At 33.1% G+C, this 72,089-nt stretch overlaps 2 protein-coding genes, 1 long non-coding RNA gene and 1 pseudogene across 8 annotated transcripts; all 4 read left to right on the top strand.

Annotated features, from left to right (window-relative positions):
* The first annotated feature begins 17,718 nt into the window (after window positions 1-17,718).
* On the top strand, window positions 17,719-31,622 carry LOC149549759 (kinesin-like protein KIN-7D, mitochondrial; annotated as a pseudogene).
* Window positions 31,623-55,962: 24,340 nt separating this feature from the next.
* LOC149549758 (uncharacterized) lies at window positions 55,963-56,917 on the top strand. The gene is made up of 2 exons (XM_089794965.1): window positions 55,963-56,491; window positions 56,590-56,917. Exons 1-2 carry the CDS (start codon window positions 56,065-56,067, stop codon window positions 56,598-56,600), a joined length of 438 nt encoding a protein of 145 aa, XP_089651091.1. The 5' UTR covers window positions 55,963-56,064; the 3' UTR covers window positions 56,601-56,917.
* Window positions 56,918-57,807: 890 nt separating this feature from the next.
* LOC149549757 (uncharacterized) lies at window positions 57,808-60,953 on the top strand. 6 transcript variants are annotated; one of them, XM_089793031.1, is made up of 9 exons: window positions 57,808-57,985; window positions 58,112-58,178; window positions 58,365-58,496; window positions 58,946-59,078; window positions 59,176-59,244; window positions 59,426-59,694; window positions 59,814-59,904; window positions 60,145-60,591; window positions 60,713-60,953. In XM_089793031.1, exons 1-5 carry the CDS (start codon window positions 57,823-57,825, stop codon window positions 59,176-59,178), a joined length of 498 nt encoding a protein of 165 aa, XP_089649157.1. In that variant the 5' UTR covers window positions 57,808-57,822; the 3' UTR covers window positions 59,179-59,244; window positions 59,426-59,694; window positions 59,814-59,904; window positions 60,145-60,591; window positions 60,713-60,953. The 6 variants fall into 6 exon arrangements, with proteins under 6 accessions (XP_089649157.1, XP_089649155.1, XP_089649153.1 ...); XM_089793029.1 differs by having other exon boundaries at window positions 58,934-59,078; XM_089793027.1 differs by having other exon boundaries at window positions 58,934-59,078; window positions 59,176-59,324.
* Window positions 60,954-61,752: 799 nt separating this feature from the next.
* LOC149549756 (uncharacterized) lies at window positions 61,753-62,526 on the top strand. Its single transcript, XR_016354138.1, has 2 exons — window positions 61,753-61,883; window positions 62,118-62,526. It is a non-coding gene; the product is annotated as an uncharacterized LOC149549756 (long non-coding RNA).
* Window positions 62,527-72,089: the final 9,563 nt, after the last annotated feature.

The raw sequence follows: 72,089 nt of genomic DNA, 5'->3' as shown, positions 1-72,089 counted from the left end.
GATAACTACTTTGAATCATTCAAGGAGAAGATGCATAATAGGTTAAGAATTCCTAAGAAGCTTGTAGAGGACTAAAAAGATGATATATATTTCATTGTTGATTGTGACAAAGTGTACATCCAAGCAGTCAGACCTAAAGTGGCATGGGTTAAGCCTCTAGAGTATGAGGTTAACATTGATGACACCAAAGACATCATAGAGACTCTATTGAATGATCATGTAGATCCTAAAGCTACATATTTTGGAACCTATGATGAGGCCAAAGAAAGAATTGAGTGTGAAATCAAGCTACCCTAGGTAGTAAGCAAAGGAAGGAAGAGAGTAGAGAAGATATTGAAGAGCACAAAAAAAGGCTAGTTCTCCTCTAATGCTTACTGAGGGTAAGGGTGATGATTTGGAAGATGATGATGAAGAATATAAAGAAGAGAAAGCCAAATTAGAGGATGAAGAACCTTTGAGGAAGAAAGTTAAGGTTATCATAACCAAGCCAATAAAATCATCCCCTATTGTATTCACAAGAAGAGAAACCAAATCTAGAAAGAAGTTGAAGCTATGTGAAGATGAAGTAGAACAAATCATATTCAAAAGATCTGTACCTACTCTCCAAGAGAGACTGAAGAAGATAGAAGAAGGATCTGGGATGGAAATTTTTAATGCTCTTAAGTATGAAATAAGGAATGCAGAAGAGAAAAATTAGATTGAGGACATGCTGATATCAAAGCTAGGTATATGGAAGTACTCACCAAATGAGCTTGCACAACATATTCCCAATGAACTTTTGTAGGTAATCAAACCTAGATGAGTAAGTGTAAAGAAGACTACAAAAAACATTTTTGAGCATACCTTGAAGCAACTAATGCCTAATCTCACTGAGAAGGAAGTAAAAGAATCCTTAAAGCATAATGAAAAGAATCTTACACTCAAGTTGAACACTTGTATGATATTTCTTAAGGACATTGAATATGTGGTGAAGGCAGCTACAACTACATGGAAGAACATCTATAAGTTGCACAAACCTAGTGACTTTGTTGTTCATGTAGATGATAAAGATGATGAATATGAGGAAGAGGAAGTAGAAATAAAGGATGATGATATTGATGATGTCAATCTTGATGATGATGAGGAGGAAGAATATGAAGCTACTGGAGGAAGTCTTCTAGAGATACAAAGCATTGAGGAAACTAATGCAGATAAAATTGTAGTAGCATTCATGGTTTCATTTCCTTACTCTTTGAGCATAGCCTTAGTGCAATTAGGCTCAAAAATAGCTTCTACCGAGTTGGTTGTGGATACCACTTCTATACCAAGCACCCAACCAAGCTCTGGTTCTATTCATCTAAATGCATCATTGATAGAAGTGCCAAGCACTTCTTCTACTGAGCAACAATAAGGTATTCTAGATGTTAGTGCTATTTCTACATTTGTTGCTAGCCCATCTATTTCTACAATTACTTGAATTCCAAGAATATCCATAGCCAGTACAATGAAAGTTGAGAACCAGTCTCAACTGAGTGCTGTAGTTTTAGACAAAGGAAAACAAATTGTTTGGACATCATTTTAACATAAAATAGTAAATAAAAGGATGGAATTGATCTAGATGAGGATATAGTTATTCCAAATTGGGATATCTCTACCCTCGTCCCTAAACAAATGAATATGATGGGTGAATTATTGAAGAAAAGAGCTAAGCAATAGAGGCTTAGAGAAGAAAAGAAGAAGTAAAATCATGTTTTTAAAGACATAAAGAGCATATTTGTTGATGCTCCAAGTATTGAACTTGACAAAACTCAGCCTATTTTGGATTAATTAGTAGAAATTATCCACAAATTCAATGAAGACTTGAATGGATAGGAGAAACTACTATAAAGAGCAGAAATGAAGTTTGAAAATAGAGTGTTGGAACTAGTTGCACAAAGAAGTACAGTACACCAAGTAGAGTTAGCTACTATTCTTGGTTCATTAGAAACCTCTATTAATAATTTTATTTCATTATTTTTCAAAATCAATGACACATCTATCTTTACCAAGGAGATTAAGGATAAAGTGTCTAAGATAGATGAAGACTCCAAGACAAGTGCACACCAGCTGTCAATTGACCCAAGCAATAGTTCTACACATTTCAAAATGATCAGGTATTTAACCAACTTACAGGAAAAATTATTGAAGGAAGAATCCAAGATCAAGGCTACACTTGTAGAAATCTAAGGCATGACTCTTCCAAACATGGATGCATTGCAAAAACACATTGAATATGCCAAAACTCTCATCCATGATAACAATTTCTCCATAGCTGATCATATGATGGAATTGTTAGTAGAAGTTTAGATTGCATTACATGCAAGTAAGGTGCTATAATAGAATTGGGACAAGAAAATGGTACTTATTATGAAGGTACATTATGATTTCTTGTCACATTTTGGTATTAACATATAGATATAATACACCTTTGGAATTTATGTCAAAAAGGGGAAGATGTAAATATGTTAAGGGAGAATGTATATATATTATACTATAAAGAGAAGAAAACATGTGTATGTATATATTATACTATAAAGAGAAGAAAACATGTGTATATATATCATACTATAAAGAGAAGAAAACATGTGTTTATGTATATTGTATAAAGGGGGAGAAGTATTATATAGAATGAGAGAGAAGCTATTTGTAAAGATATTATATGTATACAGAAGCTATATGTATGGGGGAGTAATAAAGCATTATACAGATAAGCGGAAAAAGTATCTTTACAAAAGCAATTTTGAAAAATCAGAAAAAAAAAGAGTATGTTACCAAGTTGAAGACACTGAATGCTAATAAAAAAAGTCTTATAGTTTTAAAATTCATATTTTTGGTTTTGATAAGTGTTTTTGTCACTAATGCCAAAGGGGGAGATTGTTGACATTAAGGTCAATTTGTCTATCAGTGACTTAACACTTAATCAAATGGTCACATTGTTACCAAACTCTACAGTTGCTACCAAGATTATCATTTAGTTAGTAGTGTTAACCAAGTGTTTTAGATGCTCCAAAGTCAAGTAGTTAGTATCCAATCTCTACTGACAACTTGAGGTAGTTTGCAGTGTTTTCCAAGCTACATGGTGTCTACCGAGTTTCAGAGGCAATTTTCAGTGCAAACCAAGAACAACAAAGACTACCGAGTTATTCAGTGGAAGTGAAGAAGATCGCAGTGTTAACCAAGCTATGAGGTGTTAACTAAGTTCTCTAGTGTTAATCGAGCTCGTAGTGTTAATGATGTGAATCTAGTGTTGACCTAGTCTTGTAGTGTGAACCAAGTAATTTAGTTACTATAGAGTTTCTTAGTGTTCACCAGGTCACACAATGCTGATCGAGTTTGAGCTAATTTGAAGTGATTAGTATGGACCAAGCTTCAAGTTCAACAGAGTGCCAAAGCTTGCTGAGTGTTGATAGTGTTTGTTGAGTATCAGAATATCACCGAGTTTGTCTTCAAAACTTGAGTCACATCAGTTGGGCCAACTTTGTGAATTATGATTGATTTGGTATTGTAGCCAACTCTAGAAGGTAATGAATTGAATTGGTATATATATAATGTATTGTACCATATCCAAATGAGATGAGTATGTGAATGAATTGAGGAGTGTGAATTGTGAAAGGCTACAAGAAGTATAAGGGGCAACAAATATTTATCTATCACAGTTAGGTGATCATTGCATTACAAGGAATCTCAACCAAAAAATCAGACTTGTAGATCAGAGATCAATAATTGGTTCATCCGAACAGGTGTATCAGTTAAATCTTTTAATAGGGTAGACTTAACAATATTTTTGTAAATCTCTTAATCAAGTGTATACTTCATTGTATTTTTGTAAATCCTTTAACAAGGGGACCTCACAATCATTGTTGCTCCTAACAGGGTAGATCACCAGAAGTGATTAGTTGTAAGCCATAACAGGTTAACTTTATACTGTAGTACTAATGCTTGAGTATATCATCCCCACCCTAGTTTTACTTTCTAATTGGAAGGTTTCTGGGTTACCATATCTTGTGTCAAAAGTGTTATGAATGTTTAATGCTTTCATTCTTTCATGCATGCAATTAGATTAGAATATTATATGAAGGATTAATTTTTGAATTAAGTTAAAGATTTCAGATTTTATTGGTTTGTGATTCACCCCCCTCTCAGTAACCTTGTATACCTTATATTTCCAACACATTTTTGTCAAAATAGAGGATCCACACAACTGGGGCTTATCTAGGGTTCAAGGATACAAACTAGGGCCTACTCATAGAAAATGTAAATCTTAAGTGACCCAATTTTCAAATTCAGAACATAGGGGATAATACAACACTTAATTTTTCAGTTCATAGTTTCAAGAGCACTTTAATTTTGATTTTGAAAACCGTCAAGATCGACAATTCTACTTCTTGCAAATTCAGTATGTAGTTGGCAACAATTGAGATGAGATGATAGTCTTTAAACCTGTTATATCAGCATTTAAACTACAAACTCATGTGAAATAACTATCAATTCCCCATGCTGAGGAAATATCCTTTGCTTGGCTCTGTACTCATATTTGAAAACCCACCGTTGATCATGTCTTGGCTATTGTCAGATGGATGAGATCTCCTTTTTACTTTTGTTGACCAACTAATTCATCACTTGGGACCCATCACAAGCCAATGTGGATCACAGGATTTGATTATATAATCTTGTTTGAAAATTCAACATCTTTGAGCACGGGGGACACATGGAAGCATCGCGCTTCATGTCCATACAACTATCATCACCTTGTGATAACACACAGACCATTAATTTACCATTTTATTTTCAAACACATGGATGATTGATCTTCACCAAGTGATTAAGTCCCCACCATTGATTTTCTACTCCTTCCTTATATCTCCTTTAAGTGATAACATATCTACCTTAGCATGAATGGGGCACATTTATGGCATGGATACTTTCTCTAACTAGCATTAAAATACTTGCACAAACCTGAGACCAAACCTTGCTTTCCAATGAGCTAAAATTGCTCAAACTCACCTCAGACTTGGAGACTTGAAAATAATATTGCCAACCAAAACTACCTAAGACAACTACTCCTTCTAGCTAAAGAAAAAAGAGGGGGTTCCCATTTGCAATGGGGTGATGGTATGAAAACCACACAAAAATTGCCATGATATAAACTAGTTAATTAGTTACTTTGATCCTCAAGGGGAGGGGAAGGGTAAGTACAAGATTTTATTATTTTAAATTTTGTTGGAAACACTTGTGGTCTTGATCTATTATTATAATTGGTGATACAATTCATTCTACACAACACATTCTATTCCAAATGTGTATGTGGTTATTTATGTGCATTTAAAAACTTGTGTATGGTTATAACCATGTTTTTAAATTTTATCAATAATAAATATTGGTATTATATTGGAATTTCAAAAAGATACATCTTTCCAAAAGAGCATGACACATAAGACGATACTTCCATAACCCAAGTCACAACTCACCCAATATAAATGATACCACATGAGCATAACACATAGACTACAAAAAACACCAACCCTATACACTAGGAAGCCACATGGACATAGTACAAATGATTCATCTAGATGAAGAAGGATACAATCAAAACAAAAGACAAGTGATGTAGCAGCTTTTAATGGTTTTCTAAGTAGAAGCTTTTAGTAGTTTAAAAAAAAAATTAATGCTTTTCTTAGTTTTTTTTTATGAATAGTCCTTTTCTATTAATAAATAATATACTAAGATTAAAATTCACAAAAAAGGGTCGGTGGATATAAGATCACCCCACGAGAGTTCACACGGTCGAAGCCGAAATCAATAACTATTCATTAAAAAATATAAAGCAACCCTCAGGTGGCTAATGCAGTGCCTGTTGAGGGAGGTGGTTCATCTTGATCATGAAATCCCCAATCATCCTTGGGATTGGGAGGCAGGTTGGGAATAGTCTAGCCATTAGCAGCAGCATCAGGGGCCTGGTCAACATCCTTTACATTAGGCCATGGAGGTGAAATAGCTAGTTCCAAGCAAAAAGGCCATTTCCTAGAAACCACTTGCCGAGCACCAAGAGGAGGAGTTGAGGAATAGCCAGTGCCACTGTTAGAAAGGTTAATCTTTCCTTGGATATATTAATTGGGATATTCCAAGGGTCCCTAAATGTAGTTTGTCCTCTTGTACACATGTGGAGGACATGTCATTGTTTGTCCTTTATTCCACATGTAAGGACAACTCTTGTTTATTTCTTTATTTAGTTTATCCTCCTTAAGAGGATTGTGACACTTTGCACACACCTATTATGAATGTGGCATTCATAGAAATGGGAGTTACAAATGCAACTCCTCTCTCATCTTTATATAAGAGATGCTCCTCCTTCCTTCTTCTTCACTCTTAGCACTTGATGTTATTGTATTGAGCTACTTTTGCTCCAACACTCTCTCTCTCTCTTCTCTAGGCATTTGCCTTCATTCATAATACTCACAAGGGGTTTTCTTTGCTTTCTCCTTATAAATCCTTGTCTCCATTGTTGAACCATCTTGGTGTATGCTCTTGGAGTTGCTTATCTTATGGTAACATTGTTTCACACTTAACTTACTTGGATTGTTTCTCGTTCCTTGCTCAACATTATCATTTCTTACATGGTATCAGAGCTTGACTATCTAATCCTTGTTTTAAGTTTTGTGTTGAAGGTTGCCATTCATTGGAGCACACCTTAGTTGGAGATGTTATTGAGAGAAGAAGTTGTGTTGTGGTTTTAGCTCATTTTAACATATCTTGTGTATGCAGGTTTCATATTTTTTTTTACTAACCCTCTTTGGAAGGCTTGCCGCCAAAGGGTTTTCTTGTAAAATTTCAATTTCTTTTTCTTGTTTTGGAAGGCATGCCGCCAAAACAAGAAGTATTACATGAGTAAAGTTTTCAATAAGTCTATAATTTTCTTACTCCTTAAAAAAAAAATTTTCCTATATTCTTTTTCTTCATACTATAATCTATATTGGTGTGTTTAAATTGATTAAATTTTTTTTTTTGAAGAAATGACATTATAATTTCTTACTATTATATGTTCTTTGATCTTATTTCTTACATTAATATCTCTTAAATCGCTCGTAGCACGAATCTTTTTAAAAAAAAATTTTTGTGGGCGGTCGCGCCACCCGCGCACCACCCACAGCGCCGCCGTGCACCATTATCGCCGCCGCGTACCCTCCGCACCGCCGTGCACCCACAGCGCCGCCGCGCACCATTAGTGTTGTCGTGCGCTGCCGCATGCCTTCAGCACCGCCGCGCACGGCCACCACCATCGGCGCCGCCACGCGCCGCCATGTACTCACAGCACCGCCGATCAAACCCTGCGTCCACACCGCGCACGGCAAACTCCAGACGTTTATTTTTTTTTTTAAACATTCCACCGCTCCCACCACGTTTATTGTTTCCTTCCACCGCATACCACCGACCCACCGCCCCCTTCACACCTGTCGTTAGCATTCTGCTCCGCCCGCGGTAAACCCTAAGGCGCGGCCTGCATTCAGGCCACGTGTCAAACGCTGCCTACGCAGCCACGTCACCTGCTCGGCTCCATCCTTATCCTCTTCCATTTAAACCACATTTTTTTATATTTAAAACCTCAGGTTTGTTTGATAAAAATTTCTTCAAAACTTTTTTTTTTTTTTCTTTCAAACAACCTTAAAATAAAAAATAGTTAAAAAAAAAAAAAAAAAGAAGTTTATTTATAAAATAAAATAAAAAGAGAGAATTGTTCATGTTTTGTTTAAACAAAACAATTTTTTCATTTTATAATTTTTTTTTACTCTAACCTTTTTAAAAGAATATATATATATTATTAATTTTATATATAAAAGCCATAATTTTTTATTAATTTGATTGTCAAATCAAGGATTTTTAAATTTTTTTTTTTTTAATCATGTCAACCTTAATCCCAGAAATAAAACTTAATTATTCTAATTATCATTCTTGGAAAACTCATATCTCATTTATTTTTCGTTTTAAACACCTCTTCGAAATAGCCATTGATCCTTCTCTTGAACCTGGTTCCGCGGCTATCCAAGACGAGAAAGATACTTGGAAAGCTAAAAATGAAGAAGCTTTAGGGTTAATTGGTATTTCCATTATTCCAAACTTATATGTGTTGATTGCTCACTGTTCTAAAGCTCATGATGCATGGTCCATCTTGCAAACCAAGTATGACAGTGGAGATGAATACTGCAAAATACAGTTGCAGGATCAACTTGAAGATCTCAGGTATGCAGATTTTAAAAGTATGGATGAATTTCTATTAAAATTTGACTCTCTTAAAAGCCAAATTATTGCCTTAGGTTTTCAATTAGAGGACATTCGTTTAATTCATCTTATTCTTAAAAAGTGTCTTCCTAGACAGTTTCAACAGTTTATAACTAATATTCATGCACAGCTTGCTATTCCTACTTTAACTTCTCAGTTAACTTATGTTATTTTTCAAACTTTATTAAGACAGGAAGAAGCTAAGCTAATTCAGTTTGGTACCCTTAAATCAACTGAACATGCATTTGTGTCTAGAAATTCAAATACTAATTCTCGTTCTAATAATAATAATAATAACCACAAACAATATAATACTAATTCATATAATTCCAACAATAAATTTCATGCAAAATATAATAATAATACCAATCATCCTAATAACACTCACCATACTAATAATCAAAGGAATCATTCCAATTCCAAACCTCATTGTTCCTATTGTGGCAAAGATGGTCATATTGTCAATAACTGTTTTAAAAAGCAAAATGATAAAAAACCTATGAATAATAGTACCAATAATCAAAACTCAAATCATAAAAAAGGCAACTCTACTGGTTTTAATCCTCGTCATGCTTTTACTTGTAGCTTTAATCTTTGTCGACCTTTAGAATGGATTGTTGACAGTGGTGCATCACAACATGTAACCTCTCATAAAGAAATTTTTGATTCTTTACAACCTGATATTGCTAACATTCCTATTCAGTTAGCTAATAATCAGACTTGTAAAGTTGAAGGATTAGGTGATGTTACTATTCCTAATGGTAAATTGCATGATGTATTATATGTACCTGACTTGAAAACTAATCTGCTTTCTATTTCACAGTTATGTCAGGACTATAAAGTTGAATTCTACAAAGATACATGTTATATCATAGATCCTCAAACTCTAAAAGAGATTGCTCATGCTAAAATGGATAATGACAATCTGTTTAAATTCCATGAATTTTCTAGTTCATGATATTCACTACATACTTCTATTGATTTCAATATATGGCATGAGAGACTTGGCCATTTAAATTCCGATTATATTACTTTCATGCAAAAGCATAATATGGTTGATGGCTTGCCTCACATTATTCCTTCCAAGATTGCCTGTACAGGTTGTATGAGTGGTAAGATGCATAGGGAGCCTTTTCCAAGTGGAAAATCATGGTGGGCAACTCATAAGTTGCATCTTTTCCATAGTGATCTTTTGGGCCCCATGGAGAATACCTCCATCCAAGGTTCTCGGTATGCACTTACCTTTGTTGATGATTTTTCTAGATGAACTTGGATCTATTTTTTGCATAGCAAGGATCAAGTTCTTGATATATTTATTGAATTTCAGTTATATGTTGAAAGGAAATTTGGTTTTAAACTTAAAATTCTGAGAACTGATAATGGAAAAGAATATGTGAATAATGCTTTTCATTCTTATTTGAAATCATGTGGAATTAAACACGAGCTTACTATTCCTTATACACCACAACAAAATGGTGTGGCGGAAAGAAAGCATCGGACCATTGTTGAAATGGCTAGAAGCATGTTGCATGCTAAGAATCTGCATTATAAATTCTGGGCTAAAGCCATGTATTGTGCAACTTATATTCTTAATCGGACTCCTACCAAAGCTCTTAAGCTTATCACTCTAGAAGAGGCTTGGTCTAGTAGGAAACCTAATTTACATCATTTACAAATTTTTGGTTCTATTGCTTATGTTCATACTCCTAAACAGAAAAGGCATAAATTAGATGCTAAGTCATCTCCTTATCTGTTTGTTGGTTATGATGAAAACACTAAAGGCTATCATGTTTATGATTCCACTACTAAAAAAGTTCAAGTTGCTCAAGATGTTTGTATTGTAGAAAATGGAGTCCATGATTGTTCTACTACACATGATGCATAATTCAGTGGCACTAAAATTGTGCTGGTGGAGGACCAACCTCCTTCTCTTAACCCTAATCCTCCTCTTAATCCTTCAAATCAAGTACCACCTATTATTTTTGCACCTACACCTCATGATATTCAAGTAGATACTAATGATACTTTTATTACTAATGATTCTTCCTCTAGTGATAATTCTATTACAACTAAATGTAAACCTAAATGGGCTCAAAACTTAATCAATGAAGGTGATGATTACATTTCTAGATCTGGTGGAATTAAACATAGAAGGATTAATTATTGTAATTATGCTTTGATGACTACTATTATGAATTCTAACGATCCTAAGTCTTTTGATCAAGCTAACTCTCAACCTCATTGGCAAAAAGCCATGCAAGAGGAATATGATTCTTTAATTGCTAATCAAACTTGGGACTTAGTCAAATTACCTCATGGCAAGAATATAGTTTCATGTAAATGGTTATACAAAACAAAATTGAATACTAATAATGAAATTAGTAAATTTAAGGCTAGACTAGTTGCTAGAAGTTTTTCACAAATTGAAGGATTAGACTATAATGAAACTTTTGCTCCTGTTGCTAAGATGCCTACTATCAAATTAGTTCTTGCTTTAGCATCTAAACTGAATTGGACCATTCATCAAATGGATGTTAAAAGTGCCTTCTTAAATGGTGATTTAAATGAAGAAATCTATATGGCTCAACCTCCTGGATTTGTTAAGAAAGGTAGTGAAAATCTGGTTTGCAAATTGAACAAATCTATTTATGGTCTTAAACAATCACCTAGAGAATGGTATTCTAAAATTAATTCTTTCTTTATTTCTCAAGGTTTTGCTAGAAGTCAGAATGATCCAAATTTGTATATTAAACATACTAACGATGACATTATTATTGTTATTGTTTATGTAGATGATCTAATACTCACTTCTAATTTAGACACTTTGATTTTTGATATCAAATTCCAACTTAAACAGAAATTTCAGATGACTGATTTAGGTATCTTACATTATTTCTTAGGTATGCAAATTTTTCAAACTCCTAAAGGTATCTTTGTTTCTCAAAGCAAGTATGCTTATGATCTTTTAGAAAAATTTAAGATGAATGACTCTAACCATGTTTCAATTCCATGTGAATTAGGAACTAAATTAATGAATGATATGAATACTCCTTTTGTTGATGAAACTTTGTATAGACAGTTGGTAGGAAGTTTAAATTATTTAACTCTTACTAGACCTAATATTGCTTATAGTTTTGGTTTAGTTTCTCGATTTATGTCTAAACCTCAACAAACTCATTTTAAAGTTGCTAAACGCATCTTAAGGTACATTAAAGGAACTATGAATGTGGGATTATTTTATGATGCAAATTCTAAATTTATTTTACATGGCTATACTGACTCCGATCTAGGTGGAGATCCCAATGATGGGAAGTCCACTTGTGGTTATTGTTTCTTTGTTGGTTTAGGTGTAATTTCTTGGAAAAGCAAAAAAGAACACTCTATTTCCCTTTGCTCAACTGAAGCTGAGTACAAAGGTTGTACCAATGCAGCTAAGGAAGCTTTATGGATTAGAAGACTTCTTGATGATTTGGGTCTACCTCAACAATCAACTACACCTATACATTGTGACAATCAAAGTGCTATTGCCTTGGCAAAGAATCCAGTTTATCATGCACGAACCAAACATATTTCACTTCAACATCACTTCATTCGAGAACAAGTTGAAGACAAGCAAATTATTCTTTTTTATTGTAAAGGAGAAGATCAAGCGGCTGATATTTTAACCAAACCACTTTCTAAAGAGAGATTTCAGTTCCATTGTAAAAATTTGGGTTTACAACCCGTTGATGTAAACTCCCCAAATAAAGATTAAGGGGGGGGGGGGGTGGGGGTGTTAGAAAGGTTAATCTTTCCTTGGATATATTAATTGGGATATTCCAAGGGTCCCTAAATGTAGTTTGTCCTCTTGTACACATGTGGAGGACATGTCATTGTTTGTCCTTTATTCCACATGTAAGGACAACTCTTGTTTATTTCTTTATTTAGTTTATCCTCCTTAGAGGATTGTGACACTTTGCACACACCTATTATGAATGTGGCATTCATAGAAATGGGAGTTACAAATGCAACTCCTCTCTCATCTCTATATAAGAGATGCTCCTCCTTCCTTCTTCTTCACTCTTAGCACTTGATGTTATTTTATTGAGGTACTTTTGCTCCAACACTCTCTCTCTCTCTCTCTTCTCTAGGCATTTGCCTTCATTCATAATACTCACAAGGGGTTTTCTTTGCTTTCCCCTTATAAATCCTTGTCTCCATTGTTGAACCATCTTGGTGTATGCTCTTGGAGTTGCTTATCTTATGGTAACATTGTTTCACACTTAACTTACTTGGATTGTTTCTCATTCCTTGCTCAACATTATCATTTCTTACAGAAACCAATTGGTGCCTCCATCCACCATCACCACCACTGGGAGAGCAATGACAGGAACCCTACGAATGTGGAGTGTGTGAGCTACGGATGAAGAGTTGCATTGCTAGCGCTGGCCTCTAGGCGTTGAGGTATCAACCGAGGCATCCAGAGGTACCCTAGAAATAGTACAAGGGGCATTACCCTAGTGATTTTGAAGCTCTTGAAGGTGGGCCACCTCCAAGGGCACCTTGTTTGCTTGTACTTGAATCTACATCATTACATTATTACAAATGTATGCCTTAGTGTACATAGCAATAATAAAATCAAGAAAAATGTGAGTGAAAAGAAAAACATTTCTATCTTTCCACAAAGTGAACAAAATCTCCATCCTGAAGGTATGCCAAATCTGGGTAAATTTTTTAGGGATCTTGGGGGAATTACCCAAAATAACCATGTGCTAAGAAAAGGGTTCAGGCCAAAATTACTTTAAAAAAACATGAATCCAGTGTCAATAATTTTGAGCACATCTAAAAAACCATAAATTATGTAGAAAAGACTCTAGTTGGCCACAGAATGGACATCTAGGATCTGGAACCCTAATATGCTTGAGCTGAGGCCCAAGGGGAAGACCTTGAAAATCCAGGTACCAAGCAAAATGAGCAATCTTGGGTTTTGTAATGGCACTCTGAATTGTGTCAAAGCGCTTTCTCCATTGAGAAAGAGAGGATTGCAAATGCCATCTCTGATTGAGCGTATCCACCATTAACAGATGGGGGGAAAGCCATCGATAACCTAGACTTGGTTTGTAACTAGTGAAAGGAGTGGCAGGATACCAGTTCCAATCAATCCACCAAGGTCTAACAAATTGAATACCCACTTTATGAATTAAGTGACCTGGAATTACAAAAAGCAATAAATCAAAAGTCTATTGATTTGAACGGGAAAGACAGTATTGGACTTGCATATCTTCCCAAGACCTAAGACTAATAGAGACCTTAGAGAAAAGATCTTTAGGAGTCTTGATGCCTCATTTGAAAAAACGCAGAGCACTAGCACCTTGAGTCTTGGCAAGAGGAATACCTTGGATGACAAACAGGGGAGACTACCAAATGTTCTGTTGGTTCAAAGAAAGCCCGTCACAAAACTTGTCATCATACCAGTGAAGCCAAGGCTTGATAGTTTCTCAAGCTTTCCAAATGCTCTTGATAAAAAAAAGAGCCCTGTATGAGCACATGTTCTCGCATGATGAGAAGGGTTTGAAAGCCAATCCCTTTCCAGGCAAGTCTGTTAATAGAAAACCAAAAGAAATGCATTGTCAAACTAGAATCTTCCAAGCTTCATCTCTAGAGATAGCACGAATAATCCATTTGGCACATAGAGAAAGGCATTGCTTCTATGTGGAGAAAAGAATAAGCCTCTAGACTCTTCGGGGAGACAAAAAAAGTCCCAAGAAACTCTGTGAAAGCCATGATGATCAGAACTAGAAGCCTAAAGAAAATCATGAAGCAATTGATCTAATTTCTGGTAGGAGACTTTTGAAGAAGCTCAATAAGATGAATAATAGACATGTCTGGCTACAAGAACCTTAGAGCAAATCTGGAACTTGCCCACAAGAGAAAGTAGTTTTGTAAGCCAATAATCCAACTTCTTAGTAATCTTGTCAAGCACTGTGTTCCATAGATCTACTAGTGATGCTTGAAAAGCAAAAGGAATGCCTAAAAAGCACAAAATCGCCCCATGGATGACTCATTTCCATTCAAACTAGTTAAACCAAGGTGGCGTTGGCAAAAAAGATTGGCGATAATAAATCATTTTATGCCATTGAATAACAAAGCTAGAGGCTTGATAAAAAGTGTCAAGGCAATTCAAGGCATTATTGATCCTCCAAAAGAGTGAGAAAGGAATCATCAAAAAAATGACCATTGACCAACTAGGAAGAGGATTCTAGTAAAGAGATGCCACGAACCAAACCTGAAGACATGGAGTGGGCTAGCAAATAGCTAAATCCTTTAGCAGCAAGAACGTAAAGCACCAGAGTTAGAGGACAACCTTTCCTGATGGAGTGAAAAATTTCAAAGGTGTCAAATTGGGAATTATTGATGGTAATGCAAGCATTAGCATCTCCAAAGAGCATCTCCATGGACTGCAAAAAATTGGGACCAAAATTAAGAGCTTGGAGCATAGCCAAAATGAAAGGCCATTCAATCTGGTCATAAGCTTTAACAAAATCTGTTTTCAAAAAAATAGCCTATTTTTTGGGCTTGTGAGCCCACTCCATACCTTCCTAGACAACAATGATGTTTTCAAGAATATATCTCGACTCGATAAAGTCAGTTTGCTCAAGTCGCACAATTAAAGGCATGAGGTTGTGAATTTTAAGAGAAATTGCCTTAGCAATAATCTTATATTATGGATTAAGAAGGGTAATGGGCCGCCAATTGAAAATATCCTTAGGATCTCCAATTTTAGGTATGAATTTAATGTTTCCTTTATTGATAATAGCTCCTAGGCTTTTAGAATGATAGGCTACAAGATAAACTTTGTGCAGATCGGGACCAATATACTCCCAGAGGTGTTTGTAAAATTCACAAGGAAACCCATCACTCTTGAGAGACTTATCATTTTCCATGGAGAAAACTGCCTCTTTAAGGTCTCAGAGGGTAAGAAGTTTCTCATAGAAAGCATGTTGCTCAACTACTAGGTGGTTTAGAGTAACAAAAATACACTTTCTGAGAGCTTCCTCCTAAGCAACCAAATTTCCCTATGAAGCAAAAATGTTCTCATAGTGATGAACAAATGTTTGCAAGCTTTCAGGGAGACTAGAGAGAACATAAGTACCTTGTTTGATTTTTTAAATCCCAAAATTGGTATGACAACCTCGAAGAGCCTAAAAGAACACCTTCAAATCTTTATCGCCAACCTCCAACCAATGGAGGTGAGCTTTGATTTGGGCCCCTTGAGTGGCATAGTTATCCACAACTTATTTTTCATGGCAAAGCTTGACAAGTTGAATTTGCAAATCAATATCAAAAGGATTAAGGGTGAGAGCCTTAGAATCTTTTTTGAGTGTAGTGGTACTAGACTCATAAGACTGCCTTCTAAAAATTGCCAATTGCTACCCATAGATGCGCAAAAAGTGAGTTGTTTTGGTAATGAGATCATTCCACCACTAAATCAACCTTGTCTAGGAATGCGGACATGGCTCCAAATTCTAGACACATAGGATATGAGCAAAGTGGAAGCATGCATTAGCATAGATGTGTTGAGGAAAAATTGTGACCTGACAACTCTCTGGGCAACTGTTTGCCATGAAATGGAAAAATAAATGGGATAGTGGTTAGATAATGTCACATATAGCAAGGGAATGATAGGTAAATATTGATCCTTGGAAAAGGAGAAAAAGGATTGAGCAGTAATCATGGCACAATTGAGATGCTCTAAAATATGGTCAAAGCTAGCTCAAAAGTTGGACCAAGTATGCCAAACTCACTATGTTGACGGCGGTTGGTATTGGGATAAAAAAGGCCCAATTTATTATGCATGTAGTACCAAGCTTCTCTTTCCCCAATTTTCTAGCGAAAAGGCAAAATGCCATCTTTGTTAGAGACCAACTCAACCATATTGAAGTCACCAAACATAACCTAAGTAGCTAGAGGCAAGTTGTCAACCATCCAGCCCCACAATTGAGATATTTTCACAACATCATTGGGAGCATAAACATTAACAACTCCAAAACAATAATTGTTAATGGAAAGAAAAAACCAAATGTGAAATAATGGAAGAATGAAGACAAGGTGACAAGAGAGTAACTACACCACCTCTGCGAACATCGTGTTGAGAGGAAAACATAATGCCATCCAGCCAAATGATGCAACATGTAGAATAAAACATGAAACCAAAGATCTTAACTTCTTGCATACGGAGAAAATCCAAATTTCCAATTCTATGATAGGTATCTCTGACATAGTACTTTCTGGATAGGTCTGTAAGACCTCACATATTCCATGATAAAAAAATCATGAAAATTCTTCCATGTCTTCTTTGTCCTCGAGAGAGGAGTAACTATTATGCAAGAAAGTTGAAACTAGGTTAAAGCTAGAAGGAAAATCCTCTAGATTGATGGCTCAACATTTCTCCTTTGGTTTCTCATCATGCCTAGGAGGATTGTAGAACACTGCACATTCTGAGTCACTATGGAAGAAGTAGCAAGAGGGGTGTGAATCACAACTAAGGCATTAGCCCTGGCGGCCACCTTAATCCCCTATGAGCTATTGTTTGAAACATGTGAAACACCAAGGTTTGGTTTCAAAAGAACCGCTTGCATCCCTAAAATGGTTGGGGTTTGCACTCCTATTGAGATAGGAGGAATTAAAATGATATCCGCATATGACTATTTAGTAGCCAAGGGATCCTTTCCCTTGTGCCCAACAGTAGTCCATTCTTCTTTTTCCTCTTCAATTGGTTTGGTAGGGACTTCTTTAGGCGGGGGATTAACCCTAGGCACAACCAAAGGGAAATCCCTAATCTTGTGCTCTGCTGACTGGCACCTATAGCTGGTGTTAGGAAAGTTCAAATAAAACACTTTTGAGAGAAGGTTTGAGAAAAATTTATATTTCCACAGAATCCTTAAGATCCTTGAAAAGATCAACCTCAATGCAAAAACATTTTTGAGGGTGAGCATTGAAAAAAAATCCATGTTCCTTTGTGATAAATTTTCCAAGAGTATTGGCAATGGACTCAATAAAAGGCCAACATGGGAAGGGTAAACCTGGGAACTCTACACACACAAGAACCCTAAGCTTTTTGTCATCAGAGACAGTGAAGTCTCTCAACCTCCTTTGAAAAACAAGCAGGGAAGATCACACAAACCATGGTCCATTGCTAAAAATTGTGTCTACTTGCGATGGGTTGGCAAAGCGAAAAAAAAAACCTTTGCTAAGGTTTTGCATAGCATCAAGGCAGACTCCATGAGGAGTCCAACTCTTGTTAACCCATTCTCAAAGCATAGCTTTAGGAGGAGTCCTACCCAAAAAATACCCTATTAAGGTATGCTATTCTAACCAATCACAAGCAGCATCAAATTCTTGCAAAGGAAGGATGATATCAGGATTACCTCGTGAAAAACCTTCGAGATGAATTTGCGAGGAGGTTTGTCAATGGAGATGCCATGGCTTTTTGAAGCAGTAATGCGAACACCAGTATCAACATCTAGGTCACCATTGGCCGAGGCCATTATAAACTAGCCTAAAAACTCCCACAGTAAATGTGGTTTGAAAGGTGGAAACAATAGAAGGAAAGCTCAGATAGATGATGCAGGAGCATCTTGCATGGGAAAATTATTGGGAAAAAAAAATAAAAAATAAAAATTGAAAAAAAAAAATTCTGCGGAGGAGAGAGAAAGTGACAAAAATTAGAGGAGAAATAATTTTTTTAAAAAAGGGGAAAAAGGAGAAAAGAAAGGAAAAGAGGATTTTTATTTTTGAGGTGCATAGGTGGCATAATAGAAAAAATAAAAAATAAATGGTTGTCATTCCATCTATCGAGGTGTGTGGGAAGAATTCTAGAAAGTTATGAATATTGTAGAAAGTTTTGGAAGTTGTAGAAGGTTGTGGAAGATGTAGAAGGTTTTGGAAGTTCTAGAAGGTTGTGGATAAGTCATGCATGGGGTGGTAAGTGCCTATTTAAGCAAGGCATATGAGCATTTCTAAATCAAGCTCAAGGAGAAGCTCAAGGGGAAGCTTGAGGAGTAGAAGCTCAAGGAGAAGCTCGAGGAGTAGAAGCTCAAGGAGAAGCTTGAGAAGTGGAAGTTTGGAAAGGTGAAAGTTGTGGAAGGTGAAGCTTGAAAAGCTTGGAAGGCTTCAAGGTGTGAAAGAGAAAGATGAAAGTGAAGAGTGAGTTTTCCTGAGTCTGTGGACAGAGCGCCGAATGTGAGGCAGTTTACAGTAGGATTGTGATGGACTTGTGAGTGTGTAGACAGAGCGCCAAATGTGAGGCAGTTTACACTTGGATCTTAGATAAAGTTGGAGAAAAGCTAGTGACTGCGGTTTAGAAACAAGGAGATTTCTTGGTGGCTTGTGAGCACAAGTTGACATCTTGGTGGTTTCTACCAGAGTGTGGATCTGGGCTTGCTTGGGTTTGGATTGGATCTGAGAGATCTTGTTGTATTCTTTGTCATGAGTTGGTAAGGGTGGTGTGGCCCTTCGTAAGTGGTATCAAAGTGTACTTTCATAAGTGGTATTAGAGTGTACCTTCATCAGTGGTATCAGAGCCATCCTTCATCAATAGAGAGCCATATGCAAGAAAACTGAATGATCGCATAAAACCTTAGTAGAGGGAAAAACCCATTACTGCTTACCAGATAATCTAATGTAGCTTTTGAAAAACTAAGATAAATATTTTCTTAGTTTTTAGAAAATTGGTTTTATTAATAACCTTAAAATATTACTTCTAATATTGAATGTTAGTTGACAGTTCATCTTATCTCAGTTTTAGGGAACTTCACAAAAAAATCATCTTTTTTTTAGTTGTTTTAAAATTTAGCAAAAATAGAAAAGAATAGTTCTATGAAAAATTATCAAAAATTGTAATTTTAGATTTGTATTGAAAATTGTAATTTCCCTTATTGTAGGAGGAGGAGGATTGGGAAGAATAATAAAGAAGAATTTGGAGTTTTAATATTTATTTTTGTGTTATTTCTCTCTTATGTTTCTATTAATTATTTAAGGAATTTTGGCTGCATCATTTGGTACCAGAGCCTAGAAGGTATGGGAAAAGGAGATCTTTGTGGTTGTGCGGTTGTGTGGTTTTGAGTTTATGTTTATGCAGGTTGAGAAGAGGAACTAGTTTCCTAAAGACTAGGTAGAGAAGATAAAATACCTAGGTTGAGGCAAAGGCAAAGCAGAAGCAAGGTTAATGGACTTGTTTGAAGAACTAGATTTATTAATGAAGTATTTGCATAAGAGGAGAGAAGAAAATAAAATATAAGAGAAAGAGAGGAAGAGAAAGGAGGGAGAGATGAGCCGATTAGAGTTGAAGGAAATGTTAAGAGAATTACAAGAAAGTTGGCAACAATTAAGAAAGCTAATGGAATTAGAAATCCAAAAATGGTACCTACTAGTCGAGAAGACGATCACATGGTCTATTAAAAAGATTTTTCAGAAGAGGAAAATACAAGAAAGGAAAAATAAAATATTGTAGGAGGAAGAGGTAGAAAATGAAATGGAAAGTATGCCTATGATTGTTTTGACATCAAGCATTGAAGAAGACATGGTAAACATAGCCATAGAAGAGTCCTCCTATCATTCTAAAGTATTTGAATCTTATGCTCAAAATGAGAAAGTGGAAGTGCATGTTTATAAGAAGGTTTCTAATCATTATGTTTTAGATTTTTTTTTTTAATATGGAATATATATATTTTCAAGGATATTATGAAAATTGTGGTAATGGAGAATATGTTGATATATTATGTGTTGAAGACATAAATGATTATGGTGCAAAGGTTTATATAGAAGAAATGGAATTTTGGATTTTAAAGGCTGAGAAGATGTTGAGTAGAATATGGGTTAAGAAAAATAAGAGGAAGAGGGATCTTGTGACAGTTACAAAGGTGAATGATAAAATGTCAAAAAATTGGAAGACCAGGAAAAAGGAACAAACTTGAATTCCTTTGAGTCAATAAAATCAATGTTTGGTACAAGGAAGGAAAAGTTCTAGAGAAGAAACTATACACATTAAAAAAACAACTTGTAGGAGTTGCATTCTTTCAACCAGAGGAGAATGATGCAATAGCTTTTAGTGGCTTTCTAAGCATGAGCGTTTAGTAGTTTTTAAAGCTTTTAATGCTTTTCTTAGTTTTTAGAAAGTTGATTTTTATTAATAACCTCGAAATATTACTTCCAATTTTGAATGTTAGTTGACAGTTGATCTTATCTCAATTTTAGGAAACTTCACAAAAAATTAGCTTTTTTTTAGTTGTTTTAAAAATTACCAAAAATGGCAAAAAATAGTTTTATGAAAAATTGTCAAAAAAGGTAATTTGGGATTTGTATTTAAAATTATAATTTCTCTTATTGTAGGATGAGGACGATTGGGAAGAATACTAAAGAAGAATTTGGAGTTCTAATATTTATTTTTGTGTTCTTTCTCTCCTATGTTTCTGTTAATTATTTAAGGAATTTTGGCTGCATCAACCAAAAGCATGAGTTACAAGGAAAAAGAGGGAACATAGAGAAAAAGGTGATCAAGACAATGACCATAAAAAAAAAAAAACTACAAACCACCGCCAACCACGGTCAATCCTTGAACCAATTTAAAGCCACATCCTTGTAAAAATTGGGAATAACCATGACTTGGCTCGATGCCTTCCTTCTCTTTCTACCACCTATCTCTATGTGCTAAAAAAGAAAATCATTGAGGTATAGGAACCTATTGTGGGAACAATCATTATTTTGTCACTGATGTCAAACTTGCTACTTGCTAGTAAGACAATTGCTACTTGGCTTGAATGCTATCATTTAATTGATTGATAAAGAGTATTTGAAAAGAAAGGATAACAAGAGTACCTAGAGAAAGGTTGAGTTATATGATGTATAAAAAGAGCACTAAGACCAAATAAGACTTTGATGATATGATGTATTATTTATCTACTTAAGGATACAATGAAAGAGTATTGAAGCAAAGAAAAGAAGAAGAGTTTACACTAAGTATATTTTTTCCAAGCCTGACCAAACAAACAGTGTAAGCCAAGTATTTAGTTTAGGTTGAGAAGAATTTAATATGTGTCGAGAAAAGAAAAAATCTAGTATGTGCTGAGCAAAGAAGAAAGATAATATGTGTCGAGCATCAAAAAGTTAGTACGTGTCGAGCGTCATAAATGGTAGTATTGACTAAGAAAGAAAGATTTAGTTTATGCCAAGCAATCTAGTGTTGACTGAGAATCAACAATCAATTATTGCCAAGTGATCAACATAATTGTTGAGTGACAAAAAAAAGTATGAATGAAGATTTGACAAATCTGAGCTGACAAAGTTGATTTCTTGAATTATGTAAATCATGTTGATGATAAGATTGATGAGTTGATGGCACAGAATTCAAGATAAACTATTTTTAGATGAATTTAATGAGGATTAAAAGATAATTTTCTAAAGGGAACATAATTGAAAGAAGGGAGGATTCAATGAATCTAACCTAACCCTAAGATGAACGATTGTGATTAAGTGGAAAAAGATCAAAATTATATATTTAAGGAGATACAAGGCCAGAAGCAATAATGTCAAGGGTAGAAGATCAAGTGTGCAAGCAAGATAGAAGAAATATGGAGGTGTTGCTTCATTTAGTGGCCAAAGGAAGGAATTTTTAGTTGACACACTAAGAAAGAAGACTTAAGGAGGTGAAAGCTTGAAGGGTGAACAAGAAATCAAAGATGAATAGAGTGAATGCCAAGCAGAATGGAGAGCTGAATAAAAGATCTAAAATTTGCAAGTGAGTTATTTTTTATCAGATCAAGTCCTAGTATTACACTCTAATAATTGTATCAGTATGGATAAATCCTTTGGATTAAGGTTGACCTAATAGTCATGAGTAAATCGTTTAATCAGGTGACATTCTAATGGAATGTTCTAAAGTCCTCTAACAAGGCTCACTTTTAATAGGGTGATTGAAATCCTTTAATCAAAGTCACATTTAATAGTGTGCATTGTAACCTTTAATAGGGTTGGCTTCTCACAAAGCTCACTTCATAAGAGTGAAAATTGGTAGCATGTTACTGGTGGTTTTTCCCAAATTGGGTTTTCACATTAAATCCTTGTGTCAAATTATGTGATTGAGTTTGTGATGTTTAATGTTTACATTTATGCAAAGTTGATTTGAGCTAGGATAGTAACATACAAAGTTTTGAAGATATTGGATGATCTAATCAATGCATGCACATTAATATGTTTGATGAGTACTAAAAAGTTTTATTTGTACATTTGAACCTTGGATAACTGATTCACTCCCCCTCTCAGTTATTCTAAATTATTTCAACAATTGGTATTAGAGCTATTGGTGCTTGTGAGGGAATAGTTTGAAGGTACTTAAAGCTAAAGATCAAGATGTACAGAAAAGGAGGTACCCAAGCTAAAAAAGGAAAAATTTCCTGCATGGCAAAGTTCGATGAAGCTGCATCTAGGAGGACTTGGAGATTTTGCATTGTCAACTGTGACCACTAAATTTGTAGAAGTGACTGGAGCCCTTACTACTCAACAACTAAAAGAAAAGAAAGAACATAGTCAGGCAATGTTGGAGATTACATCTATCCTAAGCTATTCAGAGTTTGATAATATCAAAATATGTACTACTACTAAACAAATGTGGGATGCCCTAAAGGAAATATATGGAGGAGATAAGAATGTGATAAGAGCCAAGGTAGAAAGTCTAAGAGGAAAATTTGATGATATAAGAATGCAAGAAGGTGAAATTATAGTTCAGTATTGTGCAAGAGTCAAAGATGTTGTAAATGCAATAAGATGATCAAATGGAAAAATTGAAGATGAGACTGTGATGAACAAAGTATTAAGAGCCCTATTGCCTATCTATGCTATTAGAGTCTCTACTATACAAGAACTAAGATGTACTCCTATTAATGATCTGACTATTGAAGGACTGGTTGATAGACTTACTACTTTTGAACTTTCAAATTTTGATAATTTAAAATCTGAGAATGTTGGCTCTAATTTCAAACCTAAAATGACACTCAAAGAATCTAAAGATAAGAGTAAGAAAAGGGTCAAATATGTTGCCAGTGATAGTGAAATAGATGATGAAGATCTAGATGAACTTGAAGCACTACTCACTAGGATATTTCACAAAGGCAAAAGAAAATAAAAAGGCAATTTACCTATCATATATTTTAATTGTAATGAAGTCAGCCATATTGCAACAAGATGTCCTAAGATGAAATATAAGAAAAATTGAGACAAATACAGAGCTAAAGAGATGAAAGTAACAAAGGCTGGGTAAAAGCACAAACCTGTGTCACCTTTTATAAAGAAAAGTGATATCAGAATGTGACAGTTCAACATTAATGACAAAAAAAATGGTATTTGTGTTTAAAATATGAAGATGATGTAAACTGATGAAATGTGTAGAATTGTATGAATTTTATGCCTATAATTTTTATTATTTTTTTGACTAAGAATTTATTCATTTTATTTTAATTTGAAGTCCCTTTTTTAATTGTAAAAAATATAGGATGTAGTTCCCGTCAAACAAGTATGTGCAAATCATCTTTTTTTGTTATGATTTGAAAATATTTTATAGATGACATGTATAGCTAGTGCACAAAAAAAGAAATAATTATTTTTTATTTATATTTTCTTTGTTATAAGTACTCAAGTTCGACCTTGTCAGAACCCAACAGTTTTTTCCTCCCGTCAAAACTTCCCTATCAAATCTATACCTTCTTGAAAAAAATTACATATTCATGAAGAGGATTCTCTCCTCTAGTGATAAATTTTTATTTTTTATTTTTTTGATATGATTTACTATTTTTTTTCATTTTTTGAGAGAGCATCTTCTGAAATGTTGAAATATTGACTTATAATATTTTTAGATTATAGCATATTATAACTAATCAAAACACTCAAAAATTTATATAATGATGATATTGAATCTAAAATCTATAAAAGGGTATTTTTAGTTTTTTTTAAAACTTGAGTTTTGATAGAGAAATGAGATTTGACCAAAACAAATTTTTGTATCACAAATGGTGACACAGATCTATGCTTTTACCCGGCTATAAAGAAAAAGGAAAGAAGGCTTGCTACATTGTTGAAGAAGAATCTAATGATGAGTTAGATGATCATGATGAAGAAGTTGTCTATGTTGCTATGAAAGATGATTTTGATGAAGATGAGGCAACTGCATTAGTATCTTATCTGAACAAAAGTGATAGATGGATCATTGACAGTGGATGTTCTCATCACATGACTAGTGACAAAATTAAGTTCAAAATCCTTGAGCATTATAATGGAAATAATGTTAGATTTGGTAATGGTGCACCCACTACTACATTTAACCTCATTGTTCTACCAAAATTTTTGACCATCAACTAAATAAGTTTAGGTTGGTTAGAATGTTAAGGAAATTTTTTTTTTTTTAAACATGTAAGCTCCATGTTGGTCAAAATTTTGACCAACATGGGGCTTATACATAAAAAAAGAAAGAAATATTTCTCACTTTGTTTTTGCGTGTGTAGGTCCATTTAGGTTTTATGTGAATTTTCACATGCTTTTTGCAGAAGGTAGGGCTAGTGTTGAAAGTGGATCTAGACCTTACTATGGCTATAATAGATTAGTGTCACACCCAATTCCATTGCACTACTCCTTTATCTCAAGGTACGTTAATCCTGTACTAATCTTTCGATCATATCACATGATAATGTTTTTTTTTTTTTTCTTACGGTTGCAATAAATATCTAGAAAAAATTGCAAGTCATCATGCCTAAGATTGTCCCGATAGCCAATTATTTTCAAACACATCATCAATATGGAATGCTATTATAAGCCAATATCATGAGCTTTGATGTGAGAAACGCTTGGTCTGCTACCCCAATTACAGTCAGAAAGAGGCGAGCCATACAGAGGAAGTTCATAACTAGAGGGAAACAATGAACTTGTTGAAGAAGAGAGCTCTAATCCTAAGTTGTAAATGGATTTGGGAATTTTATTTATTTCCCTCTTCTACATTAGACATGAAATTTTTCCATGCCGAAAACTATTTAAGTACCATACCATCTACATGTAATGGTATTCTCTCGGCCATACTCGCTAGACTCCATTGCTTTGCCATGATTGGAGGGAGAAATACTGAAGAAATGTAAAGGGAAGGAATAATTCCATGTTTCATGATCTTTTCAGTGTTAACGCTACTGGTGTGATAATGGAAGTTTTGATAGAGGGAATAGACATTTGTCAAACCTCAAGATACATGGCACAAAACTAGATTTTGTAGGTTTTTTCTTTTAAATTTATTTATTATTTTTCTTTTAAATAATAATTTTTTATTCTTTTATAAGAATAAAATATTATCTTATCAATACAAAGGTAAAGTAATTCTAGGATATTGTGATTTTGCTGTCAAGATTCAACTATTTAGTCTTGGAGACAAACTCATTGGATGTGTTTTTTAATTTTTCCAATCACACACATATGCGCACGCGCGTGCGCCCACACACACACACAACATCTTCTTAATGTAGGGAGAGTGATATATCAAGCCTAGACACAAATTCTCACACCCATAATCTTAATAATGCACGGAGAATGATTACCCTTTGCCTTCGAGGCTGTGTCTCAATTGTAGCTATTCTACCAAGAATTGCATGGGTTGTCATTGATATCACTCCATAACTAGTTGTAAAACATGCAACCTGAGGCTTGCTTTTTTGTATCTTGCATTAAAAAATAGATTTTTTATTTTGAATCTACCATTTCTTGTTGTCACTAAATGTTTGAACTATTTATATGCCTTTCAGTCTTTCAGCTTTTAGCATTTGAAAGTCAATTATCCTTTGTCTTATTGAGACAATGTTTGAACTTCCCAATGTTTAAGAGCAATGAACTTTTATAAATTCTTTTAGATTTTATATAAGATATATTAGCACTCACATACACACTCATTTCCTACTCCAAAAGCTTCCCAACCTTATTTCTTGTCACATTGTCATTGCATTCATGTTTTTGATTACTTGTGGCAACATAGGCTCCACCCATATGTCTAGGCCATGGTCGACGGGACTATTGCTCATGCACATTACTCTGGCACCTTATTTTGTTTGTATTGATGCTTGCAAGCATGTTTAGCCATTTAGAGTTGCAAATTTTGTGGAAAACTTTGCTCATTTTTATAGAGTGCTTTTGTTTTTCTATAAGGAACAAGCTACACATCTTGCACAAATGGACCTTCTCTGACCCCTTTTATTTTAGTTTCATTTAAAATCCTACTACATAAACCTTAGCATATAGTGAAGATGCCTGAATCAGTTTTACAAAGGTCCAAGATGAAGGTTGAATTGTTTGTTGTTTACTGTAATGCACTAAAAGTGTGGCTGAATTGACTTGGGCAGTAACTTGAATGATTTTTGAGAATCCTGTCTTTAATGGTGAATTCTCCAATGTCATTTTTACATTCTCATCCATGTATGCATGAGGAAATGAAGGAGCTTTGGTCAATTATTTCAGTACTTTGACTTGATATATAAGGACACTAGCTTAGTAGTCTAAACATTTTATGTTGTCCCTAAAGGAGTAGGCAGTAAATAAATGAAGATATAATAGCTTTTTTTGTTATGGATATTCTGAATGAGAGGTTGCCTTCTTGGTTTTATTGGGTCTAACCTTTGAGTACATAAATTGTTAGAGCACAAGCCACTAGTATAACTCTAGCCTCATGTTGACATTCGCCTACAAGTCTACAACATATTGTTTGAATAATATAAGAGGGTATTTTTTGATTTAAAAGTACATCATTTCATGATTTTTTTTTCAAGTCATTTTCCTTTCTGGTTGAAAATGTCTTGGATGCTTTGCAAGCCCCTACACTTTTGCAAGTTGTGCATTCCTTTACTGTTATAATGTTAACAACTTGAAGGTTTGGGAATGACATCTTTGCTTTCTCTTGAGAGAGCTATGAATTTTACATTTATACAAATTTGAAATTCTTTTCTATGTACGCAGGTAACAATTCACAAAAGTAACAAAGCAACAAGAGTCAGAACTTGAGTGATGCTTTCCTTAGTTCTTCTTTATATTATGGAGGGTGTGATCTGTACCATGATCCTTCAATTACAAAAGCAGAGTGGGCATGGGCATGTATCGGTATCCTTTCCTTTCTCATCATGTCATTAGAATTCATTTTATTCAAATTGTAGGCATGCGTGAAAAGCTGTCCAATTTTAGAGTTGAAGCAAGGTTTCCATGATACAAAATCAGATGTACATCATGAGTATAGGGTACTTATTTTTGTTTCCTGTAATGTATACTATGAGTTGTGTTATTGTTTTCTTCTACCAAATCACTCTTAAACATATATCCAAGGGGAATGAAATGGAAATTATATGCTCTAAGGAATAAAGGTTTTTTTTTTTGAAGTGCATAAATACAAAAGTTGTTTGTATGTACTACATTCTTTTGCAATAAAGTTCTTGGTTTCTTAAATAGGCATTGGTGTGATTGACCTCATCAGTTAATGTATGGAAAATATGATGTTTATAGCTTATATGTACAATCACACCAGCATCTAGTAATATGGAGGAGACTCACAACACTTTAAAGTTTTCTCAAAGAGCCAAACAAGTTGAAATTTGTGCTGCACTAAATAGGGTTTGTATTTCCATTACTTTAAAAAAATGACAAATATAGGTACAAGATTAACATCTAAGACTTTGGAAATTATTGTACTTTAATATTTCTTTTGTGTATAAAGTTGAGGCTTTGCTTGCCTATGTAGATCATTAATGAAAATTCATTGATAAAAAAGTACCAAAAGGAAATTTCAAGTCTGAAGGATGAACTGATCAATTAAGGAGGGATATTATTGTGACAACTAGTTAGGAGGAACTTATGACATTAAGGCAACATGGCCTTTCCTCTAACCAATTTGTTACTTTCTCCTTGGCATTGGGATGTCTTGTGTATTGCATTTTTGAGTTACATTTCTGTGATCCAATTTGAATGTCTTTTTTAATGGTAGTCAATGATTACGAATTGTGTTTCCTTCCCTTTTTTTTTTTATAGTTAATCTATTTTGAAGTTCTTATTCATGACTCATATAGTGAAAAAAATTGGAAGAGAGTGAATTATCTCATTGCACCTATATATATTTATCCTTTTAGGTAGTTATGCTCTATTGTTAATGAGTCTGAGAGTTGTACACTATGAATAGCTTGAAGCTGGCCAAGTCAAAATGTAGTCAAGGTTAGAAGAAGAGGAGCAAGCTAAGATAGCACTTATGAGTAGAATCCAGAGGTTGACCAAGTTGATCTTAGTATCTACAAAGAATGCAATTCCTAGAAATCTTTTATACATCCCTGCTCATCAGCACAAACATTCTTTTGGTGAAGATGAGGTAATTATAATTTATATTCAAGCCTTGCAAATTTTAGATGCTTCAACTAATTTGACAAGTTTTTGAAAGATCTATGTGTGTATTTTTATAGATTAGTTTTTTGAAGTGAACACTTTACAAACTTAAATCTCAATTGCTAGAGCTAGTCAAATCTCAAGCTTATATTTTTTCATCTAATCAATAATGAATGACATGAATACATTTAAGTATGGAAACTTAATTAGGGTGCTCACAAGTTGCAACCAACTTGATAGGATGTTAGGAACATATGCTGCAATAAGTAGTCCACCTTTGCGAAAATACCTATATCTACTTGTCACATCTAAATGGGAAAACTAGCATATTAGATGCTACTTAATTATGTTTTGAAGCATATCCCTCATGCAATGTAGGTTTGAGGATTTATCACATGTCACATAAGGATTCATCTTTTGGGCAAAAGATAATTGCTATAAGAATGCAACATGATTTCAAGTCACTTAATTGGAGAGCCCCTCAAAGACATTGCAACCATAGACCAATGCATATAGACTATTCTCTCAAAGAAGGATTTAAGGACTGGATAACCCATAAAAATCCATTGAGACAACAATTTTAAGCCATGATTCTATTTATTCATGCTTGAAACCTACTTAAAAGGTTATCTATGCACAAATTTTGAGTATGCATGCTTGGTTCTTGTCTATTACACTGACATCATTAAGATCACATCTAGATAAATTAAGAACCATTCCAAAAGCCTCCTGCTTTACATGCTCTTCAAGTTTAGACCTATTGATAAAAGTTTTTATGATAATGTTGCTCAAGCATTTGCCATTCTGATGCAGAGGTCTATTTTAATTCTGGCAAGTATACCATATATCTTAAGTTCTTGATTCTTCCATCATTTATGTAAGATATAAATATATTTGAGCCATTCCAAAGGCCTTATTCATTGCATGTTCTTCAAGTTTGTGCCTATTAGCAAAGGCTTGCATGATGATGTTGCCTAGGCCTTTGCCTCCAAGATGTAGAAGTGTCTTTTAATTTTGACAGGTATAACAGGTACTAAAAGTGCATTGTTTGTATTGTAGAATGGAACGACCAACTTATTCCAAATTGAATTGTTACTTATCTTTATCATTTGATTTTTTGAATTTGAACCAATGAGATCATGGCTCATATGTAGCTCTATTTTTGTTCTTGTTCAATTGGTCTCAAGCATTAACACCATATTGCATAAATATATGTTCCTTTTCTAATAAATAATGATAGAACCTTTAGCCAAATGCACAAATATAACAAGTTTTACTTGCTTTTACTTTATGTTTATTTGTTACATTATTTTTAGGACAGTTGAGGTTTGATTTAATGAGGATATGCAAATAGTGCTATGACTTTCTTTAAAACTATACCACACTTGATTTCCTCATTCCAAATTCTATTTTGAAAAGATAGCTGAAAGACACTATATGCAATCACAATGCAATACATAAGCTTGAAATATTTTTATTACAAATACTTCCAATTGTGCTCAATGCGATTTTGTGTAGATGGACTAAATTTCAGTAGTTTAGATAGTTCAATTATAATATAATTCATTTTTCGATGTTCTTTTGTTTTATATTGGGTCTATTTTCTTGAAGCTTCATATTTTTTTAGGATACAAGCATCAGCTATTATTATTTTCTAGCAAATTTAAAATAATTGTTAATTTGTATTATGACTAACCTTGCAGAAACAACTAATCTTTTTCTTTTCTATAGTATAGGTAGCACAGATTAACAAATTGATGCTAGAAAATGTAAGGCTAAATGAAGAAATGGTGGCCTACAAATTTAGAGTCAGAAGTTGGCTGAAGAATCATCATATGCAAAAGAGCTGGCCTTAATTGTAGTAGTTGTGCTCAAGAATCTGGCAAAGGAAGTTACAAAGTTTTCTTTCCAAAAGTCAAAATTGTTAAAAGAACTAGTAGTAGCCCAAGAAATTCTATCAGTTAGGGGCTCAGTAAAATAGGGTCTTAGTAATGGTCAGTGTAAGAATTCTAATGCCAGGATTAGGAGAGCACATTATGGAAATAAGACATTTGAGGTTGGCCATGGGGGCCATGATGATGTAGATTCATGGAGTCTTGATCTAGAGGATATGAAGAGAGAGTTGCATGCAAGAAAAGAGAGGGAAGCTACTCTTGAGGCTACTTTAGCTGAAGAAGATATTGTTGAAACAAAATATCAGAACAAAATTGATGAAGCAAAGAGGAGAGAGACAGATTTGGAGAATGATTTAGCTGGCATGTGGTTTTTGTTGCAAAATTGAAGAAAGAGGTAGTAAAAAATGCCGAGACTAGAATTGTTGATGTTGTTGAAAATGATAGAAATAGTGTTGGTAATGCATATGGCTTAAAAATTCAAGAGGATGATATTAAAGTGGGTGAGTAGAAGGACATAGATGCATTAGAATGTTTAAAGGCTTCTCTTGAAATTGAAAAGAAGTGAGGTGTGGAAATGAAATCATTTATTGCTCAGCTAATGGTAATATAGTTAGAAATATGAGAATATCATGTGGGTCATATCTTTTAAGCTCTTTTTGATAGAATATGTAGATGACAATGTGTGTGTGTACATTTTGTACTCATATGCATGACTGGATTAAATGACAAGGTGCAATTCTTTCAAATCCATAGCTGATTGTGAAATTACTTGAGAATTTATAGTAATTTCACGCTTTCTTTCAACCAATCAAATCAGTTAAATCATTATAGTAATACATAAAATCAAGTATACACAAAAATATTTAGTTCTTTCTTGCTATCAAGTATGGCATGCACTTAACTTTATTGCAAAGTGAGGAGCTAGAGGGGCTATAACTTTTTGCTTTAGAAGATCTTCAAAGTCTTCACGTTGAGGCATTGACCAAACTTTGTGAAGCTAAAGTTTCTTTCCTTTTTATATAATTGAATTGTTTGTACTTTTGAAGTAGTTATCAGATGCTTTCTTGTCAAAGAAAAATTCCAATCCTTCTGTATGTGTCTATACTAGACCAATGTGTTCTAAATCCTTAATCATTTTTATATAAAATATTATGCAGTCTTATCATTAACATTGGCCTCTTATTGAACAAGATTTTCATATGCTTTATTCTGAGCAATGTGCACTTGATCATTTGATTCCTCCTAAAGATGCTAAATGAAAACCCATGAGCTATTTTATCAAGTAAAACTAGCATAGTTTTTCAAAGTTTTTTTTTAATGAAGTTTGATTAATGTTGTGCCATAAAAAATGGTGAATTTGAAAAAGAGTACCCAAGTTCATCTATCTATTGTGTGAATCATTTTATATGTTTAATCTAATGACATAATCTGAGTCTTTGTTCCAGTTAGACCTCATTGAAAATTGAAAGTACTATGTTTGAACCATGTCTTTAGAGTAATTAAATGCATGGCTTGAATTTTCTCTAAAAATCTGAATGAACCTATCAATGTTTTGGAATCAATCTTAAAATTTTGTCTCAATTAAACAATGGTTCTGTAGAATTGCTCAAGTAGAAAAAATTCTCCACCTATAACACTTTTTGAGAATTGAAAAGCAATTTCATGCTGGCCCATTTGAAAATATTTCATCAATCTCTAGCTTGTTTTTCCAAACAAATGTTTTGGAGTTCCTTATTTTTAACAGTGAAGGAATGTTGCTTGTTTTCTTTTGAAGTGTGACTTGGATCCCTGCATATTGTCAAAACTTACCTGCCAATTGCATTTGCTTGAATATAAAAACACATGTTATATATGTGTTTAAACATATATAAACACATAGTTTTCTTGGAAAATTGAGTAGCTTTCTTTCTTAGTTTCAATTGTGTGAGCTCTTTCTTTGCCTCTTGGTCTATGGATTGTAGAAATTTGAGCTCAATGGGATATAGTTGTAGTTATCAATGGATATAGTTGTAGTTACTTCATATGTAGTTGTATTATTTAGTTAATTGTTTAAGCACTTTTTTTGTTAGATATCAGTTGTTTATAATGTTGCATCAGGTGAGAAATTTGTCATCATTATGGTGTTCTATCTTAATTAATTTTGTTAATTTATAAATTTTGGTAAAATGAACTATTCAGTTTTGGGGGAACAATAGCAGCAATATTCTAATGGATCAACATCAAATGGTGCTATAGAAGGTCACCTTAGAATTAAAAAGCTTAGGCACTAAAAGAAATGCCTTTGAGTGACAATCAAGTGTTGTAAGAGTCACCCAAACCATAAATTTGTGAAGCTCAATTACAATACCTATATGGAATTGCTCACGACTATTTCAGGGAGTTTCATCCACTAACTAGCTATAGAAATTAGGGGGTTTCCATATTCCAACCCATAGCAATAGACAAATTGTGCTTCCAATCTATTCAAGTAAAATAATGGACAAGAAAAATCTCTTCTTTCAATCCCTTTCTTGATTACATAATGAATGATTTTTTAATTAATTTTATGAATAAATTCTAGTGCTCAAGTTCTTCCTTCTCTCCAAAATACACCTGCATACACTTCTTTGTCAATACTATAATTTTTAATGTGACTAGTTTGTTACATAACACCCATTATTCCCATAATTTGAGCATCCAATTTAAACACTTGCAGTTCCTAATGGTACGTTCACTAAGCCCACAAGAAATAAAAAGATGGCTTAGGGATTGATTCTAAATTTTGGGGGAAGAGGAGACATGACAATCCCCCTTTCCAAAGATTGTTTGAACTCTCCTTTCCATGTGGTGTCTTTAATAGACAATGCTTCCAACTCACCAAATTCCACCCATGATCCCCATAATTTGAGCATCCAATTTAAACACTTACAGTTGCTAATGGTACCTTCACTAAGCCCGCGAGAAATAAAAAGTTGTCTTAGGGATTGATCCCAAATTTTGGGGGAAAAGGAGACATGACAATCCCCTTTCCAAAGATTGTTTGAACTTACACAATTCAAATTTGGATGCTTTAGGGTATTATCTCCCTTCCATGTGGTGTCTTTACTAGATGGTCTTTCCAACTCACCAAAATCTCGAAGAACATATCTAGAAAATAAACTATTGTAATCAATTTACCCTTTAGCTAACAAAAGTATCTGTTGCTTCTATTTGTTAAGATTACTATTATTATCTGTTGCTTCTAGAGATATTTTGCACTCTGAAATGAATTTTATGTTTATCTTCCTCCATTTAGAAAAATTTAATTTTGAAAACCCCATTTATTACTATTAGTTTCTTTTGGCATTTTTACTGGCCTAGTTTCATTGCAATTATGAACTTGCTTGTTAGCATAAGGTGATTACTGATTTTTAATTTGTTTGAAGAAAGTTTTGGGGATGTTGTTTTGATGCTTCTAGCTGTCATTTTATTTGATTCTCTACAACAACAAGCAATCCCATCCCACGAGCTCTCATATTCCTTAGTTTTCTACACTGAGAATTTGCTAAATGTTGGGTTATACTCAGAGTTAGCGTGAGGAGATTTCCACAATCTATGAGATACTCTATATGTTTCTTCTAGATTTGATTGAGTGTTATGCTACTTTAGTGTTATGCTGCTTCAAAACACTCATGCAAATAAATCTAGAAGCAACATACACATAATGGATCATAGTCCCTATAGAATAGATTTCCTATTTCTCAATTTCAATATTGGATAGGACCAAATGTCTGTCTTAAATCATGGCTAGGCTATGTAGCCAATTTTCTCCAAAGTTTCTTAAGCTTTTTGATAAATTTAGATTGTGCAAATCCTATCAAACAAGTCACAAAACTAATTCAACCAAATCCAAAAGCTACATACAAATTGTGGATTATAGCTCCCATAAATAGATTTCTTATTTCTCAATTTCATTGTTGGATAAGACCAAGTGTCTTGCCTTGTCTTATTATTTCTTCACTTTTTGCATCTACCAAAGCATTTCCAACTATTATGTCTAATAAAAAATCCTCCTTTTATTTTGCTTTGATCTATCACTATACCCTATTCCAAAATTCCTTATCTTTGCAGTCCACAAGATCATATTTATTTGTCATGCTATTGAACAATTCAAGAACCCTGGCTATACTTCCATATTTTGCATACATGTCTACCATAGTCATTTTCAGCCATCACATTTGACAAAAATCTGCTCTAAAGTTGCCATTTTGGTACAGGAAAGGAAGATATAATCTTTATATCAAAATTTTTGACTAATTATCTCAATCATTGCAGAGTTTCCAAGCTTTCAAAAGGCTTCTAAAAATATATGTGCTATGGATTGGTCAGCTAATCTGTATATCTAAATTTTCTAAAAAATAATCTCAATTTTTGCCTAGTTACTGAGCTTTCAAAGTAATCGAATGAAAAAGGTTATGGTAATAGGATTTTGATGGCTTAATTAAGATGCATCAATTCTTTGGTAGAGTTTTCTTTTGTTGAGTTTTAAAGATATTTAAAAAATCAAATATATAAGCGGAACTTCCTAAATTTTAATGATATGTTACAGATTGAAGTGTAACATTTGGCTGTAGGTTCTGATATCTAATTATTGAGCTCATACACAAATATATTGCTAGGGGCAAGGAAAATTAGAATCTATTTAATGTGATATTATTTACATAGCTTTCTATCTATCTCTAAATTTATGCATTTGGTATCACTACATTAAATTTTTACAATACTTTATAGTTAGCTAGTTTAAGTGGTACAAAATACAAGGTCTATAGTTTTGTTGGGAGTAAAACAGGAAAGCTTTGAACCATCACTCAATAATTGAAACAACTTAATCATCACAGTTGAATCCTTCTTGAGATTTAGATGAGTTTTTTTTATATTTAGGGAGAAAAAAAAGGAATAATTTTGTATTTAAATTTTCATCCTTTAAGATTGCATAATGATAGCTTCAATTACTTGATCTAGGAAAACATTGCAACATGTATTTGATTTTTGTAATAATTTTAAAGCTTAAAGCATATGCCACACAACTTAATTCATCTAGGGAGTCAATCCAGATTTAGTAATATATTTTAATAACTAACATCATTCAATTCACATTGCAGGGCATATGGTAGTGGAAAGGAAGACAGTCCATTGTGTGATGTCCATGCATGAAGCTTTTACGATATGTCATTATTTTTAGTCGATTATAGTTTTTCAACTTAGATAATAAATGATGCTTTTTCAATAATGAATTTATTTACATCTTTTTGAATTACTTTATTGTAGGTTCATGATATTCTTATGGCTACCATACTAAATGGTGCTACTATTATGGATGGTGCATTGCTTTTGATTGCAAGTAATGAGAGCTGTCCTTAGCCCCAAAATTCAGAGCACCTTGCTACTATAGAAATAATGTGTCTTTAGCATATTATTATTCTACAAAAAAAAATTGACCCTATTTAATATCTATTTCTCATCCCATAGCTTCTATATTTCTAGTTTATGTGGAAATTTTGACCGTATGCTTGTACTCATTTTCATCTTCAGTTTTGCATTGAGAGATGTTTTATGTGTTGCTGCCATGACAAAAACCTTATCTCCAAATGAAAGACTTGAGCAAGACCTATCAGAAACTAAAATAAGAAATGTGTATTATTTTTCACAGCAAATAGATGCATTGCCAAATCGCTTGAAATTGAGGATGGATGTAGAGCCGTGTTTAAGAAAAACTCGTAAAGAAGAAAGTGCAAGGCTAGAAGAAGCAACCAACAACCTATTTCCTCCTAGGGCTATACATGTAATAGTTAAAGAGGACGCAATGCTACCCCTAATTGGACATTAAAGAATTGCCCAGTCCATAGCCCTTAAATAAACAATGTTGACCAAGTTGAGATTAGAAACCTTATTCAACACACTTTCACTTTTTTTTTTTGCTTTAGCTTCTACATCATCACTCACATAGGGGATAGGAGCCCACAACAAAGATGATTAAGACTTTTGGTCTGTGGTGCAAGTTAATCAATGATGAAGCAAACAATGAAGAAATGCCCTCTCCACAACCCTTACAGCCACAATGCCGACCTTGAGGAGATTAGAAACCTTATATTAATTGGTGGCTTTGACCCCAAAAATTTGGTTGCATCTGCATCACTCACATAGTTGATGGTGCCCTATGCATAAATGTCCATTTGTTCCATGCTATATGAAGTAATTGTTTCTCATCCAAGCCATTTAATTTGCAACTTTTTAATCTCTGCAAAGGTAAAGTTGGAGTAGGAGAATTTTTCTTCTCAAAGGTGTCCTCTGATTGTAAAGCGTCCATTCCATTATCTGTTGAACTAGATATGTCTTGTTTGTTGAACAGATAATGGAATGGATGCTTTACAATCAGAGGGTACCTTTGAAGAGAAATTGTTTTCTGCTCCAACTTTATCTTTGCATAGATTTAAAAGGTTACAAATTAAATTGCTTGGATAAGAAGCAATTGCTTGATACAACATTAAAAAAAATTTCCACCAAACATTGGTGGAAATTTTGACCAATGCTTGTTAGTTTTCTACCAAGCATTGGTCAAAATTTCCACCAACTAAAAAAAAATTCGACCAACTTCCACCAATGCTAAAAAAATTTGACCAAACATTGGTGAAAATTTTGACCAATGCATGTTAGTTTTCCACCAAACATTGGTCGAAATTTCCACCAATCAAAAAAAATTTGATGAATGGATTGGTCAAAATTTTGACCAACCAAAAAAATTTAATGAATGGATTGATCAAAATTTTGATCAACATTGACAAATCAAGACCACCAAAAATTAATTTTTTTTTATGAATGTATTGGTTGAAATTTCAACCAACCTATAGGTTGGTCAAAATTTCAAGAAGAAAACTTCAACGAACATCTTGGTTGAAATTTTGACCAAATTGGGTAGAAATTTTGACCAAAATTGGTTAAAAATTGAGTTCAAATTTACTAGTGACCTTGTCTAATAAAAGGTAAAGGATCAATAAGATTAATAGACAATATCATGTGTGACAATGCTTACTATGTGGAAGGACTTCACTATAATTTTTTGAGTGTGTCGCAATTGAATAGTTCAGGATGTAAAGTTGAAATTGAACATAAGAAGGCTAAGATCTATGTTGCTGATGGAGAACTTGGTGGTAGTGGTGATCAGACAAGAGGTAATTTATTTTATCTTGAAATGACTGAAGCAACCTATTTTTTTGGGAAAATTGATGATGTGTGGCTATGACACAAAGGTTATGTCATGTAAAGCTTGATAACTTGGTTAGTATCAGTAAGATGAAAAGAGTAAGAGGTTTTCCAAAATTGAGGAAACCTGATAATGTGATTTGCAAACAATGTCAGTTAGACAAGATGACAAAGTCTAGTTTTAAGAGTAAGACTCATACTTCAAATGAAATCTTGGAATTAGTTCATACTAATTTATGTGGACCAAGTGATGTGAAAAGTTACAAAGGTGATAGGTGCTTCATTATATTTGTTGATAATTATTCTAGAACGATGACAGTGATATTTTTGAGAGAAAAATATGATGCTTTTTAAATGTTTAAGTGATATCTAGCAAGAGTTGAAAAGAAAACTGGTAAAAGTTTAAAATGTCTAAGATTTGACAAAGGTGGAGAGTTTACATCAAATGAATTCAACAATTTCTGCAATGACAGAGGAATCAAAAGACAAATTTTTGCACTGAGGACCCCTCCACAAAATGGGTTATCTGAAAGGAGAAAAATATTTGTGATGGACTATGCAAGGAAACTGATTATGGAGAAGAATGTTTCTTTGAAATACTTGATAGAATCTATCAATACAACTATCGATACCTTGAACCGAGTACAAGTCAAGAAAGGTATAAATATTGCACCTTTTGAATTATGGTATGGATACTCACCCAATGTCAAATATTTTAAAATATTTGGAAGAAAGTATTACATTCTAAAGGACAAAAAAAAGGTAAATGTGATGCTAAAAGTGATGAAGGAATATTCCTAACATATTCCACAAGAAGTAAAGCTTATAACTATTTAAATACTAACACTAACAAAGTTGTGGAAAGTGCCAATGTAAAAGTAGATAAATATACATAAATAAATGAAGATGAACAAAAGAAGGAACCTGAAGATTACAAAGCTTTTGTGTACTACTATGAAGGCATATCTACTAATACTAATGATTTTGAAAACCAAGTTTCTAATCAACAAGAATCAGTGACTGCTAAGTCACATACAATGGATGTCAAGTTATAGTCAGAAGCCGAGACATAGTTTGTTGCCAATACCAGATTATAAGAAAGGAATGCCAAATTACATGACAAAGTACACATTGAGCCTGATATTGAACTTCATGAATGACCAATTGTTGAAGAAAGAAAAACAGAGCCAAGATTATCAAAATATGTGAGAAGACATCATCCTGCTAAACAAATCATTGGAGGAAAAGAGGATGGACCAATGACAAGGAATAGAATGAGAAATGACACATGTTTGTTAAGCATACATGAACTTAAAATAGTGAAGGATGCACTTGAGAATGAAGACTGGATTCAAGCCATGAATGATGAAACTGATCAGATTGAGAAGAACAAAACCTAGACATTAGTACCGAGACTAGAGGACAAGAATGTTATTGGAACAAAGTGGGTATACATAAACAAATTGGATGAGAATGGTTAAGTTACAAGGAATAAGGCAAGATTAGTTTGCAAAGGTTATGCACAAGGAGAGAGAATTGACTATGGAGAGAAATTTTCCTTAATTGCAAGATTAGGAGTAAGAACTCCACTTTCTTATTTTTCTTATAAAGGATTCAAAATTTATCAAATGGACATTAAGTCAACATATCTAAATGGTATACTGGAAGAGGGGTTTATATTAAACAACTTGAAGGATTTTTTGATCCAAACAATAGAAACATGGTATATAGATTGAACAAAGCTTTATATGGTTTAAAGAAATCTCCTAAAGCATGGTATGGATGACTGCACAATTATCTTGTGAAGATTGGTTTTGAGAAGACTGATGAAAACAACAATCTGTACTTGAAGATAGAAGGAGGTAAAGGAATTTTACTAGCTTAAATATTTTTTGATGATATCATATTTGGAGGAAAAGATACATTATGTAAGACATTTGGAAATGAAATGATGAAAGAATTTGAGATGTCTATGTTTGAAGAAATAAAGTTGATTTGACCTAGGATAGTAACATACAAAGTTTTGAAGATATTGGATGATCTAATCAATGCATGCACATATATGTTTGCTGAGAACTAAAAGGTTTTATTTGTACATTTGGACCTTGGATAACTAATTTACCCCCTCTCATTTATTCTAAATTATTCCAACATCTATGTTAGTCAAAGGTTCCTCGTGTTGCTCCACTAGAGATACATCCACACCATAAATAACAATCTCAGAGGTCTCTCCCAAGGCTTTACCACTTGAACCCTTCATTAGCTTATGTTTCATAAGCACTTAGCATCAAATCAGAGGGCAGCACGAGTCATCCCAAGGAGCAGGGTATGTGCAGGATTATGGTGTGCCAAAAAGTGGTGATCTAAAAAATCTATAGTTCTAAAATATCTCAAACCATTTCAAAATCTATTCCAACTTTTTTCCCACTCACCTTGATACTAAATGAAAACAATTAATATTTTTATAAGGTCTACTATATTTTTTGATACCAAACCTATACGGTCAACATTAAAAGCATCCTAAAAATGTGCTTTTGGTCTATTTTTTATGTGATTTTTACTTCAAACATGTAGCTGACGACTTTTTTTTCACCAAAATTTGATGAAATGAAAAGGGTTTCTTAAGAATGTTCTTATCTTTCCATAAATGTAAGGTTTGTCAAATTATGAGTTTAGTAAGTAATTATTACTTATTTTCTAATGGAGTTATGTATAAAGTGCTGACTAACACACTACTTGAAAAACAACTATAACTTTCAAATGGTACAACATTTTTTAAATCCAAAAGATGCATCACATTCTATGTTTCTTCTACTATAAAGAAAAAAAATGAAAAATTGAATTTTACAGAGTTTTGAATTAGTTAAGGTGGTCAGACACAAGTTTTTTTATTCCAAAAATATTAAAGTCAAAAATTAATTAATTATTATTTATTTAGAATAAAAATACCCAAAAAATGTGTCACTTCCAGGCATGAGTCTACTACTTATGTCTATAATTAATTAAAAAAATGTTATCGTTTGATTTTGATTAAGGTGGTCAAACATATGTCCAGTTCATATTTTTGTTCTAAAATTTTTGTAATATTGCATTAAAATTCAAAATTTTGACCAATCAATTTTTACTTTTTTGAGATAAGTCCTAGTGGTTTAGAAACTAGATTCTATTTTCTAGAGATTCTTTTCTCTCAACTTTTTGATATAAAGTTAATAACAAGTAGAAAATTGCATGTCAAGTTGACATAACCCTGATTTTCTAATTTTTTATTGCCACTTAAGGGCATAGTTTGGTTGACCATGATCCTGCACATACCCAGCAATGGAATGAATTGGCATTGTTTTTGTCTTCCTCCTACTCGGCTCACCAAGGGCTTGAGCTAGATAAAATGATTTGAGGAGCTAAAGTAGCTTGGATCAGCCCATAGGACCAAAGGAATGTGCACAATCAACATGACTATCATTGACCAAATCAGGAGGGGTTGCATCTCTCCATCACCCAGGATGAACATTCTCTTGGGTTTGTTTCCCATTCGCAAACCAACACCAATCTATGTCATGCAAACAATTTCCTCCAAATAGTCACCCCATTTCAACTTAATGGATTCACCAAAGACATATTTAGCCTCATGCTTCGATTCTGCCACCATCATGGCCAAAGCGACAAAAAGGAGGAAATGTCCAAATTTGTGCACAAACACAAGTCATTGCTCATGTATTCTTCAGCAAACACCATCTTAATGATATCCTAGAAAAACTCATTGTCATATTTGAAGACATTCTAGAGATGCTTAACAAATATGCAACCATCAAAGGGTGGCTTTTGGCTAATAATGGAAAGTGAGAAGTTTTCCTCCATTGCAAGACTAAGAAAAATAGAGAAAAACAAAACTTTGATTTCCACATGGTCGTGCAGACATCAAATTGATGTGCAGAATAAATAATCCTTCACAACGCAAGTGAACACATTGGGAAATTGATGCAAATCTTAACTCACACATGTCTAAGTACTTTTTCCAAGCCACAAGCATGAAGGGCCAAGTATTTTGCCTCCATTTTCATTGAGGAAGAGTCCCAAGGAATGTACCTGACCTCAGCGTAATGCAAAATCATCACCTAATGATACTCACATCATCAACATTCAATGAGTGTCTTGATGGAAGTAATAGGGGGTGATGTTGCCATCATGCTTAAAATTTTATTAGATATCTAACTCGTGCAAGGGAATGGCACTAAAATCCTCCATTATGTCAAATTTTGTTCCCCCATTCACTCCAATGTTAGAGAGCTTATCGACAAAAGTGTATGTTTCTCTAAAAATATGTGTGATCTTGAAGTCATCAAAGTTGTCTAAAAATGACCTTATTTGTTGGATTAATTTGTCCAAATACCAGACCTCCTAATTACCTTTAGCAATGCCATGGACCACAGTTTGAGAGTTTCCTTCAAGGTGCAACTTTCGGGCTCTAAGTCTAATTCGTAGCATAACCGCATCCTCATCCACTAAGCATTCAACTTGGTTGTTTGTCCCATTAGCCACCATCCTTGGATTGAATGCCAAGCTACTTCCATTGTCAAATCTAGCCATCGCACCAATGCCAGATAAGCCTACATTCCCTTTAGATGCCCCATCAAAATTGACTTTGATATATCCTATTTCTGGTGGAGACCATTCTACATGATTCCTTGCCTATTAGGATTTAATGCCATTTGAGAAATCAACTCCAAATCGCCCCTAAGCAGGCCTGGTTATAACCATTTCTTATATTTAATATAGAAGTATATTATAATATATATTTATAAATATTGCAAATTGTATGATGATGATTCTCAATCGACCATAGAAGTGAATTCTATGATGAAATTTAGATTCTTTTGTTAGTTAATATATGTCAAGATGTTGCTTCTATTAATATCTTGAACTATTTCTATGAAAAAATTAAGATACATAGATCTTATCGTGAAAGATAATATATTTAAAATATATTAATTACATAATAAACTAAGATTCATAGTATAAAGTAAACTTCTTGTTTGTATTGAAATAAATAACTAACCAAAATATTTTAAGAATAATAATGGAGATTTGAACTAGACAAATTTACATTGTATTAATTTCTATATTGAAAAATTATTGTAAATAATTAAACTAAGATTTGTGAATCGACCATATTATTTGCATTGAAATAAATGATTACAAATGTTATCTTGGATAGTAGTTAGAAAAAAGTCACAGAATAAGAATTTTTGTTCTTTAGAAAATACACATAAGTATGAGATTTTTCTTTAAAATAGTAAAATAATAATTAGATAAATAATAATAATAATGAATATATATTTTTGGGTATGCTCAAGTCTTTATTAATTCACCATTAAAAATTATAAAAATATTTAACATATAATGATTTATAAAGATGCAATTATTAAACAAGTGGCTAGTATTTGCCAAAACTTTAGTTATAATATTATTTAGTTATAATATTTAATATAATTATAATTATAATATTTGATATTAAAATATTTTACAATAATTTGTGAATATTATAAACAAATTATAAATTTAAGCACTTAGTTAATATGTTAAATATTATGGTGATCATAAATGTAAATGTAGACAAAAGATAATTTAAATTTACAAATAAACTAACTTAAACTTGTCTATAAAACCTTTAGAAATTCAAAACTCATCCAATCTTGAATATGAGAAATATTTTTGAATGAGAAAATTATGTTTTAACTATATGACACTAAAAGGAATGTTTAAAAATAAAAACATTAAATAAATATCAATAAATTAGTTTTCTAAAGATTGATTTATTTTGAAAAGAATAAGCCTAATCTTTTTTCACTTTTTATTTGTCAAAATAATTGATAAAATTAAGTTGTAATTTTATATGAATCATATTAAAAACAATTAGAAAAATAAAACTACAAAATATTATAAAATAGATAATATGTCATTTGTATTTCAAATAAAAATTTCAAATTCTAATTAATATTATTTATTTTTAGAAAAAAATAATTCACTTGAAAATTTCAAGATTAATTAAATTTTGTGAAAACAAATCTTATAACAAGAAATTAAAGTGTGTGCATATATATATATACTAAAATATGTTTTAAACTTTTATCTAAACTTAATATTTAATTTTAGAAGCTAGGAAGAAATTTATTAATCTAAAATTTTTATTTAAAGGGATTAGACTTTTATACAACCAAAATTATCAATTATTAAGTGGATCCTAAAAATCATCTCATTTCCATGAAATTCGTGTATAAGACCTCACATCTATTATCCAATGAGTGTATACATAAATAATTTTGATCATTTTGTTAAAGAACTAAAATACTAAATTCTAATTGGCTGAAATGAGTTTTGGGCAATAACTAGTAAAGAGAAACTCATTGCAATAGTATATGTCTATCGACAAATACTAAAAATAATAAAAAACAATAAAATAATGAGATAAAAGTTAAAAATTAAAAGCGAGTGCTAACTTTTTATTGTAATAGTTTAAAATTAATTGAAATAATAAATTATTTAAAATATTTAAAAATATAGTAATGAATAACTCAAAATAGTTCATCTTTCAATTTGGATAAGATTTATCTATTTATTTTATTTTTGGAATAAAATATAGTTAAAAGATTTTATGTCATTACTTTTCAATCAATAGGAATGAATTTTTTTTTTTTTAAATTGATTTAAAAGTTAAATATTTACATTTTTACTTTATAAAATACTAATTTATATAATATTATTAAAAATAATATATTTCTATAACTAACATAAAATATAGAAATCGATTGATCTATTGATATGAATTGTATTAAAATTATATACTTATTTTATATATATTTGGAAATGATCATAATTAAATTTTATAATAAGAAAATGAATAGTTAAATTTTATAATAAAAAAGAAAATAATCATACTTAAATTCTATTAATTTTTTAACAAATAAATAAAAGGAAACTTATTCATTATTTTGTTTAAGTTTCTTTTATTTAATTAAGCCGATGATTCCATCTTATTAATACTTGTCATAGGCTAATTTTCATAGGCTAAGTACTATAGTGATACTTTTTGCATTTCATGCATTAACTCTCATTAAAAGTTTTTCTTTTAGTTTTAATTTATCATTTTAAATTTTAATCATAAAATCAATGCATTGTGCATAGTTTTTTTTGTTTTTTCTAAATCAGTAAATGACTGAAGCCTTGTATTATAATTTAGTAAATGAAAAAGATTGCATAGGTTGTCCATTCAAACGGGCACTAGTGGGAAAGAACAAAGTAAGAAAACCTTTAGTCTTGCCCACAACCAAAGTCCTATATTATACAAATTAAAAGGGGCATACCCGAGTTTACAACATCTCATTTTCTTTTACTTAAATGTATTTTAATCAAAATATTTTCTTGAGAAGATGAGAAACAAGGTGAATCTAGCCCGCAACTATGAATTTCCTTTTTAGATTGTGATAATTAGCTTGAAATTGTATCAAAAACACTACTAACTTCCATATAAGATTAGATGTCAGCTTATAAGATCATATAAATAATAGAGACTAAAATTGCATACATTCTGATGATTAAAGGTAATCTAAATGATACTTGATCTAACTTGTCCATTAAGGTAATATTTTGAATTATAATATCATATTTCCTATTAATTGTAGACCTAAGAAATTGCTCCTTAAATATAGATGCGTCAGTCCATTTTGAGAAGGTGCAGATTAGAGCATGATGACAAGAATTGATCAAAACTAGATTGGGAAGGATGAAACATAAGTTCCCAAAGTTTCCTTAATTAGTACGAAATCATTGCCCACAATTGCTAACACCTCTAGATGCAGAAATTAACCATTCTAAATTCTAACCCTTTTGTTCATTAACTCTATAGTTAATTTAGATATTTCTTGATTGATGTTTCTAATTAATATTTTACCTTACATCTTATTAAAAACCATTTTACAATCTTAATTTCTAGTGTTAAGATATTCTAATTATTTGAAGCTTAATTTATTAGCTTAGGATTAACTTTTGCACACACAGTAGACTTATTAGAGTGCAAAAAGTAACATTGTTTCCCATCCTTACTCTAATTCGAAATACTTCTAGAAGAGAGGAAATAAAATAGCATTCATAAATTTAACAGGATCTACCAAAGGATATCGAGAATATGAGAACAAAGAAGACAATGTTAACAAAGTTTCTAATATATTAATATATTAACAATATGCTTCATACCAGGAACAAAACTATAAAATGATTACAAATAGGGAAGACCAAAAAGAGGAAACCACCAAGAGAAAAGCCTAAAGGCCCAAGACCTATAAGAGGACCAAAGACAAAAAGGGCCTATGACTACCATGAGACTACACAATCCACAACATAAACCAAGAAACCAAAATCCTGCACATAGGAGCCATTGCATATTAAAAAAAACTAGCCTTGTATATGTCATCCTTTTTTATGCAAACCATGATGATCTCGGCTGCTTCTTTGTTGTTTGTAATCAGGTATCTAGGAGGAAAAATGAAGGTAGTATGCTATTTACTTCATTTGTGTAGATTGGGGAGAATGATTTCCACACTCTCCAAATTTTCCAAATCAACCTCAGGCTCAATATACACATTATAGAGATTCAAGTGATTTTGAAGCCAATCTGAATTGAGATTCAAGTAATGTAGGAGGAAGGAGATGTTTGCCTCCATTTTTCTCCATGCTTGGTAGAATTTGACATTATCCCTAATAATCAGAATGTGATGCCTAAAGACCTTAGCTTGACCTAAGCTACCAGGAGGATGACTCATGTATATTTTCGGTAGCGAAATCCTTTGATTGACAATACTTAACATTGCATGTTCTAGCCCTTCCAACAGGGTTAAGTCAAAGATTTCATGACACAAATTAATGATCAAACCATGCTCTATATTTTCCCTAGCTAGACACACTATGAATGGCCTAATGACAGAGTTGTTTGTCCTCCAAGTTAGTCATAATTTAAGATATGCTCACCTAAAACTCTACTGACCACTACCCTTGAAAGATCATCCATGGAATTCAGAATTCTATTCCATCTTCAGGTTTGACATTGCCCCTAAAAGCCATCATCCTAGCTTCTAAGGCATGAAAAACCACTACAATTCATTTTTGTTCTAAACCCTATACTATCAATAGGAGCCAAACAAATGACAAATGCCAAACATGGAAAGTGACACAACTTAAATAGGAGCGAGAGGTGTCAAAAGTTCTAGAGGACTCAATTATTCATGATTCTTTATGATGAATAAATTCATCATTTACTGATGTTCCCAGAAAACTAGCTAATTTCTTAATTTCTATAATGTTTTCCTTTAAGTTATGGAAGTATTATTATTTTTAAAAATTTTAAATTTTAAATTTTGGAAAAGCTTTTTTTTTAAATTTATTTTTTATTTTTAAATTTTAAATTTTTAAGTGTCTTGATTAATAATTAATAATTCTTCTCCATTGGCCCCTTTATTTGCTAAATGGTCAGCTTTTTGATTTCCTTCTTTGGATATGTGTTGAATTTTGGTTTCCTCACATAGATAAAAAAAATCTTTAAAAGTTCTTCTAATTTTAAATCTAATACCCAATTAGGGGTGTTTCTTTGCCTTAAAGCATTAAGAACTATCTGAGAGTCTCATTCAATAATGAGTCTTTTGATTCCTAAATCTAAGCATAGTCTAAATAATTCTTGGAGAGCTTCAAGTTTAGCTAAATTATTTGTCATGTTACCCATATATTTAGCTCTTGATAATCCATCTCCATGAGTCCTTGTTTATTATATATCCTATTTCTGATATCCCAGGGTTGCCTCTTGAAGCCCTGTCAAAGTTTAGTTTTGACTAACCTAGGGGGGGAGGGGGGGTCCCATTTACATTTGTCCCTTTCCTCTTGGTGGATTGATTAGTTTATTCCAATTTCTTTTCATCGTACCATCCCAATCTGAAAATGCTACTTCTTCTTTCGAGGTCTTCATTAGATGCGTATTCATCACTTCTACCATACATGCTTCTATTTTATTAAGTAGGATAGAACTTGTTAATTCTTTTTCATAGAATATCCTTCCATTTCTTTCTTTCCAGATTTCCCACAAAAGGATCGAAGGAAAAATGTTCCAAAGTTTATTATAGATGTGATGAAAATTGTTGAAAGGCCAACTTTTTAGATTGCTCTCAAGGCTATATGGTAATGGTGATGACCAATCAAGCTTTAGTTTTAACCATTCCCAACAATCTTGTGAGAAATAATAAGTGTTCAATAGATTCGCTTTCTTTCTTACATAAAACGCATCTTGATGGCCCTTCAATTCCTATTTTCCTAAGCTTGTCTGTTGTTAGTATCCTCTTTTAGAGTACAACCTAGAGGAAGACCCTTGCTTTAGGGAGGCAAGTAGAATCGAGTAAGTGCACCAAGATGGTTTACACAAAAGTGGACCCCCCCACCCACAAAAAAAAAGTGAAATTTTCAATAACTCGATCAGGTTTTTAAAAACCTGACTGGGTTATATGAAATTTAAAAAAGAGGATAGGCTTGGTTACCAAGCCTAGCAAAAATGAATTAAAAAAAAAACCCAATCGGGTTATTCAAAACCTTATTGGGTTTTGAAAAAATAAAAATAGGCTCCACTTTGGAAGCCATAACTTTCACATCTAGACTTCGATTGACTCTGTCGAAATGTCTTAGAAAGATATTGAAGAGATCTACAATATTATACAACTAAAATAATAGTAGGAAATAAATACTTTCTTTTCCATCCATTATAATCAATCAAGGTCTAAAATAAGTAGTCATTATTTTCCAAACATGGGGCGAATAGGTAGGTATGAGTATTATGATAGTTTTTATCTTTCTATCATCTCTCTCACTCCCTCTATCCCTTTCTCACACAAAAAATCACTCACTCATTCACTCAATAACTCCTAATCTCTTTCTTACTAACTCTTAGCTTCTCTCATTCTCACACCAACTCTTAACCTCTCTCTCTCTCTCTCTCTCTCTCACACACACACACACACACACACACAATCCTATCCCCCTTCCCCCCCTCTGTCACACACACACACACACACACACACACACACACATATATTCCCTTGTCTCTCTTGCTCTCTCTATCCTATACACCCACCTCTCTCTCTCTCTATCTTATTTCCCCCTCCCTATCTATCCATATTTCTCACTCTCCTATCCCCCTATTTCCCACTCTCACTCTCACCCTCTCTTATCCTACCCCCCCCCCCCTCTCTCTCTCTCTCTCTCTCTCTCTCTCTCTCTCTCTCTCTCTCTCTCTCTCTCTCTCTCTCTCTCTCTCTCTCTCCCTCCCTCCCTCCCTCCCCTAACCCATTCTCTCCATATTTCTCACTCTCTTTGTCCATGTGCAATCCCCTCTCACTCTCTCCATCTTATCTCGCTATCTCTTGCTCTGTCTCTATCTCTCTCTATCTCTCTCTCACTATCTCTCTCTATCTCTCTCTCACTATCTCGTATCCTATCCCCTCTCTTTCTTCTTATCCCCTACTCTTTCTCTCTCCCTCTCCCTATCCCTCTGTCTGATCCCTAATCCCTAACCCACCTTATCTCTCCCTGACCTCTAGTCCTTGAAATGGGAACTTCATGTAGCGAGAGAGAGAGAGAGAGAGAGAGAGAGAGAGAGAGAGAAGGGGATAGGAAGAGGGATAGAGGATAGGATAAAAGAGAGTGAGATAAAGATGGAGAGAGTGAGAGAGAGATGAAGTGATGGATAGAGAGGGACACAGGAGAGAGAGAGAGAGAGAGAGAGAGAGAGAGAGATGAAGTGATGGATAGAGAGGGACACAGGAGAGAGAGAGAGAGAGAGAGAGAGAGAGAGAGAGAGAGAGAGAGAGAGAGAGAGAGAGAGAGAGAGAGAGAGAGAGAGAGAGAGAGAGTTTAGGGATTAGTGAGAGAGAAGGGGCTTAGGCATTACTTGGTACTCAAGATAATGCGTAAGGGTAACAAGTTAGACAGAGGGAGAGAGAGGTTATTAGTTAGTTAAAGAATGTGAGAGGTTAGGAAAAGTAATAGATATATCTTAGGATTTATTTAGCTAGTGAGTAATTGTGTGTATGTGTTTTTGAGAGAGAGAGAGAGAGAGAGAGAGAATTAACACTATGTTAGCATTCATGTTTGCCTATTGATTATGCATTTGGAAAACAATGACTACCTATTTTAGATTATTCTTAATTCAAATTGATGGAAAATAAAATTTTGATGATATAGGATTGATTTGTCTACATCATGTTGTAGATCTCTTCCATTTCTTTCTAATGCATTTTGAACGGAGTCAATCGGACTCCATATGTGAAAGTTATGGCCTTTGGAGTAAAGCCTACTTTTAGTTCTTCAAAACCCGATTGGGTTTTGAATGCAATTTTTCACTTCATAACCTAATCGATTTATTTGAATCCTAGAAACTCGATCGGGTTATGGCTTGGTGCTAGTATAGGGAAACAATCCAAAGGCTTGGGAGACTATTTTCCCTCCAATTTTTTTCCTTTAGACATTTTTCATCTTCTAAGATGAATTCTCGTCTTTGCCTTCATCAGGTTTTTTAATGGTGAAGTGGGTATCTCTAAAATCACCACCATAATCTTACACATATTCTTAGCTTTCTAACCATATAACTTTATTTTTTGGACAACATTAAAATTATAAACTTTAATTACTTTTACAAATGCCTTGACATTCCTCATAGATGTATGTCTACCATTTTTAAAATATTTTTTCATACACTTAACCAAATTCAAAATAAATTATATATTATTGTTCTACACTTGATTATATACACTTTTACAAAAAAAATTCATTTTCGATTATTTTGATGCAAGTTATGCTCATCACATGAATAAGTACCAAAATTTTAGGATGTAGTTAGTTCAATATTTCATAATAAAAAAATACTCATCATAAAATTAGAAAAAAATACACAACTTCTAGATATGACTCTTAACTATCATCCTACCAAAGGGATATGCAAGATACTAAATATAACTCGATCTTTTGTGCTGCACACGAAAATAACTATGTTATGTTTTCTAAAAAAATCAGGGACTGTTTTTCATGTGCACAAGGTTTGACCCACTTAATCTTATCCATTTTGTAAAAACTCTAGTAGTTTAGAAAGTAGATTCAAAGTACTATAATTTATATGTTTTATACATCTCGTTATTTTTAGTGAATGACCCTCAAATATCTCGTCCAAGTTCAGGTTTACCTGATTTTAGGAAAAAGGTGTCCACTTATACCCCCCTTTTTGTACGCCATCTTGGCGCACTCACCCAGTCCCAACATAATTTTAGGGCTATGTCTACCTCGTCCCATCTCTATGATACGTTTATCTCCTCTTTCTATTTGATTCACTTTCCTCTCTTTGAGAATCTTTTCAAAAGCCTCCTTTTCTATAGGGTCCAGATTTAATTTTTTTAGAGTTTTCCACTTCCATATTTCTAAACCATTTTCCTCTGTGAGATGTTTGTAATTACTCACTTTATTCCCCCATAAATGTACTAATATATTTTTGACATTCTCTGAAATGCCTAAGCTATCCAAGGGGGATGACCATCCCATAAATCTTCCTAGAACATGGCTTCTTCTCCCCTTCTTGTATCCCAAGTAATGTATTTACTTATCAGTGCTCTACATTTAGTAATGAAATTCTAGCACACAGATCCTTTGGGTAAATGTTGCATCCTAAAGAGGGAAGTAGGATCAGCTACATTTGAATATTTTATTATATAGAATCTTAGCCCATTTTTGTTATTATTCATTATAAATTCTCCAAACCAACTTGGCACCTAAAGCTTCATTCTACCAATAAAAATTTTTGATTCCTAAGCCTCGTAGTTCCTTAAGTTTGCTTATGTTTTCCCATTTTATTAACGTCATCTTCATGTTTCCTCTGTATCATTCTAGAAGAAGTTTTTGAGTTTTGCTTCTATTTTTTTGTTAGTTGTTTGGTTTAGGGGTAGGAAAGATAGTTGATATGTAGGAAGAGCTGAAAGTACAACTTTAATCTTTATTAAGTTTTTCTTGCTTTTGTTAACCACTTCCCTTTCCAACTTCCTATTTTCTTATCCATTCTTTCTAAAATGTTGTTCTAGCCTTTATTGTTACCTGAGCCTTTCTCTAGTTCTATACCAAGATATTTACATAGAAATTGTCCTTTTTTATAACCCATTAGATTACAGATCTGATCTTTTGCTTCAGATTTAGTATTGAGAAAGAAAATTTCTGATTTCTTTGAGTTCACTTTCTGACCTGATGCTTCTGTGTATAACTAAATTAGGCTTTTAAAGTTTTGAGCCTCTTCCATTATGCTTTCCCTTGGCAATATAATGTCATCTACAAATTGTTGATGGGTGATATTTGGGATATTGTCAGTTATTGTTATTCCTTTAATACTGCCTTTAGTTTGAGCTTTTTTAATATACCTCCCAAAAGCTTGTGCCATGATTATGAGCAGAAAAGGAGATAATAGATCTCCTTGCCTAATACCTCTAGAAATGTTGAAGAAACCTTTAGGGGACTTGTTGACAAGAAGTGAGATTTTAAGAAATGTGAAGAATGTTATAATTTGGGGAAATCACTCTTCATGTTAGTACCCTAATGTCAACCATGCAGTGTTGAAACTACAACTCGAAAGAAACTTGTGTGATAACTTGTTCATGGTGATGTAGGGTTGAATGGAGAATTTATTAAAAATGTACAATAGTGTGCACAAAAGCTCTCAAGTGCATTGTCTACTACCAGTACTGCATATGATCATATACGTGATTGGGTACTTAGTAAACCTAAGGGTACATGGGTTTCCATGGGAGTCTATTTAGATGGTTTTTATGATGTCCCATCTAGTGTTATCTTTTCATTGCGTGGCCAAGTACTTGCCTTATTTATGTAGGTAAGTAGGTAAAGTAATAGATATAATTTAAATTTGATTACTATGTAAGAATAATGATTTTTAATTTTTAGTTTAAAATTCTATTATAATTTTGAATTGACATATTTTAATCACTGAATAAAGAATAGTTATAATATGACTAGTATTATAGTTACTATATAATTACTTTAAAAAAATATTAATTTAAATATATATTATAATTAAAACTAAGGAATATTACTAATTTCAATCTTAATTTATTTATTTTTAATTTAATTAATAGTTTATATGTAATGGTTATGATGAAATTAAAATTTTCTTTGGTTTGTCTAATTTCACTATTTAATTGGTTAACTTTTTTCACACAATCTATTAACCAGTTCGAGAAAATAATGATCATAACAATGAAGTGAGACATAAAATTTATATTTTTATAAAAAATATACATCAACAACTCAGTAATCCACATATAAGACCTCAATACATTCTTAGGTCATTTACAAAAAGAGTCATCAATCATTTACAAAAAGAGTCATCCCATCATTTACAAAAAGAGTAATCCATAAAATGTCACAATGGTACTTAGCAAAAAGAGTAATCCATAAAATGTCACAATAATACTTAGCTTGCAGACAAGTAGTAAAAAGAAAAACAAGAGTTGTGTTACAACTAGAGTCCCGCCTTATGTAAAAACAATTCATATTTGCATAGGTTGAAAGTATACTCACTAAGTTGGACCAAGGGAAAGAATTAGATAGGAAGTATTCACATAAAGCTGACAACATAATTTAGTGCAGGTTTTTTTTTTTTTTTTTTTTTTGTCAAATTAAGATGTTAAATTTTTTTATTTTAAATGTAAACAAAAGTGTGACAATAATTATGGTTAACAAAGTTAAATGATAAACTAGGAGCTCTAGATAAATAAGAAATAAAATAAAACCATTGAAGTACAAATAGAATTGTAATGTTAGGGCGAACCATGAAGAGATGCTAAATATTATCACATTTACAATGAAATAAATTATTCAAGGTGGACCATGTTGTCTAAAATTTAAGATATTGGTTGTATTATTTTTAACATTGAAGTTGGTGAGAGCACTAGTGGATCAAGATGGAGAAGATGATAGATAATTGGTGAATTATACAAAATATTTCCATTTTTTCCCTAAACAATCAAGGCCTTTTCAGATGTGTTGAGGTTTCCAATGATTGCTATCTTAAACCAATTGCATGTCGATTGTTAACATAAATATTTATATTGTACAAATGATTGTAATATGCTTGATAATAGGGGTTTTCCAGGGGTTGAGTATATGTATATTTATAATAGATACTAAAGTCACACTATACTCCAATAAATACTAGGTGTTTAGGAAAGATGCTTGAGATATTAGATTAATGAATAAAAGAATAATAGAAATTGTGCAGATTAGAACATACCTAAAAGGAATAGTTGTACATCGAGCCATTGAATTTCATGACATTGAATTTCTTTCGTTGTTTTCTCTATAAAATCTATATTCATAGATAAAAAGAGCCACTAAAATGTGTTGAAGATCTAGTTCACTAAGGAGGCCCCACAAGAAGGAATACTTTTGTTTAAAAACAATTCTGGGTTTTCCAAATTGTTCACCATTTCCATTATTGCATTAGTGGACACAACTTCTATTTGCTCAACCAAGGCGAGAACTAAAGTGATAGAAAAATACTAAAAACTCATAACCAATATTTGTATTGGAAGGAGATCTAAGGATCATACCGATAGAAAGTAGTATAAAAATTAACATGTAATAGGGTGCAATTTATGTATACAAAAGATGTTTTGTTTAATTTATAAATGAATTTAATGAATGCACTCATTATTCAACACATGGAAGTAGCCTTGGAGGCATATGTTGCCAAGTGTTCACAATTTAATTTATTCTAATTCTCAACTTAGAATTAGAGGCAACAAAAAGAGAAACAAATAATGAAAACAAGATGATTTAGTTTATCTTGCAAACCTTGACATACACTTTACAAGGCCTTCTTTTGAACGGTTCAAAGTTATTGTCACATACACAATCTTGTATGGATTGTAGCTATTGTACTATTGAGAAACATTTTCTAAACCTATAGCTCAAAAAATAAGAATCAAAACTAAAAAGTGATAGGATTTATTGAGCTTCAAGTTGTATAAAATTGATGTTAACTAGTTATCTTATTATTATTTTTATTGCTTTTTTTGACCTATGATGATGAATTTTTAAATTTTATTTATTTTTCTTTCACGTGCATGTATAAACATAATTACTTTAATTTATATTAAAATCAAAACATAACTTTTTAGAAAAATTGTTATCACACCAAGCCCTAAGCACTATCAATGTCAAAATAAAATCATTATAAAAATCAAGTTACAGACTAATTTGTATTGATAAAAATGTAATATTAATTTTGATTTTGCTAATAGTAAAATAGATATTTTAATATTCTAAAAATAAAAAATAAAAGACTTAAAGTTTAGAAATTAATATTTGACTAAACATAGCTTTCGAAAAAATACTTGATGCAAAAGTATTAATCTCATATAAATAGGTCTAAGCGATAATCACTTATTTAAAAAATAAACTTAAATTACTCTTGAAAAATATATTTATTATTTACTCTTTCAAACAATAGAATATCTATGCTGCGACACATGTTTTCAACTGAAATCATACTTCCAATATAGTCTTCTCATTGGATATTTTGTTTGCTCAATTTCATTGGCTAGAAAGAAAAATAGAAAATTTTAAATGAAAAAAAAAAAAAACTATAGACAAAAATGGCAAAGACCAATCATAAAAAGCAAACATTCAAAAGAGAAAAGAAATTTTTTTTTGATATGTCACAGACTTTAGAAACATTAGAAATTTTATTTAATATTTGTGCTCATTAGAGATTTTATTTAATATTTGTTCTCGTAGTACAGCTATCAAGACAAACATACTAGAGTAGGTAAAATGTAAGTCTTGTTTGAGCACATTAAGAAAAACTAGGAAATCCACATTTTCCTACAATGTTTTAAAACACTAGACGGACATATTATCTAGGCTCCACATTTTCCTGCAATGTTTTAAAACACTAAAAGACGGGCATATTATCTAGGGTACACATTTTCCTTTACGCGTCATGGGGTAGGTAATTGCTTATAGCAGGCAAAAACCTCAAAAAGCCTTCTTCGTGGAGGGACGTATAAACTTACAAAACGTCTATTCGAGCATCTATCCGGGAAGGACCGCTATTGAAATTGGGCCAAGAGGCGTCGGCGCATTATAAATATATCTTTGCAAAGCGCAAAATATGAAACGCAGTGAGTGCAGAATGCCTTCACTAGGAGAACCTGGGTTTGAAGAAAAAGATATAGTCTTGATCTCAGTTTATGTTCTCATTCCCACGAACTTCGCCTTGCTGGCCTTTATTGGAGACACACCTCCGCCCGTTGCTCTGCTATCCGCGCTCAGTTCTTTCATCGTAGTATTTCTGTTCATGTCCTGGTTGCTCAACATGCCTCTTACTTTTGCAGTCGTCAAAATACTAGGCGGCCTCGCGCTTCTGCTGTCCGGTTGCAGCTACATGGTTATAATGGCTGCTAAGTTATGGCCCATCTCTAGAGTTGCTGTATTTCTCCTCTTCCTATTCGCTGCCATCGGATTTGGCGTCATCCTCACGTTTCTGAGCCGCAATCTCAGAACGGAAACTTCTCCTGACGCAGATGTCTCACAAGAAGGTGCCATTAAATTTGCTTTTGGTGCCTTTTACCAATTTGTATTTTTCTAATGCTTGAACTTGAATTTGATGCTAGTCTTCCGTCTATTTGCTTTGCAGATGCCGTCTGACGATCGCAAGCCCGAACGGCGGGCCAAAATTCAGTAAAACTATTGTTCCTGTTCGGTGTAAATTTGCTTTTTTATTGTCACTCTTAGAGATGCTTCTCATTGCTACTAGTAAATATGCAAATGCGCGTGCCATTTGCCCTAAAATTTGTAAATCATGGCGGCGGGTGTAAGCTTGTTCATTTTGAATTTGTTGGGTAAATGATGAGAAAGTTTATTGTATGTTAAAAAAATGGTTTCTCTGTTCTCCAGATCTTATGTAATAGTTATATAGAGATTGATTCCTGTAATTCTAATTCTAACAAGTAATATCAGAGTTTGATCTAGATTCGAATCTTTTTAAATAAAAAGAAATTAAGAAGTTGTTAGATTAAGCTTTAACATTTCTCTTTAAAATGTTGATAACAAATCAATCTCCTTCTTTATCCTTCTTTATCTTTAAATTAGACTTACACATGATCTGATGATGTGAAAATTTGTTGAAGTTGAAATATATATTTCTTATTAGATACCTCATTTTTCTCAAATGAAATCCTATCTTTTTACATTTAAAAAGTTCCATTATGATTTCTTATTAGATACCTCATTTTTTTCAAATGGAATCCTATCTTTTTACATTTGAAAAGTTCCTGGTACTGTTCTTATCATAAAAAATATTTCGTACTACAGTCCAATCTGTATTAAGCTAAGAATATCGATTTTTTAAATTACAATTTCTTTCATAACGGTCTTACTGAAAAACACATTTATTTATGCAAAATCCTGAAGTGGGATTCAATTTTTCGTTTTACTGTGAGGTGGATTATAATCTAAGCATATAAGGATTCAATTTTTTCCGCGAGCTTCAGTGTGAGGTGGATTTAAACTGGTACCCTAGAGTCTCGCAGGTTAAATTTTGACGGACAGATCTGCCTATTCAAGCGTTTTCTGAGGGTCGTGTGGGGTTTATAATGCCCTAGGGCAAAAATGACCAAATAGTGTCATACTGCATCAAAATGGCCATTGTCCAAACAACACCTAAGCTGACCTGTAATTATTTTAATAATTACATTAAATTGGTCAGGCAATTGCTCGAATTTGATGGTCGTATTGACTAATTTTGCACTTTTTTAACGTAAAACGAGTTAAAATAAGCATATGACAAGTAGGGGCAGCCGTCAAATTCCAAGCCAATCACAATAAGTTTGGCTGTTTCTTAGACCTTGACAATTCAGGGGCCCACTATATGACCGGGTACCTGTCACGGAAACGCGGATTTATTCCTTCTCAAGTTCTCGGGGAATGCAGCCACTTCAAGAATTCTGCTCTTTCTCCGACTGTTTCTTTTTGGGGCGAATTCATTACTTTTTTGGCGACGATTGACGAATGTATTTCGAGAGGGCATTCAGGTATGCAAGGTTTTTCTGATTTATTCCCGGATCTGTATTATTTTTTGACAATTTGTCGGTCCTTTTTTTGACAATATGTTTTATGGGGTGGTCCGCGATGGACGGCGGCGACAGGGCGTTGAACAGAGAGGCGACAGGTTGGATCTGGAGACTCTGTCATAGATGATGCTCGACACCAGAGACCGCAAACAACGTGAGTGATCCTTCTCAAATTCCCCTGCCAACAGGATACTTTCTCTCATTTGGAAACCCTAAAATAGAATACCGGAGATTTCATATCGTATTTGTCAATTGAAACCCTTATCTACAGATAACGTTGTTTTCTGTCTTTTAAGCCTTGGTTGGTAAGGAGATAGTGGATCTGTGTTTGGATCTACAGGAATTTCGTGTATTGCACGCACCAAGAGGCGGAAAAGAGGTCAGGGCTTGGATTTTTTTTCCTCCTGGAGAGGCTCTCTCTGAAAAGAAAAGATAAGCCCGAGTTAGATTTCTCGGTTAACCGTCTCATCAGGTCTTCAAATAGTGGTGGAACCCTCTGATGGTGAAAACTAATTGTGAATTTTATTAAGATTTTTTTTAGGTAATGAGTTGAAGCCTAGATTATTTATTATTACTTATTGAATTTAAATAGATTCAATTTAAATCTTTCTAATTTATTGCCTACTATGTAAGAGTTTTAATACACTAGAATTTCAGAATTTACTTTGACAAACAGATCTGCTCATTCAACCATTTTATCTGAAGGTCGTGTAAGATCTTATTATGTTCTAGGACAAAAATGGCCAAACAGGGTCATACCCCTACTATAATTATTAAAAATGATTATTCATTTAATTTATTTTTTAATTAGTTAATAATTAAATTAAATAGATCAGTTTGGGTGCTGCCTGGTTGCCAATCTAGTGTCATCGTGGCCCACTATATGACTAGGTAACCCGCAACTGTCAGTGGTCCGAACAGGTGTCAGTGGTCACGAAAACATGGATTTATTCCTTTAAGTGGAATGCCGCAATTGCAAGAGTTCCGCTCATTCGGAATTCGTACTCCTTTCTTTAGCGACGATCGACGGAGTGTATTTCGAGATGGTATTCAGGTGTGTAGAGTTTTTCGGATTTATTCCTGGATCTGTACTGTTCTTTGACAATTTGTCGATGTTTCTTTTGAAATATATGTTTTGGGCCAATCAACAGTGAGACAGGTTCTTGGATCTGGAACCAACTGTCATCGATGATGTTCGACACCGGAAGCCAAAATCAACGGTGTTTATGATTCTTCTCAAATTCCGCTGCCAATAATATACTTTCTGTCATTTGGAAACCCTAAAGCAAGATGAGATTTCGTACTGTCGATTGAAACCCTTTTTAGCGAAAAAAAAGTTTGTGTTCTGTTTTTTAAAGCCTTGGTTGGTAAGTGATAGTGGATCTGTGTTTGGATCTACAGGAATTTCATGTATTTCACGCAGTAGAGGCGGAATCAGGTCAGGGCTTGGATTTTTTTCCTCGTGGACAGGCTTTCTGTGAAACGAGGAGATAAGCTTGAGTTGGGTTTCTCAGTTAACCGTCTCATCAGGTCTCCAAATATGTGGTGGAACCCTCTAATTGTCTCAATTCATTCGCATTTAGAGCAGACCAATGTTGCTGGAATAATGAGGACCCTGTATGAAATTGAACACTCCGTTAAGACAAGCATCAACAGACTTTGTTTCCCAGGTCAGTAACCCTCATTTCCGTTTTGGAATTTCTATGGTTATGTGTCGGCCTATAATTCTTCCATGTAGAGTTGTATTCCCGGGCATGAAATTAAATTGTTTGGTGTGTCATGTACACAGGCGATGGGTGCGAATGCCGACTGGGTTCAAGTGGTTTCTGGAGGCGATCCTGCTCTGTTCTGTTCTTTTTTCCCGGATCTGCTCCGTTTTTGTAAGTGATCTTTGAATGTTTCCTATTTTTTACATGATCACGGAGTTTGTCTAACTCTTTTTAATATATTGTTTCGGATCGTTGATGAAAAAAGAACATCTAGACAATCGATCCCAGAAACATTCAAAGATTATCGATCGATTTTGGAAATTTACTTTCTCTTAATCTGTTGGTGTTTTTTTGGTTCCATTTCACAATTTGTGGATATCTTTTTGACAATATGTTTTATGGGTTCGTCAGCGTTGGACGGCGGCGAGGGGATATTTTTGGTCGATATATTGTCCGGACGCCGTAAAAAGTAAGCCATCCTCAGATTACCCTGCGGCTTTCTCTCATTTGGAAACCCTAAACCGAGAATACTGGAGATTTCATATCGTACTGTCATTTGAAACCCTAAACTGCAAATAACGCTGGTTTCTATCTTTTAAGCCTTGGTTGGTACGTAGATAGTGGATCTGTGTGTATCTAAAAGAATTTCATGTATTTCACGGAGTGGGAGGCGGAACCAGGTCAGGGCTTGAATTTGGGTTCCATAGTTTACCCGTCTTATCAGGTCTCCAAATCTGTGGTGGTACCTTGTAATGAGCTCAATTCATTCGCTGAGCACACCCATGTTGCCGGAATAATGAGGTCATTCATGAAAATGAGCAGTCTGCTGAGGCAAAGCTTAACAGGCTTGTTTCTCAGGTCGTTAACTGTCTTTCCTATTTCTTGCACTTCAGAGAGGAATGTTTATGGTTATATGTAGGTTTATAAATGTTTCAATTCCCGCCATGAAAATACATTTTCTGGTGTGTCACGTACACAGGTGATGTTGTGTGCAAGGGTGCGAATGCCGAATGGTGTCCAACCATGGTTCCTGGTGGTGATCCTGCTAAAGTTGCACAGGGCTGTTTGCATGATTTCCAACTCAAGAAGTTTGATGTCTTGTATATTAAGAATGACATTCCCTAGTTAAACTTGCAATGATGGTACCTCCTACCTGTTGTAAATACTCTCCTCAAGTTTTGTTGCCATGGCTATTTTATCATTTTATATTTCCTGTTCAATTAATTTTTCAATTTGTGTAAGTTTAATCATAACAGATTTTCACAATTCATGACTCTTGATAAGATGGATAAGATTGTGTGAGAGTTTATAAGCATCGAGATTTCAGATCATAAGCAATGATCCATCATCAGGATGAGAGAGTTAAGAATATAAAGAATGATGAAGAATCATTGATGTTTATAAACTCACACACAATCTTACCCAAAAGCATGAATATAATTAAAGTTGTAAAGCTGACTCGAGAAGTTTTGGTGCTTCATCTTTGTGAGCATCACCTAGATCTAATGAATGCTAAGTGTTCTGTTTATTCTAATGAAAAATAGGTTCTTGTAAACCACTACCTACTCATAAAATATGAGTCAATGAGTTCAACTCAAGAATATAATAATATAGAACTGTTAAACTGCATTTTATATTTTTCAAAATGATTATTAGATATACTACTAAATTGGATTGCCAATACCTTGCCATTCAAGAAGCTATAATCGCATCAATCTAGATAAACACACCATATTGACTAAATTGTGTTGTGATTGAAAATCAATTTCAGACATTACATTTGTATCTTCTTTTATGTCTTAATAGAAATAATGAGACACATCCTACAGAATTATTAGCAAGTAGCTCTATAACATTAATGCATAGTTCTTTAGTGTTAGCAAATTATATTCAAAACATGCTTGGCAATTGAAGAGAACTAAAATTATGCATGTTGTGCATCAGTTAAATCCCTTGAAGTTCGAGAATTTGTGTGCAGAACTTGATTGAAGCGTGTTTGTTAACTTTGTTTTATTTAGACTTTTTGTAAGTGTAATCATCTTCAAAAGCCTTACTAGCTAATTTCTTTATTTTTGTATCCTAATACATGTCTATGCTTCTAACAGAGTTGATTAGAAAAGGTGTTGAAGAGGCTAGAGAATATTCATGGGGTAAAATATCTTAAACTAGTAGAGAACCATAGACAACTTTATGAAGTGCACTTAATTGATGAAATATTGAAATATTGAAGAATCAGGATGCTTTGACTTAAAATAAGAATAAGCTTATTATCTTGCTGCCTATTTTTGAAAATTATTTCAATCATTCTGAGCATTTTGTTGAAAACGGTTGGTTGCCCTTGAGCCAAATGTCCACCTACCCGCCTGACACATTTAACTCGGTAGGTTATTTTGAAATTTGAAAAGAGAGGGAAAGATTTTGAGACAAGTAAAAAGGAATGAAGTCTCATACATTCAAAAAAGAAGGTAATCGACATATCAGAAGAAGAGCAGAAGGAATAGCAGAGAGTTCAGAGAGCAGAAGGAATAGTAGAGGATCAGAGTTGCAGTAGCATAGAATCAATTCTCCTTGTTCTCTGTAAGTTTGTTTTTTAGCATCATGTGAAGCAGTGATTGCTTTGGGTGTTGTTGTATGCAGCCTTGTAGTGTTGCAAGTTTGTATTACAAGTAGAAGTGTAGGGTAAAGTATTTTGTTTTTGGTTGAAGCCCAATGCTTCCAGATTTGTTTTTGGTTGAATAAGTTTATGAATAGAAAGCAAGTAGGCATACTAGTTGATCTAGTTTTTTTGGCTCATTGTTTTCTCCTTTCTATTCATTATGCGTGGTGCTTAGTATTTTAGAAGTTCAGAATTGCATGTTCTTTTTTATAATATTTTGTGTTTTAGTGGTGGAATAGACCAAACAGTAAGTCTATTATTAACTTGCTCAATTCTCTTGTTGACCGAGCTCTCCTTGTGCTCACTCGGTCTCTACTCCTGTTGAGCTCACTCGGTCTCTCCCTTGTTGAGTCTACCAAGTTCACTTGGTTCCTTCGTTGATCGAGCTCACTTGGTTTCTGTGGTGATCGAGCGTTGTTGTCGAGCTCCATCTTTCTTTGGTGACTAAGTCACTCAGCATCCACTGCAATCGAGTAAACCTCCACACAACACCCCCTGCGTATCACTTGGCAACTTTAGGTTCCGAGTAACTCAACACTAGCTATTTTCCAAGCGAAAATTTAAATTTATAAAGTCAATTTTTTACACATTTGACTCCACGTGAGATTTTCAGGGCAGATTGCATATTTATTCCTATAACCAGGATACCCAGTTATTGGAGCCAGACAAGGAATGCGTACCTGTTCCTACACTTCACCTTTTAGGTGATTCAATTATTGCAAAGGGAGTATTAATATTCATGAAAAAGTTGAATAAAGTTCGGAGAAGAGATTTGAGCTTGGACATTAGTGTGGGATTGCCATTTCAGTTTGGTCCATTTAGAATTTAATTTTGTATATTTTCACATTGTATTTGTCTCTTTCAAAGTGGAAATATAGAAGTTCATTTTAATTGAGGATTGTAAATGGTGTGAGTATGTGACCAATGGTCCATTTCCAATCTATGAAAAAGTTGGAGGAAATAATTGCATTAAGGAGCATACGGGAAATCAGAATGGTCTTTTTTTAACAATTTAATTTATTTTTGAGAAAAAAAATTAAAAATATATATTAAACATAATTTATATTTTTTATTTAATGGTGTAGGTAATTTCAGTCTTGAATGTTTTGAATTTCCGTATGAAATATGCTCAATACTATTTGGATCTTCAATAAAAAAAGCGATTAGTTATTTGCTTAAATTAAATGATTCTAGTACAAAGCATAGGAGGGGAGACATGGGTGTGTCTTGATAACTTTTCATGTAACTAGATCTATTCAAAAATAGTTTTTCATTCTTTTTAGTGTTGTTAAAGAGTGACATAGGAATTGAGATTGAAGTGAAAAGCTATAATATCAATCATTCATCTCGACTCCATCCATATGATCCTTTAGCCAAGGAAAAGAAAAAATATACCCAATGCAAGAAATCTCAATTGCTCATTACTTTGAATGCATATTGACTTAATTAGTGAGTAGCTAGAAAACTTTTCATCTACCATCTAAAACCCATACCACATTTTACAAGTAACCCCAACAAGGTATTTTTTGGCTACTCAATTTCTTCCAAATAGGAAAGAGGAACTCAATGCCTAAAGTCTTATCGACTATTTGACTTTATGCATAAATTAGCTCGACATATCAAGAAAGTGAAACAAATGAACTAAATTAAATGGTAAGTTGACTTCTAAGTTGTCTATGTATCATATGAAAATATGTAGTTAGAATCCAAGAAGTCATGTTATTTGGCTACTCAACTTCTTCCAAATAGGAAAGAGGAACTTGGTGACTAAATTCCTACTTTCATGTGGATGTGGAAATATATAGTCATAATCCAAGAAGTTGTATTATTCATGGGTAGTTTAGATCTTGAAATAGGAAAAAAACAAATTGAGAAATTCTATGCTAACACTTCTTCATTGGTATGGGGAAATAATTTCTCTCCAAAAAAGTGTGATGATATATAAACCACAATGTTTCTTAAGGAGATAATGCAAAAAGTTAATAACAAGGACATAGAGAAAGTTAAGTATGGTATGCCATAATGTTATGAGTTTTGGAAGAGAGAAGGGTTTGGTGAAAGTGATCACCAATAACACATTTTCATGTGACACAATGGTAGGATGAGAACCTAGCTAACAAAGCATTTCTTTAATAAAGTAAATTTGAGTATCATATTTATGCCTTATCAAATTTGAGTTGAGTTTGAAGATTGCATATTGAGTTAATTCTTAATACCATCAAGATTCATAATATCAATAAGTAATCATAAACAAAATTATCCCTAAGCTTCTTATTTTTTATGGTTGTATTATTTTCTAAGAAATAAATTTGAAATAATGTACATAATATTTATTAATAATTTTTAAATATGTCATTGAGGAGCATGTGATGCAAGAGCATCTTGAGTTCTTGGTGATCTCGCATCAATCAAAAATATTTTTGTTCTTTAGTTCCTCTTTGTGCAGTTGTAGGATTTCTTGCAGTAATCCTTCAGTCATTTGTGTTTGTTGTGATCATAGGGACACAATTTGAATGTCATGTTCTATCTCTCTCTTAGATCACATCACATTTTGTTTTATTTTGATTGAATTATGTTGGGCTCTTCTTGAGTTACCAATGTCCATTTCAATTTCTTGTTTGGATTATGTTTTCCAATAATGTAAAGTTATTTCCCAATTGGTAATGTGTCGTCATGTATCTTGATGCTCTTAAATCATTTGTAGGCTCATCTCTTGGATCACAACAGATTTCACATCCTATGTGATAAGATTTATATAATTTAGGCCCTTCCCTATATTGTAATGTGTTTTCCTAATTCTTGAAGAATGTAATCTATTATATGATGACTTCCACGTTGTGAAGTCTTTATAAGGCTTATAATTGATCTCTCCACATAGTTAAGATGAAGTGGTTATGGAAACATGAAAGACGATTTCTATTTGTAATTAGACATGTATGCCTAGAATGTATGACTGCTTGTTGAAAACCAATTGCCAATGAATTTCTAAAAATTGAAGGTTGATCTTGCATATCTCTTAGCTTTATTTTTATATTGCTTTCTTTGTGGGACTCTTGAGATTCAAGGATTGGATTGAGCTCTTTGTGTTTCCTTTGCCCTTGGCTGCATCAAGTGTTATTAGAACACATTTTGATTTTGTTGAGGCACATTGTGGTTTTTGAGCTTGTGAAATCCTAGTTTATTTTGTTGACAAGTGGTAGCAAAAGTAATTGACCCACAATTGTAGAGAATTCGTAGAAGATGGCTCATTAAGGAAATGTTAGAGGAAGGAGAGTTGTAGATCCAATTGTGATAGATATGGGTCAGTGCAAGAAGTTGGGTCTCACTTTTGGCCAAAAGGTGGAAGTGTTTTTCCTGTTTTTGAAATTTTTTGTCAATTGATGTCAAAATTTGAGGTATTTAGAGATTGAATATTAAAAAACTCCAGAAATAAAATTTTTAGTGTTCGGAATCTAGTTTTTGAATATGTAATTTATTTGTGCACCCATATGATAGATTTTTTTTTGATATAGATCTTTAAAAACCACTTTTTCAAAATGCTTGTTTTAGGACCATACCATGCTCGTGTACAGACACCATAATTTGACACAAATAAATGAATTTTTGCAAATCCTTTTAAAGGGAGTTATCTAATACACCTAAGATTGATGACAATATTTTTTCTTAATTTTTTATTTAATAATTTTTTTATTATTAATTATTAATTGGCTATAAAGGTAAATTTTAAGACCTCTCGTGTACGGACCACATAATTTGATCAAAATCTCACTTTTTTCAAATTTTTTTTTTTTTTAAACATCAAAAGAATTGTATGTAGATTGATGACATATAAATTAATTTAAGAAAAGTTATAAAATAAAAAAGTTATTAAAGTTTTAGTGAATGTCACTTTTTAACGTTTAGGAGATAGTTTTGATTAATAAATAATGGAAAAATAAAAAATAAACTAATAACACTATAAAATTTACATTTTTGAAATCAGAACAACAAGACTTATAATGGGTTTTTGTCTCGTCAAAAAATTCAATAGGAATGACTATAAAAAAATTACGGCAATACCAAAAATTGTCAATTAAATGCCTTACAAAAACAAAAAGGAGTACAAAGGCATGGCTTGGTGGGACCAAGCCTATGCCATGCCTTTCCCCAAGGCAAAACCCCATGCAAAAGTCGGGAGCCATGCCAAATTCCCGCTCATGTCTCACGAATCGGGCACCCAATTTGTAATTCACAAATCGGGTGCCCAATTTCTTTAAACCATTATACCAACTTTTATAAAATTGAGCACCCGATTTTTTAAAAATCGGGAGCCTAATTTTTAAGAAATCGGGTACCCGTTGGGTCCCAAAAGCTGCCCCACCGACCCAATTTCAATGATTGAAATGATTGAACAACAGTTTCGACCTGCAACACCGAATTTTGTCACGCTTATTCTATTTTCTTGTCCTCTTATACAATTTTCAGGCTACTGATTCAAATTCAAAACTGGTGCAAACATGGGATCAAAACAATGAAGAAAGAAGAAAGCAAGAGTTCTAACAGATGAGGAGATTGCAGCAAATAAAGAAAATGAAGCACAATGTCAACGAGAGAGAAGACAGAGAATTAGAGACTTGAACAATGTTTCAAAGGAGAAAGACATTGAAGATACCACAATGGATGAAGAAGTCAAAGAAGAGAACCCAATACAAGAAAATTCAGGTGCACATTCTAATTATGTGTTCAATACAAGTGTGTCCCAAGCCCTCAAATTTTTTCTCGTGATGAAATTGGTGATTTTTTAGAAGCAGGTTACAATTTAAACGATTTAGATTTTCTTCATGAGAAGCAATTGTCAAACGATCATGCACAAAACACTCCAATTGAAATGCTTGCCCCAAAAGAAATGCCAAGAAAATTTGAAAATGATATTCAAATCCCAAATAACAGTGAAAATAGTAAAGTGTCTGAAAATAAAAATTGCATGAATGTAGACATAGAAACACCAATTACTGAACAAACATGTCAGGATGATAGTAAAGTGTCTGAACATAATTTTCATATTCCTAATGATGTGTTAGATAATCTTGAGGGATTTTTTTCATGGAGACAAATTAGGACACATGCTAATAGATTGTATAGGCATTTTTTTTATAATAAGAAATTTGGGTTTCAATGTCAGCTAATGTTGCAACTAATTAAAATGTCTAAAATGCGAAAAAGTAATGAGAAGGTTGGGAATGTATGCAAAACCCAAAAATAAAAATGAGTCTTTAAAACAAGTTGTATCCACTGTTGCTAGTGCCTTTGATGTTATCAGAAAGAGAAGTCGGTCTAAAGATAAGAATGCAACACGACGAGCAATAACAACAACTTTAGTTAACAAATCAACATCTGACAAAAGATTGATTACCAACATAAGTGGATATCTTAATGTGAATCGTAAGACTTTATAAAGAGCTGTAAAGAGAAGGGTTAACTTTGAATGTGATCCAGCAAATATTTTATGGACTTCTAGTGGTAGACTCCCGAGATGTGATATGAAACTTACTGGTGAAATCAAAAGTTTGATTGAAATTTTTTGGCATGATAATACAAGAGTATCACCTAATTCAAGAGATGTTCTTAAATTGAGAATTGGGTCAAAAATACATGATCCACATCCTAAACACCTTTTGAACATGACTCAAACTGAATTGTTTAAAAAATTTATAGATGGTAAGGTATTAAATATTACCATTAGTCAAAGATCTTTTGAAAAGTGTAAACCATGGTATGTAAGGATTAACAAGGAAAGAATCACATGTTGTTGTAAAACTCATATTCAATTTCGTTACCATTATGATGTATTTCAATCTATACATGGTACCATGCATAGTAAAGAAATGTTGCAAGAATGTGGTATAAAAATACCACCTCAAACTATAAAAGATTTCATAACAGGTTTGTTTTGTAAGCCACCTAATGATCAATACTTTCTTTTCAATGCATGTCTTTCTCGTACATGTGATATGTGCGGCAATATTTCTTTGTTAGATGAATGTTTGTATGAAAATGCTTTGACTACTTTTGGACAACAATTAGTTGAGGTAAAAAGATTCAAAACTATTGAATATCCATTGAAGGATGGGAAGTTTGGAAGAAGGTGTGATCTAGTTACAGATAAAGTTAGTTGTCATGCATTTATGGATGAGTTTAAGAGTGTGATCATATCAAAATATGTTAAACACTCTCAATATTTTAGATGGCTTGATGGACAATTTTGCATATGTAAGAATACATTTCCAATTGGTACTATACTTTCAGTTGTTGACTTTGCAGAGAACTACACGCTTGCACCACAAGAAGAGGTACAACCACAATATTACAATTCAGTGCAAGTAACAATTTATGTTCATATAGTTTATAGGCATGCACCTGATAGTACAAAGGAGGATCGAAAAATATTGAGAGAGTACCATTTTTATTTAAGTGATAATAAACTCCATTCATCTGAGTTTGTCCAATATTGTTTCAAGGTCTTTTATGATAATTTAAAAGAGAGACAAATTCAAATGACACAACATTGGATATGGTCATATAATTGTATAGGACAATTCAAGAATGCTAGAATGTTCTATTGGTTGAGTAGGACACATAAGCAAACTAGCATCCAACATGTGTGGAGTTTCTTTGAGGCTGGACATGGTAAAGGAGAACATGATGGTGCTGGTGCATGTGTGAAGAGAGCCCTTAGTAAAGAGCAATTAAAATTTGAGGAAAGAGCTAAATTCAAAAATGCCCATGAGATTGTCGAATGGTGTAACAAATATTTATACACAGGATCAAGTCAAAACTCTACAATCAAACATTTCTTCTACCTAGTTGAAGAAAATAATATCCCTTCAAGATATGATTGTGATACAATTAGTGGTTCAGCTAAATGGCATTCATTTAGGAGTTCAGATTCTAACACTTGGACTATATGGATTAGGGAGCTTGCTTGTTTTTGTCAATTTTGTCTTGTAGGTGAATGGAAAGAATGTGAGAATATAAAATGGGTTGAAGATTGGCAACAAAGATCATTAGCACCTACTGACACGCATTTTGAAGATGATATAGTAAATGAAGGCCAGAATGTTACTTTTGCATCAGAAGACTATGATCGTATTTCAAACCTCATAGAACCTGGTATGCACAATTTAATTAGATTTTTTTGTGATCTCATGCTTCAATTTATATAATTTTCATATGTACACAAGTGATTAAAGTGTTTCTATACTTTATCTTATCTTGTAGGACATGTTTATGATGTTATTGCACCTAGTGATAATGATGAAAAGACTGAGTATTGGCTAGCTAGTTGTGTGGAACCTAAGAAAAAAATGACATGTCATCAAGTAGACGATGATGGTTTTGAGTATCCAATCAGATCTGTTGTTGTAGCTGGCACCTGGCTATGTAGATACCTAACAAGAAGAAATGGTTTGCCAGCATTTGAAGACTACCAAACCGAAAAGAAGATTTTACACTATTCTCATTTGGTTGTGGCAACAAATATCAAATTAGAAAGATACAAAGGGAGACCCGCCAATAAGGTATTATGGACAATTTCAATGGACGAGCACGAGACAATCATAGATGCATTGCAAAAGAGAGAGGATGCAGATGGTACAGTGGGATGACTACATTTAAATCAAACACATGTAAGTTTTTTCATTATTGTATTATTTATATATATATGTAATTATATAATTTAATTACATGTATGTTTGTGTTGTCAATACCAATTTAGAGAACTTATATACCTCTTATTCAGGTCTCAATTACAATTTATGCAAATTTAAATGTTAAAGTGGATCGAACATCAACATCTTGTGCAATTTCACATATTAAGTACATACAAATTACACATATATATTTACATAGTTCAGATACCTTGAATATTAATTTATGTGTTTATTAACATGTGTGTTTTTGTTTTACATTTTTATTTTACAGGACCTCATTTGAAGAGATGCATTCAACCAATTTTATGTTTCAAATGAGTTCACTGAACTATAAATATATCATTGACATTGTCTTACATATATTGTGAAATATGTTGTACAAACTAATTCAAAAATGAGAGTTTACATCTATTTGAAAGTTAAAGGTATGTGCATTGATAAATTATTATAAATTAATTATCAATTTAAGTAATGACCTTCTATTTTGTTCTATTACTTTTACATTCAAGCATGTTTAAATTAATGTTTGTTTGAAGTTTCAAATTACTATTGATTGTAATATTAAAAACAAGTCACTTGCACATGATAATTTAAAGATCATCACTCATTGTATTCATTGTATTGATTATATCTTTCATTACCAAACAACACATTAAGATCACTTATGATGTACATTGTTAGGTACGTTATCCATACATGTGTGTCTTAAGGGGACATGGGAGTCGTAGTAAGTCATTATGTCTGTTTTACGTTATGATAGGTATTCATATGTTTACTACCACATAATAGGTCTTATTAGGTGATAATGAGTCTTACATTACCAAACAACACATTAAGATCACTTATGATACATTGTTAGGTACGTTATCAATACATTTTTTAATCGAGTAGGTCAATTTTATTTGTATGAATTATCTCAATGCATAAATTTGATGTGATATTTATCCAATAATGCTCTATAGATAGTTAAAATTATTTTTCATCTTGCATATATACTTACAAAATGTGTCATATGTTCATGAATAAAATATGTCAGAATAAAGAAAATGGTTTGAATATACTTAAAACATGGTGAAACATAGTAATATATGTACTACATACACAAGCATGATAAGAAATCATAAAAAAATAGTACATGGTCTAACATACATCATAACATGATCTATGAAGTGAAAAAATACATGGTCTAACATACAGTTTTAACTATCCTAACACAAAGTGTACATACATCATAAATAATATATATATACATCATAAAAACACAATCTATAGGTGCCAACAAGACCTAATCTATCTAATCAAATGTCCTCTTTTCTCCATGTGAAGAGGACTCAGATGGATCATCATGTGTAATATGAGTCGTCTCGTCATGTCAGACACCCTGTGAGGTAGATGTATCACCCTGTGTAACAGGAGGCACATCTCATCATGTACCTGCTTAATTGAAATGGGTCTCAAAATCTAGCTTGCAAATAAATTAAATATTCACTACATAATAAAATAAATTATACCACATGACATGGGTGTCCCTTAGTAACGGGAGGAGGCGCACTGTCAAAACTACCAAATGCAGCAGTGGTGAGGTCCTGTAATTTACAATACATACATTTTTTTAATTTGATTTTAGAGCATAATGAACTATACATTATGTACATAAATCACAATACTGACCTCAAATGACGATGTAGGTACCTCCATTTGGCTAAGTCCTGTGCTCTCAGCAACACTCGTGGTGATGTAGTCCTAAAATTATGGATACATAAACGTTTAGTCAAAATTAAATATACATAAATATAATTACAAAGTACATAATTTGTACACTACATTTTTTATACACTATAAATTAAACATGTATATATAATGTATATATCATACTTGAGTGGTAGCCAATGTCACAGATGTGTCTACAGGTATGCTAGCACGATAATCATAAGCTGGAGTAAAAAATAGACTATACCGAGGCCTGTATGGATGAGTATGATATCCATGCTCATGTTCGTAAAATCAAAACA

This window comes from Cupressus sempervirens, chromosome 7, assembly GCF_028749045.1.
Source record: "Cupressus sempervirens isolate cs-2001-9-10 chromosome 7, ASM2874904v1, whole genome shotgun sequence".
NCBI lineage: Eukaryota > Viridiplantae > Streptophyta > Pinopsida > Cupressales > Cupressaceae > Cupressus > Cupressus sempervirens.
This window is presented reverse-complemented; position numbering and strand designations above follow the sequence as displayed.

Bases quoted from the DNA above. Each gene is read 5' to 3' on its own strand.
- LOC149549758 (XM_089794965.1), top strand. From the start codon at position 56,065: ATGAAACGCAGTGAGTGCAGAATGCCTTCACTAGGAGAACCTGGGTTT.
- LOC149549757 (XM_089793029.1), top strand. From the start codon at position 57,823: ATGACCGGGTACCTGTCACGGAAACGCGGATTTATTCCTTCTCAAGTT. The intron at 57,986-58,111 runs GTATGCAAGGTT...GGCGTTGAACAG, and splicing joins TATTTCGAGAGGGCATTCAG to AGAGGCGACAGGTTGGATCT. The intron at 58,179-58,364 runs GTGAGTGATCCT...TTGGATCTACAG, and splicing joins CACCAGAGACCGCAAACAAC to GAATTTCGTGTATTGCACGC.